Raw genomic sequence first — 67,924 nt, forward strand, 5'->3', positions numbered from 1 at the left:
ACTCCTGAGATAGAGAGGGGGATGGGATAGAGACACACACAAAGGGTTTCAAAGAGTTGATAGTTGCTATAGACAGTGCTTGTGTCTCTCTGCATCCTCAACCCAAATTCATATATTGACCCTAATCCTTAATTTGATGGTATTTGGAGGTGGGGACATGCTTAGGTTATGAGGGTGGAGCCCTCATGAATTGCTTGAACACCCGTAAAAATAGATCCCAGAGACCTCTCACACCTTCCTCCATGGGAGGACACAGCACAGATGTCATCTATGAAACAGGAAGTGGGCGTTCACCAGACACCGAATCTGCTAGTGCTTTGATCTTGGACTTCCCAGCCTCCACAACTGTGAGAAATAAATGGTTGTTGTTTATAAAGCATCCAATCTATTCTTTTATAGCAGCCGGAATGGACTATGGCAGTAATATTCTATTTCTTAAGATCTAAGTCTCTCTCTCTCTCTCTGTACATACATACACACTGGTTGTTTTATTTATTTATTTTTTTGGAAGTGTATTATTTTATTATTTATTTATTTATTTATTTTTTTGGCTGTGTTGGGTCTTCGTTGCTGCATGCAGGCTTTCTCTAGTTGTGGGAAGCGGGAGCTAGTCTGCACGGTGCGCAGGTTTCTCAGTGCAGTGGCTTCTCTTGCTGCGTAGCACGGGCTCTAGGCACCCAGGCTTCAGCAACTGTGGCTCACAGGCTTCAGTAGTTGTGGCACGCGGGCTTAGTTTCTCTGCATCATGTGGGATCTTCCTGGACCAGGGATTGACCCCGTGTCCTCTGCATTGGCAGGTGAATTCTTAACCACTGCACCACCAGGGAAGTCTCCACACTGTTTTTAACACAAAAAGATTCAATAATTTAAAAAATCTTAAAAAAAATTAGGTTTTGTGACCCAGCGATCTTGCCCCAAGGGATATACCCTATAGAAATGTGTACGTATATTCACCCAAAGACATGAACTGGAACATTCATAGATGCTTTAGTCCTAATAACTCAAAATTGGAGACTACCCAAATGCCCCTCAGTGTTGGATGGATAAATAGTGTCACGTGCACACAGTGAAACACTGTAGAGCAATCAGAACGAACAAACGAAAACTCCACATGGCAACGTGAATAAATCACACAAACCCAATGCTGAACAAAAGAAGTCAGTCACACAGGAATACATTCTGTGTGATTCCATATTTGTCAAGTACAGAAACAGGTAAGACTAATCAATGCTGTTAGAAGTCAGGGGTGGTGGTTACGCATGGGAGAAAGGTTGAGACTGGACAAGAAGGGTGCTTCTGGGGCTGTAATGCTGTTTTTTGATCTGGATGCTGGTGTGTGTGCCTTCAGCTTGTGAAAAGGTACTGTGCTGTACATTTATGATGTGTGAACCTTTCCTGTATGTATATTATGCTCGAATGAGGTTTAAAAACAAAGTTGGGTGAGAGGGTATAGAAGGTCAGGGTGGTGGTGGGTGTGCTGTTTTCTATCCAGTGCATAGGATCAGCCTCTCTGATAAGGTGCAACTGGACAGAGACCCTGGGGGATTTCACTGTACAGGTATCTATATACCTGGAGAAAGAATATTAAGAATATTCTGGCGAAGATAATGGACACTAGAGACTTCAGATCAGTTGTGATACATCGAATCCTGGAATGCTAAGCAGCCTTAGAGACTGGGAAATGTGACATTGACATGGGAGAAGATCGATGCCTATAAACAGCATAAACTGGATGACACATAGCAGCTGTAATAGCCACACTTGAATTTTTCAAATGTGTAAATACACATAAAATGAAAAAAAAAAAAAAGAATATTCTGGTGAGTGCTCACTGAGCTTGTTTTAGACAATGAGTTCCTTGAAGATGAGGACCTGGTCCGCCTTTGAAATTCCAGTATCTGCTTCAGTACCTAGCACCCTGCTAACCTACAAATTAAATACTATTTTTTCTATATTGTTCCAGCCACTCCCAGGACTTTCTTCTGGATTTTAGAGACTTTTTGTTCTGGCCTCGCGGTCTCTAACTCTGCTCTTTGCCCTTCCTTCTTTTGAAAAGGAGGGAACAAATCCTGAGGTGGGAAATAACATGTCTTCATCCATCCCAGTGGCAGAGCTGGCCTCCTCCTTCCTGTCTAAGCAGTTTCCAAATGATCCCAATACCCCCTCAGCCTAGCAGAGCCTCCTGACTGGAAACCACATATTCTTTTATTTACCTTTAACTAGACCCCTCCCAACACACACACCTTGTCCCAGGGGATCTAAGGGGCTCATCTGTCTAGTGCAGCGCTCACTGCACTTCGCTGTGACTCTTCGTTTGCCTGCCTCGCTTACTTACAAGCTGGGGTCAGGGATGTGGTGTTTTCAACATTTTATTCCCAAAGCACATGACCCTTTCCCTGTAGTCTTTGAGAAGTTCTAGTTGAATGGGAGAGTCAGGATTAAGAGAACCAAGAAAGGCAGACTTGCAGTTGGGAAGTCTGTTGATGGCTGTTTGATAGGGTAATAATTGGTACTAGGAAAATGAGAGAAAAGGAGGTTGTGTGTGAAAGGCAAGGAGGTCTAGTTTCAAAGCAAACAACAACCACCCTAAAAAAAATCAGGATCGAAAAGAAAAAGAATGCTAAGGGGGGCAGCAAAGATGCCAAACCCACAGAAACCAGCCATAAGTTAACCACTGTGTTAGTTAGGCTTCTCCAGACACTAAGCGGAATGGGGCTGGGGAGAGAGAGAAAGTATTTACTTTAAGGAGTTAGCTCACAAAATGTGGGGACTGGCACGTCTCAAATCTGTAGGATAGGCCAGCAGACTAGAAATTAGGGAAGAGCTGACGTTGCAGTTTTGAGTCTGAAATCCACAGGGCAACAGGCTGGAACTCAGGGGGGTTTCTATGTTATTAAAGTCTTGATGAGAATTCCTTCTCCGGAAACCTCAGTCTTTTCTCTTAAGATTTTCAACCGACTGGATGAAGCCCATCCACAATATGGAGGCCAATGTGCTTTATTAAAAATTATATACTCATCCTATCTCAGAAGTACCTTCGAAGCGTAGAGGATGCAAATTCTTTTACCCCTACCCTCTGAGGGCTTTCAGCTGGGTCTGAGAATTAACATAAGACAGAGTAGCAGGAGAAAAGCATACAAATTTACTTAATACAAGTTTTATATGACATGGGAGCCCTCACAAGAAAATGAAAACCCAAAGAAATGGCCAGATCTACGTGCTTTTATACCAGGTAGAACAAAAAGAGGCAATTGTGGAAAAGTAAGTAAACTGTGGGGAGGCTAAGGAAAGACAGGAATTATTTTAATAAGGTCTGTTTTACAGAATTCTCTGGGTCTAGGTCTTGTAAATGGAACTTTGTTTCATTTTTCTTCATAGCACTTCTCACCACTTAAAGTATTTTCTTATTTCTTTATTACCTGACTCACCCTCTCCCTCACAACTCCTTGAAAACAATACAAAATATGACTTATTTTTATCCACTGCCGTATCTCCCAATTCCAAGGAGAGTGTCTCATACACAAAAGGTGCTCAATAAACACTGGTTGAATGACAGAATGGAAAACTTTGCTCCCTACATGAGTCATATGATTCAATCTGTTTGTGAAAATGAAACAATTCTAACGATGGCTGATGAGCACTGTCCTGTGAAAGTTTCGTGTCAGAAAAAAAAAAAATGAGAACAGGGAATTTCTGAGGTAAAATTAAATGTAGCTTAAAAAAAAAAAAGTAGTTGGCCAATGGAGCAATGGAAAAACATCAGCCTCAGCCTCAGCGTCAGCAGACTTAGACTGGAATCTGGCTCTGTCACTTGCCAGCTGTGTGCTGTGAGAAAGGCTCAATCTCTGAGTTTCCACTTCCTCATCTGTATAGTATCTGGGGATACTATTACAGGGTGGTTAATGAGTGGGTTAGGCCAGTGCACCGATGAAAAAGCTCAGAACCACTATGTGCAAAAAAAAAAAAAAGTAATACCACAAACTGTCATCAATGTCTAAGGCCAGGGAAGTCTTTGCAAATGAAGCATCTCCACAGAACTTTCTCTACATCCTCTTCCAATTTAAATTTTATATTATAATCATACCTCATTTTTACAAAGGCATCCATCTTCTCTAATTAGTTTTCTCCTCAAGCAACAGCACTTAGTTTTATTTTAAGATATGATTCACATACTGTAAAATTCATCCTTTTAAGCTGTACAGTTCAGTGGTTTTCATTACATTCACAAGGTTGTGCACCGATCACACTCTAAAATTCCAGAACATTTTCATCACCTGAAAAGAATCTTCACACCCATTAGAGTCACTCCACATTTCTCCCTCTGCTCAGCCCCTGGCAACCACTAATCTGCTTTCCCTCTCTATGGGTTTGCTCAGTGTAGACCTCTCACATAAATGTAACCAGACAATATGTGGCCTTGTGTGTCTGATTTCTTTCACTTAGCATAATGTTTTCAAGGTTTATCCGTGTTGTAACATAGGTCAGTACTTCATTCCTTTTACGGCTGGATAATATCCCACTGTATGAACATGCCACATTTCATTTATCCAGTCTTCCGTTTATGGGTATTTGGATTGTTTCCATTTGGGGACTATTATCAACAATGCTGTTATAAACATTTGTGTACAAGTTTTTGTGTGAACATATGTTTTCAATTCTACTAGTTATGTATCTAGGAGTGGAATTTTTAGGTCATATTTAACTTTTCTATATTTAACTTTCATTTATAAATATAGTAACTCTATATTTAACTTTTAAAAGGAACCGGCAGTCTGTTTCCCACAGCAACTGGACCATTTTACATCTCTGCCAGCAATGCCTGAGGGCTCCAATTTCTCTACATCCTCATCAGGTACTTGTTTTATTACTATTTACCATCACTCACAATAATATTGCAACAGGTCTAAAAACTAAATTTTCTTTTACAATAAACTGCATATATTTAGAGTGTACAATTTGGTATTTTTTTTCTTATTAGTAATGTATATATGGCAATCCCAATCTCCCAATTCATTCCACCCCAACCCTCCCCGCTTTCCCCACTTGGTGTCCATATGTTTGTTCTCTACATCTGTGTCTCTATTCCTGCCTTGCAAACCGGTTTAAAAACTATTTAAATTAAAACAAAAAATTTGTGTGACACTCATGTATTAAAAAATAACTCCACGGTGATTTTCTAATTATTCCTGGCAGAGAATGTTCAGTATTGCTGCTGCCTTGGCTAGCGAGGGATCAACGCACCATCACATCGTGTCTTACAGAATCCTGGGACGAAAAACCACTTTGGGAACAAATTCCTGTTTTAGAGAGCTGCCGGGAGTAGGCACAAGAGCAGCATTTGAACAGCTCTTCGTCTGCATTTCACGTCTCTATTCTCTCGCTCTATTCTCTCACCAAGCTCTAGCCCTAGATGGAAGCCGGGCCCCCTGAAGGCGCAGGCGCAAACTCTCAGCTCACCCTCCTCCCCCGGCCCCTCCCCCAACCCCTCCCCTTCGCCGACACGCCCCCCATCGGCGCTTTGGGGCTGAGGGGGAGGGAGATGAATGTTAAAGGTGGTCTGCAGCCAATCGGCGCGCGCCTCCGGAAAGCAGCGATCCACAAGGGCAGAGTAAGTCTGATGACGTAGCCACCCTCCAATCCACATTCTGGGGGCGGGACTAAAGTCGGGCGGTGCAAGGCAGGAAGGCAGCACGTGACCTGGGTCTGGAGCCGGAAGCTAGGTCTGGCAAGGAGCGGCCCCCAGCACCTAAGGCAGCGATGGTGAGTGAGGACGCATGCGCGGGACTGCGCGCCGGGGGTTCCTTGTCCATGTCCCCCAGTCTCTTTGGTTGCTCCTCCTGAGCCTGCACTGCTGCCTCCCCTCCTGTCCGCCCGGAGACTGAGAGGGAATGGGGATGGGCGGGGGGGCGACACAGAGGGCTGAGCAGGGGTTGGCGGAAGGCTGTGTAGAGGCTGCGGAATAGTCTGAGGAGGAGGGGCGGGCCACAGGTGGAACTGGAGAGTGGGTCGAGGGGAGGGTCCCGTGGGATAGCAAAGGTGGGGTGTGGAAGGCCGGTGGAGCCCAGAGGCGGAGGTGAGGACTGATGGAGGAGACTCAGGAAGATCAGTGTTGAAGGCCGTGTCGAGGGAAGAGGGTCTGGAAGGGCCCTGCCTGGGGAGAGAGGCCTGGGGGGCCATTGTAAAGAGAGAGACTTGGGTTTGCCAAGGGCCGTTCTCTTAGCCTACTGCTCACCGATTGCATCTTTACCCACCAGACTTCTGCACTGACCCAGGGGCTGGAGCGAATCCCAGACCAGCTCGGCTACCTGGTGCTGAGTGAAGGCGCAGTGCTGGCGGTGCGTTCTGGAAAAGGGAGGGGGTCCTCCACGTGCACAGGGCCCGATGATGCCTCCCAACGTTGCCCAGTTTAGCCTGATTTGTCCCTGTTCTTGGTCTTTGCCTGGTATTATGCCCGGCATATAGCAATTAAATTCAGGAATTAAATCACTTAATCAACCTCTAGAATCTTAGTCTTGTAACTATTCGGAGTTAAAGGAGGTTTACTGACTTTACCAAAATCAGACTAGTTACAGATGTGTTGGTAACTGACATTACTTGCGTTATTCTTGAGTATGTCTTTATTTGGTGTTTATTGACGAGGATTGGTGTTTTGTTCTGTGGTACAATATAGTGTCAGCTCTCTAGAAGTTTTCAATCTAGCTAGAGAGAGGAGGCTTAAGGTTAAAAGTTCAAAGTATTGCACGTGGTAAAGACAACTAAAGGAGTCCAGAAAGTGAAGGATTGGGCCCTTCGTGTTATAACTTGTGTCTTGGTAAGGAAACTTTCTTGGAGGAGGCAAGAATTCAGCTGGGCTTAAAAGTTTGATGACTGTGAACAGGCAGAAAAGAAAGAGCACATTCAGGGCTGCGAAGTGGACAAATTTGCAGGAGTGTGACACCAGCCTGTCTGAATTGGTGGTGGGTTTATGTTGAAAACATTTGGAAACGTTTGCGAGAAGAAGAGAATATGGTAAGGAAAGATCTGAGTCCTCTGTGGAGGACTTTCAAGGCTGGGTTAACGCATTTGGATTAATCTTGGGGGTAATAGGAGCTTCGAAGGGTTTTTGAACCGAAATGAGATGATGAAGTGATGAAGCGGAGTTGTTCTAATAGGTGTAAAGATAAGCCGGAAGGGGCGGGATTCAGAAGCAGGGCTGCTGCTGCTGAAATCTAGGTATGAAGCAGCTGGTGGCAATGAGAAGGAGCAAGGAAATAAGAAATTTTTTTTTTTTAATTTTCTTTTTTTTTTTGGGCTGCGTCGGGTCTTAGTTGCAGCACGCGGGGTGTTTGTTGAGGCATGCGGGATCTTTTCATTGTGGCGTTCGGGCTCTTCGTTGTGATGTGCAGGCCTCTCTCTAGTTGTGGCCTGCAGGCTCCAGGGCATGTGGGCTCTGTAGTTTGAGGCATGCGGGCTCTCTCGTTGAGGTGTGCGGGCTCAGTAGCTGTGGCACAGGCTTAGTTGCTCGACCAGGGATGGAACCTGCGTCCCCTGCGTTGGAAGGTGGATTCTTTACGACTGGACAGGGAAGTTCCAAGAGGAGAGATTTTTAAAGGAAGTATCAGTATGTCTTCATAATGACTGGAGATAGGTAATAGAGGAGATACTTTTCCATCCTGTAAGACTTTGAACTCAAGCCTAGAACGATGCTGCCTTAACAAACAGGGACTTAAGAAAGGAAGTTGATTGGGGAGGAGGAGAGTTAAGGGCAATTTTGATGGTTCAGCTGTAATCACGGAGTTTGATACAGAATAATAGCAGTTAAATATATAATGCTAGGGGCTGTTCTAAGCATCTCGCCAATATTCTCTAGTAACTCTCACAACAAGCCCGTAAGATAGGTACTGTTGTCCCCAATTTACAGATGAGGAAACTGAGATACAAAATGTCCAAGAGAGCAAAGGGCACTGAATTTGACCCAGTGGGAGGTCCATATTGAGGAGGTAGGAAGAGGAAGTTGAGATCATCACCAGAATAGAGGAAGCCCAGGCCACTGTGACATCATTACCCAAGAGCTAGGTAGTAGGAAGGGATTCAGAGACAAAGGGGACATTTATGTTTCAAATTCTGCAGACAGGGCAACAAATGGGAAGACTGAGGAAAAGACGGAGCCTGGAACGAGTCTGTGGTGGGTAGGCACGGATGTTTAAGAATGTGGATTTATCAAGTAATTGGGAACAGGGAGAGAAATCGAGATTGAGGGATTAGGAAGACAGGGTCAGTAAAGAAATGGATGAGAGTCCCTGCTTCCTCAGGGAAGCCCAGTGTTTTAAGGATGACAAACAGGGTGGCATCAAGAGGGGCAACAGCGTCATAGGATGGTTTTAGATTGGTTTTTCCAAAATTGCGGGTGACCTTGGGGTATTGGAAGGCGGAGACAGAGAGGTTATAACTGCTAGAGCCAAAATGTTCTTGAAATTGTCTCCCAATTCTGTTCCCTAATTCCTGCCGTCCTCCCTCCTCTGTCTGCATGCAGTCGTCCGGGGATCTAGAGAATGACGAGCAGGCGGCCAGTGCCATCTCTGAGCTGGTCAGCACGGCCTGCGGCTTCCGGCTGCACCACGGCATGAACGTACCCTTCAAGCGCCTGTCGGGTGAGCTCCTGCCCCTGGTGGTGGTGATGGTGGGGTGCTGCTCCCCAAGGCTTCTCTTCTCGGGGAAAAACACCTATCTCCTACCAGCTGCCCACCATCTCCCCCTGGGGTCCCTGGTTCTGGCCACTCTCTTCCCCCTGGTGTTCACCCCTGCATCAGAATTATGAGAAAGTAAGAGAAGGAAGGGGATTTCATGGAGACCTCCCATCTTCAAATCTCTGAGCTTTGAATTATCAAATTTCTTTGGCTTTGGATCCCAGCCAGTTTATATGTGACCCCCCCCAGGGAGGCCTTCGCACCCCACTAACTCTGTGCTCCCTTCCCTCTCCCGGGGCGGGGAAACGTGCATCTCCCCTCCAGTGGTCTTTGGAGAACACACGCTGCTGGTGACTGTGTCGGGACAGAGGGTGTTTGTGGTGAAGAGGCAGAACCGAGGCCGGGAGCCCATTGACGTGTGAACCTGCCAGAGGGCGAGGGGCAGAGGTGGATGGGGCCGTGAGCCTCTGTGATGAGCAAGACGCAGACCTCCCCTGCCTCTTTCTTGGTTGCCACTAGAGCTAAGGCTGTCTGTTCACCCACTTCCCCACCCCTACCTGAAAGGGCAGAGGCTTAGGGACTTTGTACCATGTTAAGGAGAATGAGGGCGAGAGGACCTCTTTCCCACCCTCCCTCCTAATAAACACGAGTCTGATGTTCCCAGGCCAAGGGATGTGTTGTGTGTATTGGGGGAGGAGGGGCACACCTCATGTGTCTTTCAGCTTCTAGGGCCGCAGCCCAGAGCACTGGGGCAAGGCCACCTCTAGGCAGATAAAACTGGGAATCAAAAGGAAAAAAAATGGGTGGGAAAGGAGCTGAGGGGAGCTATTTGGTGTACATGCTGAAGGGTCTCTGAGCCCCCGGGTCTCTGCTCCTGCCACCAACACACAAACAACAGTCATTCTCCCTCCTGAACAGGCATTTAATAGTCTTATTTCAGTTGGAAGCAGTAGTTGGAGAATAAGTTACAGAAACAGACCAAAAAAAGAAAAAAAAGAAAGAAAAAAAAGAAAACCAAAAATCCCCACACAACTTAAAGTGCTTCAGGCTGCGAACGTAAACATGAGGACAAGGGGAGGCCACCTAGCTCTCTCCCCTGACCTGAGACAGGAGGCTCATGTCATTGTCGGGTCCCTTTACCATCGCCACCCTCTGATCTCAGCCCTGCGGGTGGGAGGGAGGGAGGGAATGTCAGAAGCGGGGAAGACAACTTAACAGGAAGGAGGAAAACACTTTGTAAACTTAGAACAAGGGTGCAAGGCGGGGGGCAGGGGAGCTCCTGGAGCCCTTGCCCTGGCCGAGGGGTGGGGCCAGCCCCCCCCAGGAAGTCCGGGAAATACTGTCGGCTTCATGTTGCAGCCATCCCCGCCCATTTCACAGCTTCTTCCCTCGTCCCTCATCAGCAGACACAGACAGGCGGCCCTGTAGGGCCTCCTCACCCATGGTGGGAGGCCTCCCAGGGGAGGCACAGCCTGGAGGGAGCACCTGCTCCGGGGGAGTGTGAGAGGGAGGAGAGCCAGACGGTGCTACTTGACGGGCTCCACCACCAGGACCTTGCACTCGCGCTTGGCGATCTTGTCCAGAGAGAGCACAGCCTTGTCCGGGGGCAGGTAGAGGGGGCGGCCGACAGGGGAGGCCACGGGGGGTGTGATGGCCCTGCGCTCCATCACACTGCCCGACCTGAGGGAGGGCAGAGGCTGTGGGGTCTGGTTGGACCCCAGGACCCCTTCCTGCTCCCTCTCCGAGTCCGGCCTCTGCCAAGTCCACCGGCACCCCTCCCGCGGTTCCGTACCTCATGAGGTGGCTGCGGGAGGGCTGTTGGTGGGAGAAGGACTGAGAGCGGCCCAGGCTCGCCTGGTGCCTCTCCACCAAGTCCCGGACGGCAGGGCTGCTGGGGCTGCTCTTGCGAGAGAGGGGCCGGGCCTCGGGCGGAGGGTGGGACACGCTGGCAGTGAACTGCAGCTTCAGTTTCATGTGCTGGCTCAGCTGGGGTGGGGAGACACGGATCAGCCACCCGGCTCGGCTTCCAGGTCCCTGACCTCCTTTCAGGTCATCTTCCCCTCTTGACAGGCCAAAGTCACATCTAAATTCCACCTTCCCTCTGCCTGGCTTTGTAGCACCACCCATTATACTTCAGGCACAGAAGCCAGCGACCCGATGCTCTGCGTCACCCAGCACAGAGCCCAGCCCCCCAGCCCACCTCAAAGAGCCCCGTCCTCAGAGCCTGGAAGGCCACGCTGAAGGTGAGCGCGCTGCCCTTCCGGGAAAAGCCAAGGTTGTTGAGGGGTGTGTGGCAGACGATGGAGTCCAGGGCTGCCTGCATGGCCCGGCGCTCCTCCTCACAAAGTTGCTTTCCTGGGGGGCAGAGACAGGGGCTGGGAAAGACAGCTGTACAGTGTTCCTCAGTTTGCAAAGGGCTTTTACAAGCACAGTCTCGTTTCATCCTCAGAGCCATTCTATGGAGTAAACTGAGTATATGCTATAGTTTGCTGAATTTTATAAATAATACCTAATACTTACTGTGTATTGAGATCTGTTCTAACCACTTCACATATATTAACTCATTTAGTCACTGTAACAGCCCCATGAGGTATTATTTTCATTTGAGAGATGAGAAATCTGAGGCTCAGAGAGGTTAAGTAACCTACCAAAGGTCACACAGCTAAGAGATGGGAGAGGTATAAGTCAGACATACCAGGGAGCCCAGCTCCAGTGTCAATGCCCTTAAAATCACTCTGCCCCGCAGCCTCTCTAAACTCTCCATTGTGACACTGTGGAGACCACCCAGGTACAGAGCCAAAGCATCCTGCCACAAGTCACCCACCTCCGTGACTTCTTCCTTTCTCCTCCCCTCCTTCGGGACAAGGTCCTAGCCTGGCAGTCACCTACCAGCCTGGGCATGCTCCGGCGTCCACACGAGCCTCACAGCAAGGAAGTCTTGGAGATTGTTGAGCAGCGTATAGGTGACAGTGAAACGCTCGTAGGTCCGAACGGGGGACTCACAGGAAGCAGTCATCACAAAGCACGGGCGGTCCAGGCGGATGCTGGGCAGGCTAGAAGCAGTGAGAAAGAGGGAAGCAGGACGTATGTGTTTCGAAACAAAGATGAACAGGATGATGCCCACCGCTGGGGAGCGGGATGGGGGGGAAGTTGTCCCACAAACTCACCGGTAGTGGGTATATATGCTCTGGGTAAAGGGCAGCTTCGGCGTGGACCACTGAACAACAGCAATCAGGGGAACTTCGAGGCCCTGCCGGAGGGACAAAGGGAAACATCACATGTATCAGAAGTCCCCTCTCCACTTAGTCAACTCCTGGCCTCTCCCTCCCACTGCATTTTCTCCCCCTTTCTCCTTGAACACACCAGTCCCTTATACTCACCTCCTTGGCCCCTGGAGGGGGCTGCTCACCCCCTCTGAGCTGAAACAGGAAGTTGTGTTCCTCCAGGGCACTAAGCGGGCAGGGGAAGCAGCCAGAGGTACCAGGGAGCCGGCAGAAGGAGCCCATGGAGACTTCCCCAGATTGATGACTAGTTTAGAAGGGACCAGAGCTGGATCTTTCCATGCCAGAGCTCTCTGCCCAGCCCCCATCCCCACCACTGTGCGGCCCTGCCCCTCCCCAGGACCTCACCAGACATTGTCCACCAGCAGCACAGAGCCGTCGGGCATGACAGGTAGATAACTGGCGTTGAAGTTTGGGAGAATGCGGATATCCCAGATGGAAATTTCCTCCTGGGAGGAGCTGTTCAGCACTGTTGGAGGTAACTAGCTCAGCTCAGAATATCTGCACCCCTTGGACCCCATCTTTTCCCACCGGAAATGGATCTATCCCCACCATCCTGTCCAGAGTAACTGCCACCCAGTCAGTGCCCCTGCTGCTTCCCAAGACCTGAGTTGCCAATCTGCTCACCCTTGAGCACAGTCAAGTGTTTTCCAGCCACAGTGAACTGGCGGCATTTCAGAACCGGAGGGGGCAGCAGAGTCAGCAGGGTGCTCACTGCAGGAGAGGGCGGAGGCGAGAGATGACGGGCTGGGCGCACCTCACCTCCAACCCACAGTTCTAATCTTCCTCTTCTCCCCAGATCGGGCACTTGCCAGTATCACCCCTCCACTGTCCCCCAAATTCCAGACTCTAGCGTTTCCTCTCTGCATTCTCCTCCCCACCTTGGGCCTTGAAAGCGCTCTGCTCGCCCCGGAAGGTCTCCCCAGGAGATCGGGTCTGCAGCAAGCGCAGGTAGCCTTGATCTCTGACCTCTGGTGCCTCAACCTCCCGCTTCCATACGGTCACTACAATCTGAGCACAGGGGACACAGAACCACAGTCGAGAGGAGAGACACGGCCAGCCTCAGAAAGGGCGTCTGAATTAGGACACCAGCTCCACCTGTACCAACCTTACCTTGGCCTTAGGTGTCCCTGGGGGCAGTCTGTCCAGTGAAACGGTGAGTGGGAAGATGACCTCATCTGTGGACACAATTGGTTCCTCCACAGGCAGCTGGGTTGTGAAAAGGGTGAAGAGGTCAGGAGAATCGAGGCCGCCCGCAGCGCCAGCGTTCCCTTTAAGACCTGCGGTGCGTGCTTCTCGCCCTCCCCTCTCCTCATCCGTCATCCCCTCCCGCTTCCCTCCAGCGTCCCTCTCCCCTCTGGTCTTAGGAGTCCAGCAAACCGTCCCTCCGCCCTGTGCCGTGTCGCCCCGAGCTCCTCACCGTGGTCGCTCCCCCTGAGGTAGCGGGGCCCGGGCCGTGGGTGAGGAGGGGGCTGCAGCCTCGAAACACCCCTCCACCGCCAGGGTCCCCGCCCCCCGGGGGTTCGGGGTCTTGGTCACTGCAGCCACCGCCCCCAGGCGCCCCGCCTCCGGCGCTGACCGAGGCCAGGGCGGCCAGGGCGGTCGCCAGTTCTGCCCAGGCCCCTCGGGAGCCCAAGCCCGGGCCGCCCCCGGCGCCGGACCCCGCGCCGCCCCGGCAGCGCAGCACCAGCAGGAAGCGGACAGTCTCCCCCAGGTAGAGGTGGTTGCGCCGGGGCAGCGCCCGGTACCGGCCCGGGTCCCCCGCCAGCTCCGCGCGCGGCGGCAGCGGCACAGCTGGGAAGTACATCGAGTAGTCGCACTGGGACTCCATGGGCGGCGAGGGCCGGGGGGCGAGGTGGGCCGGGGCCGGCGGAGGGCTAGGGGGCCGCTGGGGTGGGCCCGGGGAGCCCCGACCCCCGACCGGTGCTGCGCGCGGCCGGGCCGGCCCCACTGGCCAGCCGGGGCCGGGAACCGGGGCCACGAACCCGGAACCGAGACCCCGCGGGGCCGGAACCGGGCTGCTGGGCCGAATGACTGGCGAGAAACCGGAAGCGGAAGGGAAGGGGCGTGGCCTCGGAGACGCCGGAATTTGTGGGTGACCGGACTTTGGAGGAGAGGGGTGGGGTGCTGCCGGGGTTAGGTTGCTGCGCGAAGGGTTTAGGAGAGATTGCAGACCGACTTCTTAGAGATGAACTATGAAAAGAACCCCCACCCCCAACCACGTTTCTCTCAGGAAGATGCTCCATCCTCTTCCCTTTCCGCCTTACATAGAGCAGGTCAAAGTTTCAGATTATTTATTCATTCAGCAGACAGTTCATAGTGAAATGAACATAGCCCAGTAATGAATATTTCATAGAGAAATGGACGTATTATTCCGATCCCTTGTCTCCCAAACTTTCTCTGCCATACTCCATCGTTTGCTCCTCCAGGGGGACCTCTGAGAGTGCTACTTGGACCTGCAGGAAGGGGGAAAGAGTGGGGGAGGATGCTGCTGGGACTGGGATTCCTTGGCACAGGCTGGAGGACGCGGGGCCCACATCTGTGCAAAGTTCTACTGGTCCTCTGGGGAGCAGACGTGCTCTCTGAGGGAAGCAGAAAGGGCATCTGGCTGCTTCACGCTCATCACTGTGCCCTTGTCGCTTAGCTGCTCTTCAGCCTAAGACTTAGTGGTCTGATGCCTATGGCAAGGGTAGCCTTGAAGTCTTGAGGGGCAGAGAGACTGTTGGGGGGAACTGCTTGGCGTCTAGCTTGTCCTTGTACTGTAGCTCAGGGGTAGCCAGGCGCTCACACTCCTCCTGGTCTTGGAGGCTCAGGCCACTCCGAAGCACGTAACCCAAAACCTTACCTGACCCAAACTGGAAAGGGCGGAACCTCCGGTCGGTGATGTACTTAGGGTCTAAAGCCTCACCCCCAACCAGACAATGTTTAGCCAGGGCCTCTCGGCGAGCCCGGAGCTCCACCACAGCACTGTCCAGCCGTCTCTGGCCGTATTGCTTTATCCGGGCCCACAGACTGCGGTTGAAGTGAACATAGAGAGCCCAGTCCAGGTTGTTCCAGGCTCGGGCCTGTGCAGTCAGCTGCCTCTCCTCAGCGGTCAGTCCACCAATACCGACAGCTCTTCTGCCCTGCCCACCTCCAGCCTGGGCGTTGTGCATGAAGCCCACCACATCATCCAGACCCCAGCACAGGGCATCTGCCAGCAGGACCAATGACTCATCAAAGTACTCGGCCACCAAGACCAGGTCAAAGACAGAGTCCAGCCAGGCCAAATTCCACTGGATGAAGGATGAAGACCCCAAATCTAAAGAGGCAGGGCTGGACGCGTGGCTGTGACCATCAGCAACAGTGGGAACGGGATGGAAGAGAGCATTGGGATCCAGGGTGTGGGCTCGAGGGCCAGAGCCAGAAGGCAGCTGTGGCGGGTTGGGGTCTCTGGGGGGACGAGGATTCCCTCTCTTGGTCCTCATCTCTGGGGGGAAGGGGAGGCCAAAGTCAAACCATAGCAGGTTGCGCGCGTAGTGGTCCCCACGAGCCCCGGGCCGGTAGAAGGCTCGGGGATTGGCCAAGAAGGCAGCCAAGGATGGTGCTTTGCGGAAAGCCGATGACGTGGATTTATAGTAGGAGAAGGCAGAGTGGGCCAGAGCCGCTGGGTCTCGGACAATGGAAAAGAAGAAGCTGTCAGATGGCATGACGTGAAGTACCTGCAGAGGAGAGGAAACAGACATAGGCAGAGAGAACTAGGCTAGGAAGAAATTAAGAGCAAACCCAGTACCCACTGATCCCCCAGCCTCCTCCAACCTCCTTCTGCCAGGTCTGCCAGGAACCCCCAGCTTCCTTTACTGGCTGCACAGATCTTAGGTAAGGTACTTAACATCTCTGAAACTCATTTTGCTTATCTGCAAAATGGAGACCATCATACCTTCCTTCCCAGGTGATTACGGACGTTACATGAGATAAGGACAGGAAGGAACCTGGAACATGGGAAACATCTGGAGAACATTAATTTCCTTGGGCCTTTCTGTCTGCCTTGGTTGGTAACATTTGTAGGAATCAAGCTCTGTGTTCATTTCTCCAACAAAAACCTATTAAGTGCCTATCCTGGGACTCTTGGTCATAGTGCAAAGGAAGGAACTGGCCTCAGGCCTCCTCAGGAGGATCGCTGGCAGCAAATAGAGAGGAGGAGGGGCAACCCTAATGCTGACTCAGGTAGAGGTGTCAGGTGGGCAGGCCAAGCCCAGGCTGAAAGATAGGGTACTCATAGGGCTCCTTGGCACCTTGGAGAGCAAGAGACACTGAAATGGGCACTGGGGAGCCATGGCCACTTGGTAGGGTGCTGCTCTGAGGCCTGGGACATGTGATCCCACTTCTCGGCAAGAAGGGAGGTAGGAATTGGGCTGAGCCACACCCTAGTGTGGTCCTGCAGGCAGATCCACACCAGAACCCAGGTCCAGGGCTCCCCAAAGGGTTCCTGCCTCTGAACGTAACTTCTCTCATTGAACCTGACTCCCTGACAAGTCCTGCAATCTGCTCTGTGGATGTGAGCATGTCTGCAGGGTGAGCCTGTGAGCTGTGTGTCTCTTTGAAGGCACAGGGAAGCAGTGCAGACAACGGTCTGTGGCATCAGATGGAAGTGGAATAATATCCCAATTCAGCCATTTACCAACTGTGTAACTTTGAGCAGGTTATTGAACTTCTCAGAGCCTTCATTCCTCCATTGATAAATCTGGGTGAACACTTACCTTGAAGAATGTGGAAGTGTGTGGGATGTGGGAGGTAGTCACTGAACGGTGGCGGCAATCATCCTAAACTCCAGAGAAGCCTGCCTCAGTGACCGCTGTCCTCGCCACACTCCCAACAGTGCCCCTCGCTGCCCATTGGATCACAGTCATGCTGCTCAGCTTCTTACTCCAGCTCCAGCAGGGATGTCTGTTGCAGCCACCACTGAAGTTCCACCACTTACACATACACACACGCCAAACACACACACACACCACCGCCACCATGTCTTTGAGATGTTTTGCTCTAAGAACACCTGATATTTACCTTACTGCAAAGTCATGTCCACCCCTTCCTATAAAACCCACCTCTCCAGAAAACCCCATCTCTTTCAATGAATATTCTCCCCACAGTTCCACACACACACACACACATACACCACGGAAGGCACGTTGACTTCAGGAGCAGCTGGGTTTAGGTTCAAATGCTAGCTCTGGTGCTTTCTGTTAACAGAGGCCAGTCACTTAGCTTCTCTGAGATTCGACCCCCTCATCTGTGTAGTGGAAACAGAACGCCTTCCTGGCAGGATGAAGGTAAGATGACTACCCAGCACTCAAGAAGTAGTCAGTGAAAGTTCCCTCTTTCCCTGTATGTTTTCATTTGCCCATTAATTTTCTTCCTCCAAGAGCTCTTAGGTTCCTGTGTGTGTCTGGATGACACATGAGTGCATGCACTCATCTCCCCCTTTAGAACTGAAGCTGGGTGGGGGGAGGAGGCGGGGCTGGGCTGGATATGGGTACTGGGCTAGGGCTTGGCATCTAGCTCATCCTCAAAATCTGGCAGACGTGATGAGGGGAGTGAGATGCAGACAGGTCAGAAGGCAGTGACTGCAGGGCCCTGGTAGTGCCAGTAGAAGGGGCCAGGAAGGACTGGGCTACCTAAAGGGAGGTTTGGCAGGACACTCATGTCAGAAGGATAAATTGGTCAAGGAAAGAGACTGCAGTAAACTCTAGATGGGAGAGGGTGGAACTTCAGCTGCCAGAAAATTCTGAGGAAGGGACGCCTGAGGAGAGGGGAACAGGACTCACCTTTGTGGCCCCCATGCCCAACTCTTGGGTGAGGGGAGGACTGGGAAGCCTCCAGGCCTGGCGTCTCCTCCCCTGGTGGTCTTGGCTACAGGCCTGAGCCCATCTCTCCCCAGTCCCGCCCACCCCCTCCACACTCCTCACCTCTTTCAGGTTGAACCTCATGTGATGACAGAGGATGTGGAAGGGGGGCTGTGTGCCTCCACCCTGAGGGCGGTAGCCTTTGACCCGAGAAGCCTGGAATAGCCTTGGGTAGCCGAACTGGTAGTGGGCGGGGAGGGCGAAGCGCAGCCCGTGTCGGTCCCCGTAGCGGTGAAGCAGACTCAGCACAGAGCTGCTCCCAGATTTATGCGTCTTCAGGAACACGAGTCGCTGTCGTGGGGGGCAGGACGGGACAGCTGGTCCCGGGGATGAGGCCCCGGACTGTCGGAGCTGCAGCCCAGGTAGCCTGGGGAGAGATGGGAGGGGAAGTGTCCTGTCCCTCACCGGCAGGTGGATGGGGGTCTTGTGGGGGCAAGGATGAGGGTGCGGAGTGTCCTCTGAGTCCCCAAGAGTCACAGCCCCAGGTGGGGTGGGGAGGAGCAAGTGGAGGGCATCTGTGCCACATTGGGACAAGATGGGAACTCACCTCCTCTGGAAGGGGCCCCCCCAGAGCTGGAGGGCAAATCCGATGGTCATGAAGACTCCCAGAGCCACCCCCAGGCTCCGAGGCCCCCAGAGGCGCATGGTCCTGGGGAGGACCCAGCTGGCAGGAGACAGAGGGCCCATGTGGCACAGGGAATGGTGACCCTAGAGAGGGACAGGGCAAGGGCCAGGCACAGAGGCAGAGACAGCTTGAGACAGCCGTGCAGCCACGGAAAGCGCCAGTTCGAGTTCGGGGGTTCATTCCCCAGGTCTGCTCGCAGCCCCGGTGAGTCTGCCCCCTGAGTTAGCAGAATTTTGCCTCTGTCAGCGTCTAGAAGGGAAATGAGGGGGAAGGAGGGGAGTCTAAGGAGAGGGTAGAGCTTTCTCTCCTGCTGCTGCTGTAGCTGAGACCTCATTCCCGGCAGGGAGGCCGCAGAGGGGGGAGCCCTCTCTACACCCAGATCTTCTAGGTGCCCCACAACTGCTCCTCTGCCGTCAGCCTGCAGCTCCCTCCATCCCCTGCCGACAGTTCCTCCCTGAGCCCCAGGGATTTGGAAGGGAAGGGGAGAAAGATCAGACCAGCCCACTCATACCATGAGCAGACCTCAGCAGGCCCCTAACCCTCCTCTGCACCTCTGTTTGTGACAAGTCGGGATGAAGAGCCCCATCCTGAGGCTGAGAGGGGAAGCCATAAGGAGGGAATGACGGCCAGACAGGGCACCGGCTGAGGAACCCAGGGAAGTGAGACCGCAGGAGCAACTTTGTAAAGAGTAAGAGTCGACCAGCTTATCTAAGCTCAGGTATCCTTTCCATCTGGGCACCAGGGAGGCCTCAGCGTGTGAGAGGGCTTGGGGGAATGTAGGGTTGCTTATAAAGCGCAGGTCCCAGACACCCCCCCCCCCCATACCCCTGTTCCCACGTTCCAACCTCAGCAGTGCACCCATAGGGGATTGAGAGGGTGGGGCTAGTGAGAGAAACTCTGCGACACAAAGATAACGAGACAAAAAACCGCGAACGCTGAGCTTCAGAATTCCTTCCCAGGCCCCAGCTTCCCATCTACTGGGAGTCCAGACCTGCCTGTTCAATTCTAACCCACAGCCACGGGCCACAGCCTCTCCAACAAGCCCCGACAGCCCCCTTCCAGGACCATCCCGGAGCGACCCCAGGCAGAGAACCCTCACTTGCTACCTAGAGACCCGTCCCCTCTGGCATCATCCCCCAATTTCCTCCCACAACCCAGCCCCCAGGATCCAGCCCCGCACTGGACTCCCTCCCAAGTCCGAATTTTTTCTATTCCTTCCATCCATCCCTGTCTCTTCCCACTACCCCCGATTCCAGCCTGCAGTCTCCTCCAGCTTTGGTGACTGCTCAGTCTGTCGCCAGCCCTGGGTCGGCTCCCCCCGGGGTTCTATGAAAGCCCTCAAGTCTCCTCCCATAAATTCTAGAGTCCCTCCACTGGCCGAGGCCTCGGCTTCACTTGTCAACTCACCAGACCACCTGAGGAGCAGCAGGGAAATCCAGGTCTGGCCCTCCCGAGCACGCCAGCCACCGCCCGGTTCCCCGCTCCGCTCAACTTTCCCCATAAACTTTCTCAGCGCCCAGGCTCCTCCCCCTCCCTCCCTCCCTCCCTTTGTCCCGCCAGTCTCTGCAGCTGATTCGGCTTTGATCGGGTTTCTCCCTCCCTGCGTCTTTCCCTCTCCTGGAGGGCACCCAGCCTGTCCTTGGAAGACACTTCTACCCTCCTTTCGCACTTAGGAATCAATTATACTTTTTCTTTCAGTTTTCTGCTGAAACTCATTCAGGCGACCAAAAGAAAGAAAAGGAGAAAGTAAGAGACAAGAGTTGAAAGCAGACATTGTCAAGGACATGACAAGGTAGCCAGAGGCTGACACAGAGAACTGGGGCCCCCAGGAGGCAGGGGGCAGTGGTGTGCTAATATTAATGCTGCTTTGGGTCCAAAAGAGTTTTGCCAGTCCCCACAGTTCTCCCCATTTTGCAGATGAGGATGCTCAGACCCAGAGGGTACACAGCTTGCCCAAACTCAATCCCAGGGGGCAGGTTCCAAAATAAGCAGGAGGAAAATGAACTGCTGGTCACAGAGGCTCTGGGGCTAAAGGTACAGAAAGTCACATAAAGTCAGGAAGTCACATAGGGTCCAATAAATTAGCTGTTTATTTATAGAAGAAACTGAGTCAAACACTGAAACATGAAATGGGGAAGCTTGTGAAGCACGTGGTGGATGGCAAAGGCCATGAGATATGCTTTTTGCGTGTGTGTGTATTTTAAGAAAGTGATACTGAAAAAACTCAATAAAACCCAGGCCCATAGATGCTGACATCCTAGTCCCCTGCCCTGCACACCATAAGCACCCAGCTTTGTCTATGTCTGAGGCTGGGTGACCCCACCCACCCCCACCTTCAGCTTCCTTCAAACCCAAGCCCCCACCTGCAACTCTAAAATTCCTCCCTTTTTCCCCATTGGGGCTCACCACCAGCCCAAACATAGAGGCTGGGTTAGAGAGACCACACCTCCTTCCTAAATAAATACCCCCAGCCCCTCCTCCCCAGATACCAAATGACAAAATAAATATTGTGAACACCCACCCCCAACCCACCAGTGGAAATCTCTTGGATTTGGGGCCCCAGCCATTTACCCAAAAAGTCCCTTCTCTATCCTCTCTGCAGCCCCCTTCAACTCCTCCCCAGACCCAGCTGAGGGGGGAGGAGGGGAAGGGCCATGAACCCTTCTGATGCCAGGGCACCCCTCCCCTGTTATCGAGGTCCAAGGAGGGCCAGGGCTGAGAGGAAGAGAATGAGGAAGGGTTGGGTGTGAAAACCGACAGACGTCCCTCCAGTCCTGTTCCTGTCCTGGCTGTGGCGGATAATGACACCTCCTCCTTTGCCCCCAGTACCATCCCTTCGAGGAGGGCGAGGATGCCGGGCTGGGGGGGCCACAGCTGCTGCCCCAGCCATCCAGTCATCTGCATAGTGCTGTCCCTCTCCAGAGCCGCTAGCGTCCTCTGCAGGGAGGGCGAGGTCAGAAATAGACAGGGATGGGAAAGAGAGGCAGCAAGAGACAGAGAGAGAGAAAGAGCCACCGGCAGGGAGGAAGAGAACTCAAGATAAAAACAGCGGAAGGTGGGGGAGGGGTGGAAGGGCAGGCAGGGTGAGAGGAGGGAGACAGTGACAGGAAGGTGAGGAGAGAGAGATCAGACAGACAGGCGAATGAGAGAAGGCAACGAGAGACAGGAAGAGACAACGAGACAGAGACAAAAAGAGAGACAGATGGGGAGAGAGGATAAACAAGAAAAGACAAAGAAAACAGACGCACACAGAGGCAGCGAGCAGACGGGAAGAGGAGTGGGGGAAGAGAAACACAGAGAGACGGAGACGGAGAGAGAAAAAAATGGATGTCAGTGCCTTGCTTCCTTGGCAAATTCTACTTCGGGAGCCAGCCCCATGGCACCCGCATCCCGCTTCCCCACCTCCCGGCGTTGCCCACCCTCCCCTGTCTCCCCCAGCCCACTGCCCACTCTCAGGAGCTTCCCACCACTCTGTAAGAGTGCCTCCCCTAGGGGACCCCGAACGCAGGGATAGAAACTCTCTCATTAGTCTTCTACCCCCTACCTTTGAGGTAAGCGCTCAATACACGCGTGCAGAATGTGAGCAAATGAATGAATGGTAACGGAGACGCGAGGGGAGGGACTACAGAAGGCAGGGGGCGGGGCTGCGGGCTGGCCCGGGTCCTGTCGCGGAAAGCCGGGCGGAGCGAGGCCCCTGTGGCGGCCCCGGGGCTCACCCCAGTCCTCCAGCTCCAGGTCGCGTCCCAGGGCGGCCGCCTTCATCCTGGTCGTGGCCGCCCGGAGCTGCAGCCGCCGCCTCCGCGTCTGGAGGTCGGGGCTCGAGGCTTCCGCATCCAGCTCTGGGTTGTCGATCTGCCCGGCCAGGGAGCCCCCGACCACGGGCGACAGGTACCTGCGAGCAGAGCAGCCCCGGAGGCTCCCGCCCCGCCCCGCCCCGCCCCCCCCCCCCCCGGAGGCCGCCCCGCCCGCCCGCCACCGCCAGGCTCTCACCGGCCCCGCCCAACTCCGGTCCAGCAGGGCGCCGCCTCCTGAGAGAGGTCCGCCGCTATGCGGGGGTCCCCGCACACAGTCAGGGGCAGCCCGGCCCAGAAGCCCCTCACCCGGCCCAGCCGCTCGCGGAGCTCCCACACCTGGACGCAAAGAGAGCCGGGCGGAGCTGCAGCGCGCGCCCCGCGCCCCCGCGCCTCGCCCGCGCCCCCGCCGCGCCCGCCCAGGGGGCCCTCACCAGCCGGGGCAGGCTGCCGCCCGCAGCCGTCGTGGGCCGCTCCTCCTCCGCCGCAGCAGCGGACCAGAGCCGGCCCACCTCCTCCCGGGGGGCTGGGGCGCGGCGCGCGCGGGCAGGCGCCGGTTGGGGGCTCCCGCATTCCTGGAACACCTGCGGCACCGGGAAGAGACCCCACACACAGTCATCCCGCGGTAAAAGCCACACTCCAACACTCCAATCGTCCCCGATACCCAGTTTATCCAGAGACCCTACAGTGTCTCCCCACTGTCCCCCCAGCACAGGGCCTCCCCCTGCACCTTTCTCTCTCCTGTCCTCCTGCCAACTCCCAGTCTGACACTCCCAGCCTTCTCATGGCCCCTGTACCTGGGCTGACACCCCCACACTGTTTTCCTGTAGATGCATCAGACCCTCTGAGATCTTCACCCCAATGGACTGCGCTGCTAGCTCAAAGGAAAAGGGGCCCTGGATCTTCTCAGCCAGGAACAGGAGACCATCTTGAAAGGGGGGAAGAAAGAGACAAGGTGAAATGAGGGGACATCCAGGCTGACACTCACCGAAGTAGAAGTAGGATGTTCCCACAAATCCTTACCCCGGCTTTGGAGGGAAGCAGCAGGTCTTAGATGGGGGAAACTGACATGAGAAGAGCCCCTCCTCATCCTCTCCCCTCAGTACTGCTTAACACCCCCTCCCTGGTCCACCCTGCCCACCCCCACACAAACAGCCCTCCCAGGCCTTCCTGAATCCCCTCACCCAGATAGGCCCCCCAGTCAGGATCCAGTCCCTGGCTGCCGATACAGCCATGGGCCACGTTGAGGCAGAAGCCCCGGCAGGGTGGCAGCGAGGGAACCCCCTGACAAAGGGGGCAGCCTGTCAGACGCATCACAGCCCACTTGCAGCCTTCGGACAGCGGCATCTGGGAGCAGAGAGCAGGCCTGTGTTATCCACAAATACTTGGCTCCTCTCAGCCAAGCCTGGTGCTGGGCACAGAGAGAAATCAAATACCCTACCCCACCTTTCCCCGGCTCTCAGTGTAGAGCTGGACGTGAACAGCTAGGGCTGATGACCCCATGTGGCAGCAGGAGTGACCCCAGGACGGCCACAGATCTGAGGAGGGACTCCTAGCAACCTAGGGGCCAGGCTGCAGATACTGCTTCTTGGGAGATATGGAACTAGAGGGGTAGTGAGGGGTCTGAGAAAAGGTTCAGGGACAAGAGTGAGCCCACCATGGTTGGGGGGAGAGGAGAATGAGGATGCAGGAGGCAAGGCTGGGAGGTCAGGGAGAGAGTGGGTGGTCGAGAGAAGGCCTTAAAAACTAAACCAGGAATCTGGCCTCCAGTAGCAGGGAAGAGAAAGCCACTGAGGGGTCCTGGAGAAAACCAGGAGGGCCAGTACTTCAATCTCAGTGATGCTATGGAGATGAGCAGGCCCCTAGAGGCTGGCAGGGGGTAAGAGTCATTAGAGAGTCAGAGGTGGGAGGAGGTCACAGGCCATGACGCAATCCACCCTTCCTGATTTACCCTGGGATGCTAGGGCTTCAAGGCTGATATGGGAAGGTCCCAGACCTCTCCTGCCAGCTGGCACTGGGCTCTTCTTCATGGGGCCTCTTCTACTTCTTCCTCTCCCTCCCTGGGCCCTGCCCATACTCAGACCCCCTCTAACCTTAAGCGTTTCGCTGACCACATCTCTTCCAGTCTCCAGGCCCTGGATAAAGGCCCGGGCAGCCACCAGGGCCTGGGTTATCTGGGGGAGGGGAAAGAAGGTGAGAAAAACCACAGGACTGTTGAGGGTGGGTCAACTCTGGGGCAGAGAGATTGCACCAAGGGGATGAACAGAGTGGGGCTGAGGTTTGTAAGGTTATCTCAGGGTGGTTAGGAATGGCAGGTGGTACTGGGAGGCAGGTTCAAGAGGATCAAAGGAATCATAGTCTAGAAGGACCAAGGGGAACTGGGTTTGGGAAGAGGTGGAGGGATCACATTTTACAGGGCCTGGAGATAGAGGGACTTGTATTAGAACAATGAACCTGAAGCCAGGAGACCTGGATGTGAAACACAGCTCTACCACTTATTGGCTGTGAGACCTTAACCTCTGGGAGGTTCAGTCACCTGTAAAGTAGGAATGTTAATATCTACCTCATAGAATTATGATGATAATTAAATGAGATACTATAAATGAAAATCCTTAAATATTAAGTATCTAATTCACAGTTAGTTGAACCAGAGGAAGTCAAGATATTGGGATTAAGGGAGGAGTTGGCAGAAAGGTGTGTGTGTGGGGGGCAAAAGCAGGTGAGTGGGTCAGCAACTTGTGTGAAACTAGGACACAGAAAGGGGTGGGGGCATTCAATTAAAGGAGACCAAGAAGCACTGGGTCAGGCAGAGGTGACTGGGGCTCAAGATAGGGGTCACCAGGTCAGAGATGGCTGCCATGCAAGGATAGAGGGACCACCAGATCAGGGGTGACTGGGGCATGAAAAGGGGGTCACTGGGTTGGAGGTGAGTGGTGCACAGTTCAGAGGTCACTAGGTCAAAGTGGCTGAAGCTCAGGCCTTGGGGCCCCTCACCTGTAGGCGGAGGCGGCGGGGTGAGTCCCCGAAAGGCTTCAGAGAGTCATCAGCAGAAGAGGCCAGGCGTGTGAGGCAGAACAGGTAGTCGGGGGAGAAGATGTACTGTGGGTGCAGCAGGGGGAACATTTTCTCCAGGAGCTGAGCCCAGAAATCCACCAAGGCATCATCTAACCCCTCACCGGACCTCTCATAGTAGTCCCGTAGCCGAGAGAACAGGCCACTGAACAAGGGGGTGTGCTGGGCATACAAGCGGCCAAAGGAGCGATGAAAGAGCAGGGACAGGGAGTGCTCAGCTGATGTGAGCATCTCCCGAAAAACCTCTGTGGCAAGTGCAGAGAAAGGGGTGTGAGATGGAGTAAGGCCAGAGAAGAATGCAAAAGTGAAAGGGCAGAGGCAGGAAGAGATGGGCATGGGGAGAGAAAAGAAAAGACAAGTGAATTAGAAATTAAGCAACTCTTAGAGGTCTGGGCAGATTGGGGGTAGGGGTGGGGGGCAGCACCCTGAGAGAGCCTAAGGCTGGGATGTGGGGGCTAAGCCAGGGCTGGAGTGCCTTAGGGATGGAGTCAGGAGTGGGGACAGGATGCTTGTTGGGGTCATGAGCACAGAGAGGAGGTGTGAGGTTAGGTTTGGGGACGCCAGGTCCTCACCATCAAATTTTCTGTGCCGGGCAGCCAGTGTGTGAACCAAGAAGGAACCGCTCTCCTCCACCAGGCCTCGGAAGGTGGCCTCAGTCTCCCAAGTCAGCCTCTGCTCTATCTCACTGGAACAGCAAGTGTACTCCTGGGGACAGATCCGGAGGTGCTCACCTGGACAGAGCAGACACGAAGGAATGGTGGGAAGTCATGTCGTGAAATTCCTTCTTTCTCCTGCTGATCTCTGGGGACCATCCTTTCTCTTCCAACTGTCTGGTTTCTTTTCTATTGTCTGCCACCTCATTCCCACCTGGCCCTACCCCCTCCTTATTGTCCCCTCACCCATTCCAAGTCCACTGCCATTAGCCATGGGATCAGATAAGGATGGGCCAATTTAGTGATCAGAGAGAGGGTCCTAGGTAGCCTGTCTAATATCGCACATCCCAGGCCTCTAAGGACTTACAGGATGGCTTCAATGGGAAGAATGGGGTTTGGAGGGGTGGGGTTACCTGGTAAGAAAGAATTATCATAGAAGGGGCTCATGGAAATAGCGAGGGGAACAAATTGCGCTGTGAATAAAGAAACATGGAGGGGGGTGCTAATTACTAGAAAGGGGTTCCTGGGGTGGGGGTGGAGTAGAGAGCTATTATGTGAAGAGGAGTGTTACTGTGATCCTGGTAAAGAAGTTCGGGAGGAGAAGAGACATTATTACTGTGAGGAGAAAAGATTATTATAACGGCCACTCTGAAAGGGAAGAGAGTTATTGTGAGATGGGAAGGACCGGCCCCCGCCCCCCTCCCTCGCCCCCAGTTCTCTAGTCTTCCTCTTTCTCCTCACCTGAGATCAGGGCGGGAGGGAGTAGGCTTAAGCTATATCCCCGGGCCCCCAGGATCTGTCGGGTCTCAGTGCAACTCCGGGTGACCTTTGCCTCAATACCGGGTCCAGGACCAGGACCGGGACACAGAGGCAACAGCAGAAGCAGAAGAGATCGCAGCGCATACATAGCTGCTGCCACGTTGGGACAGCAAAGTGGGTCCTAAGAAGGAAAGAAGAGCTGCCCGAACTCGGGAAGTTGGTTCTCTGCGGCGGGACCGTTCCGCCGGCCAGAGAAAGAGCGCGACCTCCGAAAACTGAACACGGAGCACGATCGCTGGACCAGGCGGCATCTGCCGAGACAATGGGAGCGAGAGCCGGACAGGAGGCGGGGTCTGGGGCGGGGCCCGGCCAATGAAGGTAAGGAGCCGGCCTCAGGGGCGGGGTCTAGGGAGAAATTAAGCCAATGTACTGGGGAAGCTCGGCAGCGGGGCGGGCCTCGACAGGACTAGGGAGGTTGGTGGAGGGGCAGGGCCTTCCTCGGAGGCGTGGCTATTTATTCGAAGGGCGGGGCCTGGGTGGAACCCAGCCTATGGTAGTTGAGAAGCCGGATTAAAGGAGCTACTACTAGTGCAGTGTGAAGCCCGGCCAATGGAGGGGGAATTTGGGGGCAGAGGGGCGGGGCTGGGGCGGGGCCGGGAGGAGCCGATTTAAAGTAGGTGGCCAGCGCGCCGGAGCCCACGTGACACGGCGGCACGCTTGAGAGCTCGTGGCCGCACGAGGCTGCCTGAGCTTAGTGACTGGAACGTGGTGAGCACGAGCTCCCACCCGTCCAAGCCTCGCGATATTTTGCCACCGCTGAGCCGAGCCGTTGGGCTCGCGCCTGCGCGCAACACGCCTCGCGCCTTCCCGCTTTTTTCTGGATTCTTCTGCCACCGTAAGGGAAGAGGAGGGCCCCCGTGCCGGACGGAGGTTGACCACAGAGACCCGAGGGACCCGAGGCGGTGACTTTTCCTCAACACTGCTCGTCTAGAAGTCGCTGTTCCGGGCTCAGACAGTGAGGCTCCTCTTTGACCCCGGCGTTCGCCCTCCGCAGCACTCCTGTCCTGAGAGAGGACCCTCCCTCCTCTGTGCCTCCGTGGCCTCCTCCACAGAGGCCCGAAATCCCAGCCCCAGCTCCCGAAGGCTGATAGTCACTGTCCTGAGCGGTTAGACGGCTCCTCAGCCCAAATAACATAGCCCGGGGTTGCGTAGGGATTCCTGTCTTGTGGAAAAGTGGAGAACGCGAGCTTTCCGAGACTTTTTCAGCGTTTCCGGCCTGATTCTGAAGGCACCTCCAGCCCCAAATCGTTAAGCGTGCCCCACTGGGGTGCTTGGAGAGCCAGGTTCTAGCCTTGCAGGCATGGAAGTGTAGGTGCCTCTGTGGGCATTTGGGGGGGGGCTCTTTTTCGTTTGCGCTGTGTGAGCTGGTTCCCTTTTACAGGTAGGGGACTCTGAGTCCTCGGGAGAGGAGTGTGTTTTAAGCTGCCTTGGTGTGTGACTTGCTCCGTGCTTGAGAGCGACTCAAACCTGAGGTCGACATCGAGGTGGTAGTGTCTTTAACCCCCCGATGCCTTAGGTCATGACCTCTCTCTCTGTCTTTTCTTTTTTTTAAGTTTTTGGGTTTTTTTTTTTTTTTTTCCAGTTTAAGTATAGTTGATGTACGTCGTTGTGCCAATCTCTGCTGTAGAGCGAAGTGGCTCAGTATACACATATTTTCAAGAATATTTTTTTCCATTATGGTTTATAAACCATAAAAGCTGTTTTTCTTCTTCTTTTTGGTTGACGTCTAGTTGATCTACAGTGTGTTCTGCGTCTTATTTTTTGTGAGTCCCCTACTCCCCGAGTTCCAGAGCAGTTCCCTTGGAAAGAAGGGGGTTGTCGGGGCTGGGGATGGAGATGTGGTGGGGCCTTCCGCCTTCTCTCTCTCCCGCAGCTGGACCACCATGCCCACCCTGCGGTCGTCCTCCTCCCCCCGGCTCCATAGCTCCTCCTCCCCCAGCAGCGTGTCCTCCCCGCTGCGCAGAGCGGTGGGGGCTGGGCCGAGGAGCTTGTCTGCGTCTTCTAGTTCGTCTGTCGCCGTGCCCTGCGATGACAGGGACTCGGACCAGACTTCAGAGGGGTGAGTGGAGTTGTGCGCACCTTTTCCCGTTTTCATTTTGCACACGGGTAAAATGGCAATATGTGTGTGACTATGAAAAGATAGGAGATGCTGTACTGATTCAGAACAGGCTGGTTTTCGGCTGCCCTACGTGTTGGAGGCGTCAAGAATAATACATCCTGTTCTGAATCTATCATCCAACTTGTCTAAACCTTTCTTGAATACGTTTGTATGTTCAGCAGGGACAGCCTCCAGTGGGGGCACAGAGATGGGGGAAAAGGAAAAGAGTTCTTTATTTGTTGCCTGAAAACTAGTATATGTTTTTTAGTTGGTGTCCTCTGGTTCCTTTTTGGGGGGTTTTATAAATAGGTCCTTATCTGTTAGCATTTATGAGCTTATTCTGTGAAGGTAATGAGTATGTCTTGAGTTTTAAAAAAAAACCTTCCCAGGAAAAAAATAATCTCATACAAGGTCTGATTTATCCCCTGGTAATTTTTTTATTGAGGTATAGTTGATATACAATATTACATAACTTTCAGGTGTACCACATAATGATTCACAATTTTTAAAGGTTATACTTCATTATAGTTATAAAAATATCCCCTGGTAATTTTAACTGGTCTTTTCTGAATCATTTCTATTTGTCAGTGCTGCTGTTTGGCACCAGGTTGTATCTATTTTGTAAACTTAGCTGTAATCAGTAAGATGTGAATTTGCTGGAAGGGGTAAAATTTAACACCAGGCACATATTAATCTTCTGTTTGTGTGTTAGTAATACAGGACTTCTTGAGCCATTTTTCTCTACAGAGCAGTGATCTCCCTTACTGCTTACATGAATATTTTTTTTACATGAATATCTTTTGATTCTTTTATTCAGAGGGGATATTAGGAAAAGTTGTCCTTCACCTACCTCAGTTCCTCATTCTTCGTCTCCAGTGCTTTATTCAAGTGAAAATTTTCCTTTAAGATATTTCCCCTACTTCCTGGCAACAGTAAGCTCATCTTTTCTTAAAATCTGAATGTATTTTTCTCGTGGAGAGGGATGTACAGTTAGAGACAAAGAGAAATTATAATCCAGTTACCCTTTTATATGTAGGGACTAGGGTATTGTATCTAAGCAGAACTATGCTCTCTCATAGGGATAGTGAATCTTTGTCAGCTGGTGAAGGCAGTGACTTTGAAGACAGCTTGAGACGAAATGTGAAGAAGAGAGCAGCAAAACGACCACTCAAAACAACCCCAGTGAGTCAGTTTGTTTTTGAACTTGGTCTGGGAAGCAGGAAAGGAAAACCTAAAAGAGGTTCAGGTGATATGCTTGGTGAAAGGACAAGGCTTAAAGAGTGTTAAGGGACAGAAACAGAAAGAAGGCAGATTTTCAAGAGCAAAGAATAAGAGAAGAGGGTATTAGGGTGTAGAGGAACAGGAATGGAGCTAAGGGACTTTTAAAAGGAGAAGAGGCTAGAAATAATAATATTTACAATATAAAAATCAGTTATTTCTAGTCTGGGTAACTCAAACTCTGCTGTGGAATTGGCAGCTTAAGCTACCTGTGTGGTAATGATGAGACTGAGTGTTAATGTCACTTTCACTTTTTAAAAATATTCATGATCTCTTTATACTTACTAGGTGGCAAAACATCCAAAGAAGGGGTCCCGAATGGTACGGGCTCATGGTCAGAAAGAGTCAGAGCCACCGGCCAGTGATCTCTTTGATGCTGTGAAAGCTGCCAAAAGTGACATGCAGGTAAAACAGAGTGTCTCACCTTTGTTTCTTGATAGCATCTCGCTGCTTGTTGGGTGGAAAGATAAGCACACGTGTCTACTAACCTGATTTAATGTAGACATTTTAGTGAACGTAACCTGTATCAGGAAAGGCAGATGAGACCACAGAGTGAATCCTTGGAGTGATGTAAAGGGGATCTTACACGAGAGGGAATGTTCCTTTTGTAATACTATCACAGAACAAGATAGATTTTGCCTTTATTGATTGATGGAGGAGGCAAGGAGAGGCATTGGGTAATCTAGAGAAGCAGCTTGGATTTGAGTGGCAACTTGTTCACCCCTGTCACTTTGTAGCTCCACTTTGACAAATATACCTGATTCTTTTTCCCTCCCCACATATCTTTTTCCTTTTCTCACATTTCTTGTTTAAAAATTTTATTGTAATTCTGTTATCATCAAAAAATGTATAATGTATTAAAAAAATGTTTTTTTCAGTGATAATCCAGGCCTCTAGCCCCAGCGCAAGAGATGAAATGTTAATGGTGCTGTAGAGACCCTTGTGTATCTTCCCCCGCCTCTACTCCCCCAATCCCCTCACCACCCAGAGATAACTACTAAAATGAATTTTCTGTTAACCATTCCCTTGTCTTTCATTATAATTTTATCACCAATGAATGTGTTCCTTAATTTAGGTGAATGAATCATTCTTTAGTCTTCTGTGACATAATTATTTCAGTTGTTTGAGATTCACCCATGTTGATGTATAAGGTGGATTTTTATAGTTTTTAGAAATATCTAAAATTTTCAAACATTTTTATTTTTGTTATTGATTTCTAACTTTATGGCATTGTAGTTAGAAAATGTGGCCTTTGAAACTTACAGTGATTAACTTTATGACCTAGTCAGTTTCTAAAACTGTTGTACATGTGCTTGAAGAGGTTGTGTTTTTCAGTTGTTGGGCAGTGTTCTCTTGGGTGAGATAAAAAATGTTAAATGTGATACTGCTTTGATACTTCTACTGGTTTGGGGGTGAGGTTTTTTATGTTGTCTGTTTGAGATATCAGTTACAGAGAAAGGTGTGTTAAAATCCATGAAGGTGACTTTTTCAGTTACTCCTTTTGTATTCATTCCCATCTTTGCCTTCAATATTTTGAGGCTTTGTTTCCTGGTAAATCATATCTTTTGTTATGTACTGACACTCCTTTATCTTCTTTAACACAAAAAAATTTCATGTTACTATATCTAAAGTAGCTTTATTTATATCTACACTAGCCTTGTATCTATTCCTGTCATTTTAGTGTCAATCTTTTTATGTATGTTTGGAGTCTGTCTCCTGCATACAGCATATGTCTGTATTATCTTCCTTAATCCATCCATTCTACCAGTCTCTCCTTTAATAGGAGAGATCCATTTACATTCATTGTCACTACTGATATATTTCAGTTTATTTCTACCATTTTATGTGCTTTTGCTTTATCTTGTCTTTTCTGTTTCACTTTCTCCTTCACTTTCTTTCTTTTGAATTTCTATCTCCTATAAGAACCTAAGCACATTTTAATTCCAATTGGACCTTCAAGCTTACACGCGGTTTGGTTTGGTTTGGTTTTTGGTGCAACGCATGGCCTGTGGGATCTTAGTTCCCTGACCAGGGATCAAACCCGTGCCCCTTGCAGTGGAAGAGTGGAGTCCTAACCACTGGACCACCAGGGAATTCCCCTTATGTGCTGTTTGTTGTGCAGTATTTTAGTTCTGTCCTTACCTCCTCTCCTAACCAATTCGATGTCATTGTTTTATTTTTTTATTTTTATTTTTTATAAATTTATTTATTTATTGGTTGCATTGGGTCTTCGTTACTGCACACGGGCTTTCTCTAGTTGCGGTGAGTGGGGGGCTACTCTTTATTGTGGTGCGAGGGCTGGCTTCTCTTGTTGCGGAGCACGGGCTCTAGGCACAAGAGCTTCAGTAGTGGCATCGCACAGGCTCAATAGTTGTGGCACACAGGCTTAGTTGCTCTGTGGCATGTGGGATCTTCCTGGACCAGGGCTCGAATCTGTGTCCCCTGCATTGCCAGGTGGATTCTTAACCACTGCGGCACCTAGGAAGTCCCTAGACATCATTGTTTTAAATAATGTTTGTTTATACTTGCCTACATATTTATCATTTTCTTTGTTCATCATTTCCTTTCAGCTGTCAGATCTTACACACAGAATCATTCTCTTGCTCTCCAAAGTTTACCTTTAAAAATTTCTTTTAGAGTTTATTAACAAACTCAGTTTTTTGCTTATATAAAATGTCTTTTACTCTTGTTCTTGTAAGATTGTTTGCTGAGTATCAAATTCTAAGATGACTTTTTTTCTCTCAGCACATTGAAAAGATTATTCCACTGCCTTCAACTTCCCATCTTGCTACTAAAAGTCAGCTCTCAGTCCAAGCACTGTCTAATACAACAGTTTGTAATGTTGGAGTTGTCTGTATCACTGTTGTCTGGTACAGTATCCACCAGCCACACATGGATTTTGGAAATGTGGCTGGTGTGGCTGAGGAACTACATTTTTAACGTGTATTTGATTTAATTTAAGAATCACATATGGCTAGGGGCTAATGTACTTGTGCACATCTGACTTGTAAATGTTTTTGTTTATAAATGTTAAATGCATATCCTTTGTGTATTTTTTTTTTTTTTTTGCTTTGACAGTTTTCAAGACTTCTTTGTTTTTGTGTTCTAATGTATTATAGGATGTTCAGAGGTTTAAATTTTTTTTTTGTGCTTGAGATCCATTAGGTTCCAGGCTCTGAGCTCTGGTGTCTTTCAACAACTATGGAAAATTCTCTTCAAACATTGCCTCTTTCTCATTCTGTTTATCCACTTCTGGAATTCAGTTAGACATCATTAGAAGTTCTCACTCTATTCTCCATATTTTAATAGCTTTTTCATTATTTCTGTTTGTTTCTCTGGGCTGCATTTTGGATAATTTCTTTGACTTAATCTTCAGCTTCACTCATGTTTTGCTGTCCAACCTGCTTTTAATCCATTCATTGAAGTTTCAAGTTTTATTTATTATATTTTGCACGTATACAAATTTTCAAAATTAATTGTTCTTTGATTGTGTTTTCAAACTTCTCTTTTACTTATTTAATCATAGAGACAATAATTTTATAATCTATGATAATTTCAGTGTCTGAAGCCTGTGAATATAATTCTACTGTCTGTTTTTCTGCTAATTATTACTTTCAATGCCTTGTTTCTTTCGTAGGTTTTACTGTGAGCCATTCATTTTCCATGGAGCTCTATGTGTTGGGATTATTTGGGGCCTGGGTTGAGGATGGGTTGTTAAGAGAGTGAGGCCTATGTTTGCTTCTGGTGGTTAAGTGGGGACACTCCAGAATCACTTTTAATTAAATTATCTGATTGAGATTATTTTGATTGTATAGGTAATGTGGATCTGAACTGCAAATCCAGATATGGAAACTGGCTCATGGTTATGAATTCTCAAGGGACAATTCTTTTTTCCCTCTACCCCACACTAAGGTCATAACAAGATAGTTTTCTTGCTATCCCCATCTGACCTATAGGTTTATTCCTCATTCTTGCTTTCATGAGGGTATGACTCTTTGTAGGAGCCTCCTTTTGGACTACTCGTTTTGGAAGCCCTTTAGGCTCTGTTTCCTATGCTCTACATTCCGTGCAGCCACCTGGACAGAAAGTTACGGTTCCCAGGGTTTAATAGACCCCTCAGAGCAAAAGTCAGCTTGCTTATCTCCCAGAATTGCTACCTTCGCTTCATTTTTGGCTTGTATGGAATTCTACTTTTCATTCTAGTTTAGCCATACATTTTAAAAGATGTTTTTAATATCTTAATCAGAAGTTTAGATGCTTCAGTTAGGAAGCTTATACAGAATTTCTAGTCTGTCATATTGCCAGAAATAGAAATCATCCACATTGTTTTCCTAGTCTTTGGTAGATGAGTGGCTGGATAGCTACAAGCAAGACCAGGATGCAGGATTCCTGGAGCTCGTTAACTTTTTCATCCGGTCTTGTGGATGTAAAGGTGAGGAAACTCCTACCCTTTAATAATCCCCAGCCTTTGCTCCTATATTGTAAAACTTTTCTCCATTTAGGTAAGTAGGATTAGGCATTTCCTAAATAAAGGGAGAGGGTAAAGCATAAGAAAATTTCACTCATTTCACTAGTATCAACTACATTGTTGGTTGGTAAATAGGGAAGCGATCCAGTAAGGAAATGTATTGGTTTGGAGACAAGACCACTTGGAGAAGAATAATCATGCTAGTATGATGACATGATGTTTATAGATTTGGAAGTGGACCATCAGACTTTTCCTTTTTCTAAATGAATTAATTTTTTATTTCATTATTCCTTGTTTCTCAGCCACTTCATCTCATATTTCTCCACCGAAGCTATGGGCCCCCAGGTCCCCAGAGGCCATTACCTCATTTATTGGGGCAGATAGTCTTATGAGACTGCAGGTTGTATTACAAGGATCTGGCATAGTTTTCTTGCTTTCTTTGTTTTTTGATTGTTTGGAATATTTTTTTTAACTGTAGTTTTCCACCGTTTGATTCCCTTGGGTTTTCTAGAGAGGTTGCCTTATAGCAGGTACTCAGGTGGTAGCAGATTTATGACTAGGATTCAGATCTTCTGATTCCCCACCTAAGCTCTTTTCAGTATATTTCCTAGCTCATCTTCAAATGTATATGTAAATGGTCATGGTGTCCTGTTATTTTCCTTCTAAGTACCTCATCTCCATTCCTCAGGCACTGTGACCTCTGAGGTGTTCAAGAAGATGTCCAACTCGGAGATCATCCGGCACCTAACAGAGCAGTTTAATGAGGTGGAGGAAGACAACCCAAGATCCTCTTGCTACTTTTATTTCAAAATACAAGGCCCATTATCCTCTTCTTTCTGATTCTGGCAAATAGGATAGCTTTTGGAAGGGGGGGTTTAATCTCTTATGGGAGAAAAAGGGGCCTATACACATTATCTGAATATGCCTGTAGAATTGAGAATGAGGTATAAGAAATACATTTTTACGAATACTATTGGGTTTTGACGCCCAGTCCCTGTGATTTGGTAGACCTGGTAATAACTTTCCCATTCTTCTTATAAACTGTCCTGTAGGACTCAGGAGACTATCCTCTGATAGCTCCAGGCCCATCCTGGAAAAAGTTCCAGGGTAGCTTCTGTGAATTTGTGAGGACATTGGTCTGTCAGTGCCAGTATAGCCTCCTCTATGATGGCTTCCCTATGGACAACCTCATCTCTCTGCTCACTGGCCTCTCAGACTCCCAAGTCCGTGCCTTCCGTCATACTAGCACCCTGGCTGGTAAGCAGTCACTTTTACTCTGTAAATGTTCTTTTGAGAATTGGTAGAACTTTCCTCTGTTTTCCAGTCCTGGATCTTCTTTCCTACCTGCGTTCTAGCTCTTTACTTCAAGGTCATGCTTCGTTTATCCTGAACCTCCACCCAGTTTTTCACTAGTGGAATTGTAAAAATGGGTGGATCACAGTTACAATTTCCAGCCTTTCTTGTCTTTCTCTCCACTGGGAATATGCTAAGGATTAAAAGAAGCCCGAAAGAGGGAGAGAAAAAATCCACTCCAGAACAGTGAGTCTTAGGATTTTAGGGTCACCCTGCTCTAGCTTTTCTTTTTCACTGCCCTTTATTTCCTTCTTTTTTGAACCTACCCTCCCTCCTCTCACTTAAGTAATGATCTCCTTATCTTGTTTTTACTGGCTCAAAGCCATGAAGCTGATGACCTCCCTGGTAAGAGTTGCCCTCCAACTGAGTCTGCACAAGGACAACAATCAGCGTCAGTACGAGGCTGAACGAAACAAGGGGCCAGGACAGAGAGCACCTGAGCGACTGGAGAGCCTGTTGGAGAAACGCAAAGAGGTGGAAAGTGTTCCTTGCCTTTCCCTCCTCACCTGGCTTCCACCACAGCTGCTGCAGCCCACCTTATCAGTCCCCAAGCCTCTCTCTGCTAAGGCACAGGCCCCCAGGCAAATTTTCAGATCACGAATAATGGAGTCTGGCAATAGTTTAATAGACCCATCCTGTCAGAGGTCATTGCATGCTCACCTTGTTTCTGGGGTGTGGGCTCAATAGAGCATTTCTAGTTTAAAGTAAACGTTAAAGTTCTCTGTAATTCCACTTTTGCTCAGTTTCCTTTGTCTGCATTCATTGTTACAGATGTTTAAGCATTGTGCCTGCATCTTGTGCAAGGGTTAAGCGTTGACTTTCTTGTCAGGTGTACAGTATGCAGGTTACCATAGTAGTACTGAAGGCCAACCACTGATGCTGGAGGCCAAGTTTTCACAGGCCTTTCAGTCACTCTTGGGTTTAAATTATGTTTCAATTAGCTACTAGCTTCATGGCCTTATGTAACCTCTAAGCTTCAGTTTCCTTTCCTTGAAGAAGGGGCTAGTTTTTTTTTTGTTTTTTGTTTTTAATTTATTTATTTATTATTTTTGGGGGGGTACACCAAGTTCAATCATCTGTTTTTATATACATATCCCCATATTCCCTCCCTCCCTTGACTCCCCCCCATCCTCCCTCGAGTCCCCCCCACCCTCCCCATCCCAGTCCTCTAAGGCATCTTCCATCATCGAGTCGAACTCAAAGGGGCTAGTTCTTTTTGTGAAGATTAAATGAGATGAGTAATTGCATAGCTGGGCACATAGTAGGTACTTGCTTTGTTTCCTTTTAAACTTGAAGAAGACCGCTGAGGACGTAAACCCCAACAAAATCTTTTACACTGATTAAACCTTAAAACAGCTGTGTCTATCATGAGACCAACAGTGATTTCCCCCTCATTCCCTCTAAGTATTTGAGACCTCCCCCACCATGAGGTTGGCAGAACTCACCATGTCTGACTGTGCCAATTGACTGTTTTCCATCTCTCACTGAAGATCTCTTCCATGCTAAATTAGAGAAAGATCTATATTTCCCTGATTCTCTTTTGCTATTTTCCCTGTCAGTATGAGCTTAAACCTTACATGTATTAGGTCTGTCTCAAATCTTAAACTATGTATGCTAGTGTGCCTGTTTCATTTGGACTTCTCTGGGCTCTTGCTTCATCAGCTATCATTCCACATTTTATCTTTAACCTTTTCCTCCCCATTGTTTTCCTCTCTCCATTTATAAATGTATATAAGCCCTTGAATCTATCATTCATTCTCCTATATGAGCTACTCCATTTCTATCCTTCCTTTTAGTATTTTCCTTACTTCCTTAATATCCAACTGAGTTCTTTTCGCTACCTAGCTTCTGTCCCCATTTTTTTCTTTCAAATTATTCTCTCCAAACCAGTGACTTGTTAATTCCTATAGCCAATGGTCTTTTTTTCAGTCTCCCTTTTTGACTTCTGTAGAATTTGGTACTGATGACCCATCTTTCCTCCTTTCTTCCCTCCCTCTCTTTCTTTTTCCTTTAAATACGAAAAATTTCAAACATTCAGAAAAATAGATGCACTGGTAGGATGAACACCACATACCGATTATCTAGATTTAACAACTAATATTTCACTGTATATGTGTCGTCTCTTTTTTTGCTATTTTATAGTAAATCATGGACATACTAGTATTTCACTCTAAAGACTTAAGTATGTCATCTAAAAAATTACATGTTCCTACATAATCCCAATACTATTTTCATATCCAAAAATATTAACAATAATTCCCTAATATTTTCTAATCCCAATTCATAGTTAAAATTTTCCATTTGTCCCCAGAATACCTTTTATATCTGGTTAATTCTAGCCAGGATTTAATTAAGGACTATGCATTACATTTGGTTGTTGTGTTTCTTAATTCTCTTTTTAATCTTATACAGAGTCTCTGCCCCCCCCCCCAATTTTCACCCAGTATATTGATTTATTGAAGAGTTGGGTCAATTATCTCAAAGAATGTTTCTTATAATTCTGCTTCCTTGTTTTCTGTTATTCATCTAATCTAGGGTTTTTCAACAATGGCCTTTAGCGGAGCTGTCCAGACATTACAGGATGTTTAGGAGCATCCCTCTCCTCTGTCCACTAGGTGGCAGAGTACCTTCCCAGACCATGACAACCAAAAGTGTCTTTGGACATTGCTGAGTGTTGCCTGGGAACCCCCAGTTGAGAACCACTGATCTAATCTCTTCCTTCTCTTTTTTTGTTAGTTCCACTTCTTTTGTTAAACAAACTGCATTTATTAAAAAATTTTCCCCAGTTGTTGTTAGTCACAACGTGTAATTACCAGCTAAGGCTTCTGAATAGCCAAAGATAGTCAAAATAACAAAACACAGAAAGGATATTATTTTTACCAAACACAAAGAAATCTCTGAGGCATTAGTTGACTATGCAGCTTCTTCCAGAATTAGAACGTTTAACCCTTTTCTATTCTGATAACTTATTGGCTGTGTTTTCTTTTTCTTTGCTTTTGACTAATGAGTTTAATTACTTTCATTTGCAAACTCCACCCTTCTCATCAACTTTGTATTTTAGATATATCTATTGACTGCCTGATTTCACCGGGCTATCCACCATCACAAGTGGATGAGTAGGTGATATTCTTTTCCAAGATACCTAATCCATACTCTAAAGGGAAAGGGAGAGTTAGAGGCCTGTAACTTTCATACCTTATTATAGATGTATATTTCTCATGTGGGGAAAAAAGTGATTTGGGGAGATACAAGTATTATGAACATGTGGGAAATAAAGCCAAATGTCCTGAAAATTAAAAAAATTAGAAGGGTTAAAAGGGAACATAGGATACCAGAGGTTCAGACTGTGTCCTGTAATTAATAGGAAGTAGGTGGATGTCATACTTATATTTTTGTGGCTTTATACTATTGAGGGGACAAGAGAGATTGATCTGTTCCTCCCTGTCCTCCAGCTCCAAGAGCATCAAGAGGAAATTGAAGGAATGATGAATGCCCTCTTCAGGGGTGTCTTTGTACATCGGTACAGGTGAGTTATTGGGCTCCTCTCATTGAAGCAGCTGGTCCTTGTTTATGCAGTCTGTAGAAGTGACAAGGTCTCCTCCAAACCTTGAGTTATCTGGTTAGTCCCAAAGTTACTGCAGCTGAGGCAAAAACTCTAACAACAGAGGTTCCAAATTAGGTTTAGTTTATCCCTGCCTACAGATGATCATGTAAACTCTTCTGGGAGAAGAGATAAGAGGGTAAGTCATTGCTGAGCATTCTTCTGCTCCAGCTTTGCCCAAGACCTCCCCTCCCCATTTTCCTGGGGCTTGAGCCTTGAGAGGACGAGAGGAGAGAGCCAAAAGGCAGGGCCTTTCGGACAGTGTACAGCTCGGCGAGCCTTTTCCTAGCCCACTTCACTGTGCCTTTCATTGTGCTAAAGGCAGGGGAGTTTTATACTGGGTAAAGAACTGGTAGAATTCAGTTGAATATCAGTATCTGTGTCTCATTCTTACCTAGATTTCAACCTCTACTTTTCCAGAGCCCTTCAGCTTTCCAGAACCCTTTAATCTTTTCTTGAAGTGGAATCAAAACACACACATGGATATATTGTACAACACGGGGAATATAGCTTATATTTTATAGTAACTATAAGTGAGATATAACCTTTAAAATTATGAATCACTGTGTTGAACCTGAAACTTATATAATATTGTACGTTAACTGTACCTCACACACACACGTGCGGTTTGGTGTGTGTGTGTGTGTGTGTGTAACTTTAAATTCCAAAATCAGTTTTTAAAAGGGGCATGGAGGATAAGTTCAACTATTTTATAGGCTGGCTACAGAAAGTAAGTATTCACTTTTTTATATATTGTATTTACATTGGAAGAACGAAATGAAAGGCCTAGTACCTGATGTTTAGTCAAGGAAGTAGATTCTCTTGTAACAAAGAGATATCTGGTAGGATGGAAAGTGAGTTTGGAGAGAAGGTAATAAGGGTCAATTTCTCTCTGCCTAGGGATGTCCTTCCTGAGATCCGTGCTATCTGCATCGAGGAGATTGGGTCTTGGATGCAAAGCTACAGTACCTCTTTCCTCACTGACAGCTATTTAAAATATATTGGCTGGACCCTGCATGATAAGGTGAGAGTTGAGTCATTCCTTTTCCCTGCCCTAGGATTCTTCAGCTTTTCCTGGTCCTACCACTTTGGTGTTTCACCAGTGATCAGTGATAAACTCATCAAGACACTGAACCTCGGAACTCCCCCAGTATTGGGGAGGGTAGGATAAGTTAGGAGAGAGAAAGTTATTTCTAGGAGATTAAATGCCTCAAAATCACAGTTGAGGGAAGAAAGACTTTCTCTGTGAAAAGGCAAGAAAGTTATTGACAGGGTGGTAATACAGTTCTAGGGTGGTAGCCAAGAGATCCTTTTCATTATGCTTGCTAAGTTCTGTTGTGATCCTTTTGGATTTTAAGTGAGATGGCAGCTGTTCATTGTCTCTCAGACATCTCAGAGGCCTCAATACAGAGGACACCCAGGCCCAGAATGAGTAATCTGAAAGGGAAGTATGGAGGCCCAGTGGGGGTAAATAGAGGAGGAGTCGGTTGTATTTCCATTCTCCTCAATAGCATCGAGAAGTCCGTCTGAAGTGCGTGAAGGCTCTAAAAGGGCTGTATGGCAACCGAGACTTGACTGCACGCCTGGAGCTCTTCACCAGCCGCTTTAAGGTAAAATCGGGACAGTGCTCCCATGTTTGGTTCTGTCTGTGGTTCCCATTTCCCCACCTCATATTTGCATGTCTATTGCTTTTATATACCCATAGATATCCCAGTATCTGCTTCTACACCCCCTCTGTAGGAATCCCTCAAATTCTAAGAGAATGGTGTTTTGGGATGGATACATTGAGGTATTTAGCGATGTTCTCCTTCCTGCAGGACCGGATGGTTTCCATGGTCATGGACCGAGAGTATGACGTGGCAGTGGAGGCCGTCAGGTTACTAACACTTATCCTTAAGTGAGTCCTGGGAAGTGGAGAGGCAAGCATCTCAGACTTACCTTTTCAGCATCAGACAGGCCCTTCCAGAGTCCTATCCTTCCACCGATTGTAGGTTGACTCTTGTTTACGTACAGGTTGAAAGACAGAGGTCATTTCTGAGTTGGAAGGTCTCCAGGGGGGAAATTTCCTAGCTTCTCTAACTCTACATATCCCTCTGTCTTCTACTCTTCCATTTGAAAGTTCTTTGTGAGTTAATCTTTGTTGGTTTTGCCTTTTTTGTTTCTAGCCTTAGTTGTGCTGCAGGACAGCATCCATATCCACCTGCTCATTCTGCTTTTTCTCCTGGCAGGAACATGGAAGGGGTGCTGACAGATGCAGACTGTGAGAGCATCTACCCTGTTGTGTATGCCTCTAACAGAGCCCTGGCCTCTGCTGCAGGGGAGTTTCTGTACTGGAAGTGAGTGGGGCTCCTTTCATTTGTTCCTTTAACACCATCCTCTTGTTTTCTGTCCATATCTGCTACTGCTCTTAGGGGCTCCCCATACCTATAAAGTCTCCCTTGGGGTCTCCTTCTCTTCTCAACTGCTTGGGGCTTTCCTTAGCTCTGCGCCTCTTTTTCCTTTAATCCTCTCCTTGGACTGTTTCTTTCTTCCATGCTAACTATTGCACTTCTTACTTCCTCCCGTGCTGTGCCCTTCCCCTGTGTCCCTTTTACCAGGCTCTTCTACCCTGAGTGCGAAACAAGAACGGTGGGTGGGAGAGAGCGACGCCGGAGTCCACACACCCAGAGGACTTTCTTCCACCTTCTGCTGTCCTTTTTTGTGGAGAGTGAGGTGACGTATGGAAAGGAGCTGTTGGGCTGTTGTGCGTAAGACCTGTGGATAGAGAAGGATGGGAGCTGGCACTGCAGGAAGGAGAGAAATGTTCATTAGTAGCCACTTCCTAGGGTTTTAACATGTGGCTTCAGTAACATAACATCTGCCTTCTTCCACAGCTCCATGACCATGCTGCATACTTAGTAGACAGCCTGTGGGACTGTGCAGGGCCTCAGCTGAAGGACTGGGAGAGTCTGACGAGCCTGCTGCTGGAGAAGGACCAGAGTGTGTGCCACCTGGTAGTCAGGGGAGGGCACCTCTCACCTCCTAGTAGGAAACCAGGAGAGATTTCTCTCCTGACACCCATAGGTGTCATGGGTAGTCAGGGCGGTGGGAGGGAGTGGGGTCTTTGGAGCTGGAGGGTGGCTAATCTGTGATTCTGTATTTTCCATCCTCCTGCCAACTCAGACCTGGGCGATGTACAGGAGAGCACGCTGATAGAAATCCTTGTGTCCAGTGTCCGGCAAGCTTCAGAGGGTCACCCGCCTGTGGGGCGGGTCACGGGGAGGAAGGTATGGCCTGGGGGGTGGGGTCTGTTGGTTAGCAATATTAAATCTAGGCAAGTATTGTCTGTCTTTATCCTCAAGTCTTAGGTTAGGCTGCTCCTTCCTCTGCCCCTCAAAGAATTCCATTTACGGAAAAAGAAGTCTGAAGGGAGCTGCTGTGTTTTCCTTCCTGGGGAGATAAGGCTGTTGGGCAGAGGAATACACCTACACATGCCTTTCCGCCTACCCCCAAATGATTCTAATTCCAGTGCTTAACCCCCAAAGAACGTAAGATTCAAGCCGACGACAAGGTGAAGCTGACTGAGCATCTCATCCCCCTGCTTCCCCAGCTCCTGGCCAAGGTAGACGTGCCCCACCGCTCAGCCTCTGGGAGTGAGCGGGTGGAAGGAAGTGGCCTCCAAGTTAGCAGTATAGCAAGTAATAAGTAGACTTCCCTCTCAATCACCACAGTTCTCAGCTGATGCAGAGAAGGTTGCTCCCCTGCTGCAGCTTCTCAACTACTTTGACCTGAACATCTACTGCACCAGGCGCTTGGAGAAAGTGAGGAGAGAGGAGGATACGTTCCCTATATCTTGCTGCTTTCGTCCTAGGGTCAAAGGTTCTACTGCCAGTATCCGGTTTTTTCAAGAACCTGGATTCCAGAAAAACCAATAAGCCTTCCCTTTCTTAGGCATCTTATCCTTGACGTTTAATGCTTTCAACCCTATTTCTTTCCTCCGCCCACCCCCCAGTCCCCTCAGGAGGAGTTACCCTCCCCAGCTCCCCACAACACTGTCTTCTCCCACCTTCTTCTCTCTCAGCACTTGGAACTGCTCCTGCAGCAGCTCCAGGAGGTGGTGGTGAAGCACGCGGAGCCAACAGTGCTTGAGGCTGGTGCTCACGCTCTCTATCTGCTCTGCAATCCTGAGTTCACCTTCTTCAGCCGGGTGGACTTTGCCCGCAGCCAGCTGGTGGATCTGCTGACTGACCGCTTCCAGCAGGAGCTTGAAGAGCTGCTGCAGGTGGGAAGTGGGGCTGCATGATGGGACACCCCAGACTTGTGTGGGAGAGGCCGCAAGATGGGGACGTGAATCTGTTGAGTTCCTGGGAAAATCCCACTGTGGACCTTCTTTCTTCCTCAGTTGTCCTTCCTAGATGAGGATGAGGTCTATAGTATGGCAGCCACTCTGAAGCGCCTCTCTGCCTTCTACAAGTGAGCAGCTCTCCTCCTGCTCCCTCTTCTATTTCTGGTGGTGTCTGTGGGGTTGATTCCTCTCATTATGTTCAGTGTAACATTTCCATCTCCCACCTCTCCAAAGTGCCCATGACCTAACCCGCTGGGAGCTCTACGAGCCCTGCTACCGGCTCCTCCGGAAGGCTGTGGACACGGGAGAGGTTCCTCACCAGGCAAGTGGACATGATGTTGGAGATGTGGAGGCAGGAGAGGAGTTTTAAGGGCCCCATGTCCTAGGTGGTCACCTTGCAGGTGGTTCAAGTCCCAGGGTTGTGGAGTGGATGAGAGATCTCGATCATGTGTGACGTTCCTTCCATCCCACTCTTGAAAGGTGAATGTACTTTCCAGCACCTGAAAACAGCTATTCTTTCTGGTTTCTGGTGAGCCAAGGATAATATCGAGGGATTCTAGGAGACTAAACTAGGGAGAGGTGGCATTCCTACTCAGGAGAGAATCCTCTGAAGATTGTCCAGAGTCAGTTTTTTCCACCAGAAAAGGGATTGAGTCTCTGCTAATCTCATTTTCTCTCTTCTTGTCTGCTTTTTTCTTTCTTCTGTCCTTTATGTGCATCCGTCTGTCTCTCTCTCTCCCCCTTACTCTCCTGACCCTCACGTTGTAACATTTGGTTGTTACAGGTGACCCTGCCAGCCTTGACTCTAGTCTATTTTTCCATTCTCTGGACACTAACGCACATTTCTGGATCAGGTGCTTCCCAGGTGAACATGGGTCTGAGTCAGGGGGACGGGAATGGAGGAGCCTGTGTCTTCCTTCATTCCTCCCCACTGAAGCCATTGTCTCCACAGAAGGAGCTGTTGAATTTGAAGGGCAGGATGGTAGCCTTCTGCGAACTCTGCCAGAATTGCCTCTCAGATGTGGATCCCGAGATCCAGGAGCAGGTGAGCATTCACTCAAGTGAGCATACGTCAAGGACGCAAGTCGTCACCCTGCCCCTGCCCTGTGGTCTGAGGAAACCCTGTTCTGACGGGAAATTAGCAGTGTAATTTCTATCTTGGTCAATATTCTGTCCTTTTTAAGCAGTTTTTTTTCCCCTGACAGGCTTTTGTCTTGTTAAGTGATCTGCTTCTCATCTTCAGCCCTCAGATGATTGTAGGGGGACGAGAGTTCCTTAGACCTCTTGTCTTTATTCCTGAAGCCACTCTCCAGTCTGAGCTAGCCAGCTTCCTCATGGACCATGTCTTCATCCAGCCTGGAGAACCGGGCAGTGGTACAGAGGCTCTATACCTGGGGCTCAGGAAGGATTTGGGGGCTGGGCCTGCCTCAGGCATATAGGACGGGAGGCCTGAATCTGTGATTCTGATATTTCTGTTCTGCACTTGATGTGAACCAGGTCATTCCCAGGAGGATCATTTACAGATAGAGCAACTGCATCAGCGGCGCCGCCTCCTGGCTGGGTTCTGCAAGCTCTTGCTTTATGGGGTGCTGGAGATGGACGCGGCCTCAGATGTTTTCAAACACTACAACAAGGTACAGCAAGGCGGCAAGCTGAGCACGGCCATGGCTGCAGATGCTGCAGCACTACAGAAAGGAGGGTTGGGAAGGTGATGGTATCAGGCTTAAAGAAGAAGCAGGGGGGAAGGCCAATAGTTTGAATAAAGGGGCAAAGAAAAGAGACTTAGTAATAAATAATTATGGAGAAAAACTTGTTAGGAGGCAGAAATTCACTGGAGGGAAAATATCTTATTCTTCCTGTCCAGAAATCTTTTTTTTTCTGTAAACCTAGTCTGTGGAATGGGGTAATGTAAGAAGGGAAGAAAAAGAATGGAAGGGGTTCAGTCCTCACAAGATACCTAAATATGTACCTCAGTTTCCTCAACCCACCCTTGTGTTTATTTCTGTTTATTGAGTGCGTACTATCCCAGGCACTAAGGACACCTCAGTGAACAAAACAATCAACAGTTCCTGCTTCCTGGAGCTTCTGTTCTAATGGGGAGAGACAGAGTGAAGGCTTCACTGCTGGGTGACAATGGGCTCTGGCAAGCTTACTACCCTTCTTCTCCAAGAAATGGGCTCAGGGCAGAGTTATTTCCCTTATTTGTTTGCCTACACTGTGATTTCTTTGAGGCTTTGTGCCTATTGGTTAGAGATGTCATCTAGTATGAGTCGTTTTATGCTTAGGTTCACATTTCCCTACCTAAAGCCTTTTTGGAAGGAGATATGGTTAAGGCTGTGATGAAAGAAATAAAACAGAAGTCTTTTCCTGTGGTCAAACATTATCTTCTCCACTTCCTTTCTGTCAGTTTTACAATGACTATGGTGACATTATCAAAGAAACATTAACTAGAGCGAGGCAAATTGACCGAAGTCACTGTTCCCGAATCCTGCTGCTGAGCCTCAAGCAGGTATGCCCTTCTGACTAGAGTGCCTCAGACTTGACGTGCCCTTCCTGCAGCCCACCCCCAGCCGTTTAGAATGTGAGATCCTTCAGAGCGGGAAGTTTCTAACGTATTTTGACTTTATTTCACATGACAGTCTCCTTCATAACCAGTAGACCTGTAAAAAGCACTTTTTTAACTGGGTAGTTTCTACCCTAACCCCATAGAAACCCCACGTCACTTAGGACACAGGAGCAGCAACAATAAAGGGATAGGGAATTCCTCATTTTTTCTGTGGTCTGTTCTCTTGCAACCCCTTCAGTTACTAGAGACATTTTTATTCATTGTTACAGAGCAGGGTGAAGTCTTTCTCTGCCACAAGGGAGTCAGGAATAGGGTTAGTGTCCTGGGGGAAAGAAAGAATACAAATAGCATATGGTGTCCCAAGTCCTTTATAATTTCTGGGCAGAGAAGGGATCACTGTACATCCTTGTTTCTATCTTGTTCCTCCTTTTCCCAAACGTGCCATGTTTCCTGGACACAGTTATACACAGAACTGCTGCAGGAACAGGGGCCCCAGGGCCTGAATGAGCTTCCAGCCTTCATCGAGATGAGGGATTTGGCCAGGAGGTTTGCCTTGAGCTTTGGACCCCAGCAGCTACAGAACCGTGACCTTGTGGTCATGCTACACAAGTAAGGAAGTATTGGTTGGAAAGCAGGGTACTTGAATCTTCCTAAGAGGGCTGAGCCAGAGGCTGTGTACAGGGAGGGCTGGGAGTGAGGTCTCAGAGGGAGTGAAAGCATGTTGAGGAGTCACAATAGAGTTGGTGAGCAGGTATCCTTGGGAAACAAGTGGGTCCAGGGGAGGAAGCACTTGAACAGGATGCCTCAGCTCTGGGAGGGAAGTGGGAAGGAACTGTCTTCCTAAAATGATTCTGCTCATCCAAGGGAAGGCATCAAGTTCTCCTTGTCTGAGCTTCCTCCAGCTGGCTCCTCCAGTCAGCCCCCAAATCTGGCATTCCTGGAGCTCCTTTCAGAGTTTTCCCCCCGACTCTTCCATCAGGATAAGCAGCTGCTGTAAGTAAGGGGGTGGGTGGATAAAGATGTGGGTTAGAGAAGAGGAGTGTGGTGAGGGCCTGTGACCTCTCCATCCCACCTCTTTCTTAGACTGTCCTACTTGGAAAAGTGTCTGCAGCGTGTCTCTCAGGCACCTGGCTGTCCCTGGGGTCCAGTCACCACCTATTGCCACTCCCTCAGCCCTGTAGAGAACACAGCAGAGGCCAGCCCTCAGGGCTACCCCCGCTCCAAGAAGAGACGCGTTGAAGGTAAAGTGCTGTGAATGTGGGTGTCAGGGTGCTCAGTGCTACTTCCTTGATCACCATTACCTAGATAAGCAGCATATGGTCCTTTGCCTCCTTCAGACTCTTTCATTCGGTCAAATAAGTATTTCATTGAGCACCTGCTATCATTAAGGGTACTCATTTTCTTCAGTGTTTATCTAGCCAACTGAAAATAGCAAACTTGTATGAAAAGTTAAATAGAAAGTAATGGTAAAACCGAAGATTGCACTAAGAAATCTGTGCTTTTAGGATGCCCCTCCTTGACATCTTATATTCCATTATTTTCCAGTTTTTGAAGATATTTATACAACCTTCATGATTTATTTATTTTATTTATTTATTTTTGGCTGCGTTGGGTCTTTGTTGCTGTATATGGGCTTTCTCTAGTTGTGGAGAACGGGACCACCTCTTTGCTGTGGTGTGTGGGCTTCTTAGTGCAGTGGCTTCTCTTGTTGCGGAGCACAGGCTCTTTTTGCTGCAACTACTGAAGCCTAGGTGCCCACGCTTCAGTAGTTACAGCATGAGGGCTCAGTAGTTGTGGTGCATGGGCCCAGTTGTTCCACGGCATGTGGATCTTCCCGGACCAGGGATCAAACCTGTGTCCCCTGCGTTGGCAGGTGGATTCTTAACCACTGTGCCACCAGGGAAGTCCCTCTTCATGATTTTTTAATCTTCACATCACTACCTATCTTATAATTTACCTAAGTTTTTTTTCTTTAAACTGATTTTTTTCAGTATAGTCTCATAAGTAATAATAACCCAGAGATCACAAGTTTGAGGTGTTAGTGTTTTCTAGTGTACATTTTAAAATATTAGTAGTCATTCCCCATTCTCCCCATTCTCCCATTTCCCCAGCCTAGCAGTATAACTAATCTACTTGCTGTTTCTGGGTTCACCTATTCTAGACATTCTGTTTAAATGGAATCATACAGTATGTGGCCTTGTGTGTCATTTTTTACTGAGCATCATGTTTTCAAGGTTCATCCATACTTAGCATTTATCAGTACCTCATAACTTTTCATGGCCAAATAATATTACATTGGTATGGGTATGCTGTATTTTATTTATTCGTCAGTTAATTGACATTTAGGTTGTTTCCGCTTTCTGTTATGGATAGTGCTGCTGTGAACATTCATGTGTAAGTTTTTGTGTGGATGTAGGTTTTCACTTCTCTTGAGATATACCCAGGAATGAAATTGATGGATCATATGGTAAGCCTATGTGTAACTTTATGAGGAACTACCAAACTGTTTTCCAGAGTGCCTACATCATTTTACAATCCTAACAGCAATGCATGAGGGCCCCATTTTCTCTACGTTCATGCCAGCACTCGTTATTGTCTTTTTTTATCTATCTCCTTGTGGCTATGAATTGGTATCTCATTCACTGTAGTTTAAATTTACATTTCCCTAAGGACTAATGCTGTTGAGCATCTTTTCACATATTTATTGGCTATTTGTCTGTCTTCTTCCGAGAAATGTCTATTTAAATCCTTTACTCATTTCATAATTGAGATTTCTTTTTATTGTTGAGTTCTTTATATATTCTAGATAAGTCCCTTATCATATATATGATATAGAAAAATTTTCTCCCATTCTGTGGGTTGCCTTTTCATTTTCTTGATGGTGTCCTTTGAAATTCAAAAGTTCTTCATTTTGATGAAATTCAGTGTATCTATGTTTTTGTTGTTTGTGCTTTTGATGTCATATCTTAAACTATTGCCTAATCTAAAGTCACAAAGATTTATTCCTGTGTTTTCTTCTAAGAGTTTCCTAGTTTTAGCTAAAATGTATTGGTCTGTGATCCATTTTGAGTTAACTTTTTGTGTGTGGTGTGAGGTAGGGTGTGAATTCTTTTTAATGTCTTCTGTATACCACCTAAAATTATCCTTCATACCACCAGGAAACTTTTTTTTTTTTGAAACTCTGCTTTTAATCAGTAAACTAATAAATATTTGTAAAGGACCTGCTATATGCAAGATACTGTGTTAGGTGTTTTAGAGGCCATGAAGGATTGGCAAGCAGCTTACCATCTAATAGAAAAGGAAGAAAATATATTTATAGAAAATCTGAGTTATGAAGTCTCCAGTAAGTGATAACTTCCCAAAGGTTTGACAGAGGAATGCTACAGAATTCAGGGAAGGAAGGTATCTTTTTTTAATTAGTTAATTTCTTTATTGGCTGCGTTGGGTCTTCATTGCTGCGCAGGTTTTCTTTAGTTGCGGGGAGCCGGGGCTACTCTTCCTTGCAGTGCATGGGCTTCTCATTGCAGTGGCTTCTCTTGTTGCAGAACACAGGCTCTAGGCACATGGGTTTCACTAGTTGTGGCTTTCAGGCTCTAGAGCACGGGTTCAGTATTTGTGGCACCTGGGCTTAGTTGCCCCGTGGCATGTGGAATCTTCCTGGACCAGGGCTTGAACCTGTGTCCCTTGCATTGGCAGGCGGATTGTTAACCACTTCGCCACCAGGGAAGCCCAGAAGGTATCTTTTTTAAGTTTAGTTGATCTATGAAGGCTTTATCAAGAAGATGGGATTTAAGCTGGATCTTGAAAAATGGGTAAGATTTATTTATATAAGCCGAACAGAGGAAGAGTGAGTATCATGGGCTAGCAGAATAGCACAAGCAAAACAGAAAGGTAGGCATTTGCCAAAGTTCATAGATGTATAGATTGGTTTGTCGAAAATAGGGTTTGTAAAGATTAGTTCCATTGTTCGTTCAGCAGGTACTTAGCACCTTGTGCTCAATTGTGCTGGGAATACAGCAGTGAACTTTCTTTCGGATAGTGTCAGATAGTGATGCCTGCTGTGGAAGAGGATGGGAAAGTACTGGTGAGGTGTGGGTATTGCAATCTTATAAACAGTGATCCAGGGAAAGCCTTGCAGAGAACATGAATGCAGGGCAAAAAAAAAAAAAAGGTGCCCAGTGTGTATATCAGAATAGCAGACAAGAGGGTGCAGCCAGTCCAGAGGCTGTGGTGGGGGTGTGTCTGGCATGTTAAAGGAACAGCAAGAAGGCCAGTATTGCTGAATGGAGATTGTAGGAGTCCAAAGCCAGTAAAAGTTCTGGCTTTTACCCAGAGTGAAATGGGTAAACATTGGAGGATTTGAGCAGAGGAGTGACAGAATGTGCCTTATATTTTAAGGTGCTCCTTCTGGCTGCTATGTTGAGAACTGACTGATGGAGAGGCTGGGGTTGAAGCCAAGAAACAGGTGAAGAGGCTGCTGTAGGGGCCCAGACAGGAGATGAGAGTGGGTGAACTGGGGAAGCAGTGGATGTGGTGAGAAGTGGCCACATTCTGGACATTATTTCCGAGATATCACCAATAGGACCTCATAATAAGAAAGAATGTAAGATACAAGAAAGAATGGAGTTGAGGAGGACTCCAAGGATTTTGGCCTGACAGTTGAAAGGATGTAGTTGATAGCAAATGAGATGGGGAAGGCTGTGAGTGAGAAGTGAGACTAGGGCTTTCGTATGAGCCGTGTTACTACAGGTGGAGATGTTGGACAGACAGAAATTTGGAGTACGAGGGGTGGAGGCGGGAGGCAGAAGCTTGAGTTAGGTGTGGAAGTTGGTACTTGAAGTTGTGAACCTGAATGGCTAAGGAAGCCAGTGAAGTTGGAGATAAGGAGAGGTCCCAGGGCTGAATCCTTGGACATGAAACCAATGATGATAGGTGGCAGAGATTAGGAGTCATGTGGGGGCTCAAGGTCTATTTTCTGGGAACACAAGCTCATGGATATGGCTCTTGCTTGTTTTGGTAGCTCTCTGCTTAAATCAGAGCAGCTCCCTCTCCAGTTACTGGTTTCAGTGTACAAACAAGGCTGTGGGGAGGGAGGGTAATGGTATGAATATTTACAGTTGACAAATACTAATATCAATTTGACTTATGTTTTAAAATAGCAATTACCTAGGTTTTCTAAGACATTTTGGGGTTCTTTCTCCTCCTCTACCTTCCTAGGTCTCTGCAAGAGAGAGCCCTTAATATGCGGGTGAGTCAAAAATTATCTTCACTCTGGTTATATTAAAACTTCTGTTAAAACTACAGCCAGTGTGCAGATAATTTTTAATCACCCTCGTATTTTGAGCCCCAGGTCTTCCACTTACCTTTTGTATTAGAACTATGCTCACATTGTGGTCATCTCATTTTTTCTGGCTTTTATCCAGAAAAATGACCCTCCCCATTACTCTCCCATTCTTCCTGTTTCTCCTTAACCCTCATGCTTCCTCCCTAGTTTCAGTTTTCTCGCTACAGAAATCTTGAATAGGGTCTCAGAAGTCTTCATTGATTAACTGAGGCCTCTCAATCTTAGGGACTCTAACCCTCTCTCACATTCGTGTTTGTATGTTACTGTTTATTTGTGGAACATATGTCTCTTTCCATCTTGTTTTCTAAGCTGTGTAATGAGTTTTTCTTGGACAAGTCCTCAATACAATTCTATAAGCCTTACCATTTTTAGTCATGTCATAATGAGACCATCTAGGTTTTCCACTCCTTTCTTTCGTAATTTTTCCTTACCAAATCCTGAGCAGGTCTTGAAAAACTAAAAGTGTCTGTGGTGATACCTGGTCTACAGCTAACATGTGCCTCTGCTGCTTTGCAGACCCCTCCAGGCAGCACAGAAGGGACATCTCAGCATCACAGGAGGAAAGCCTACAACTGAGCAGTATCCCACCCACACCCACCCTCACCTCAACAGCTGTGAAAAGTCGGCAGCCCCTGGGGGGATTGGAAGAGATGGAAGAAGGCAGCGGCTCAGAATTGGCATTTACCCAAGGGTGCGACCCCGGGAGAGCCCAGCTGTGATGTCCCAATTTGGCGTCTGGTTATTTCTGTTGTTCCCTCCTACAGACCCCCTCATTGTCTGGTTCTTCTCTGGTTCTTTCCCCTTTTTTTAGCGTTACATTTTCTCTTTTTCCCTCCACTCTGAGCTTTTTTCTGACTTTAATGTTGGCCACTTTATCTCCTCTTTTTACCATTTATTTTTATCCCTTGTCACTGATCCAACTTCATTCCCAACAGCCAGCCCCTTTTAGGTGCCCAGAGGTCAAGGTCCTCGAGTCCACAGCATTTCCAGACTCCACTCAACCCTTCGGGTCCTGGGCTGGGCAACCGGCTGACCCGGTGAGCTTTTCTCATGATCTTCTGTCTTCACTTCATATCTGTCACCCATTGTGAGGGGATTCTCCCCTTAGCAGTGCTTCCATACTGGTGCCTTTTGGACTTGTTTTAACCATGGAACACTTCCAGTATAATGTGGAGCCCTAGTATGTAAAATGGGATATAAGTAGAGCTGCTCTGATTGAAACAGGAGTGGGAATCTGGAGCTGTGGGCTGCTTACTGTCCACCCTGTTCCTCTGGGGTGCTTCTGAGAAACTCTCAGGGATCCTTGAAAACCTCTACTCTTTGCCACTGCTTCAAGGCTCAGCCTGATGGAAGAGGATGAAGAAGAAGTAGAAATTCAGGATGACTCAAGTGAAGAGTGGCAAGGTGCAGGCAAGGTGAGTTTATCCAATAGTCCCTTCTCCCTCTAGAACTAGAAGCAGATGTGAGGGAGAGAAACTAGAGTGATTCTTCTCTATCCTGATGATGCCTTGTCCCTGAAAGCTGCCCAAGACGTTTTGAAAGAGTCACAGGGTAAAGGAGGGTTTGTTAGTTGCTGTTCACTTTGCTTGGACTTTACCTTTTTAAGGAAATAGGGGGAAAAATTTAAATACCAAAAGGGACTCTAATAGCACTCCCACTCTCAATCCGCATGTAAGTATTTTGCCTCTCAGTCTCCTAAGAATTAAAGGGAGTTCTAGAGCTAGAGACGGAAGGTCACCCAGTCCAACCTCACAGCCTGTTCAGCAAGTCTCTTCATAACACACGCACACAGGCACAGCTGACCTTCCTTCCTCTCTCCTTAGAGGGATGCCCAGTCCCTCTTCCTCCACTCACTCCATTTTCTACCCTTGCCTGCCTGCTTCCTCGGGAGGATATACTGCCAGTTCAGTAGGAAGAGTATGGAATTTGAGTGAGGTAACATAAGAGTCCTCAGTTCTCCCACTTTATCAAGTTAGCTCCTTAACTCCTCTCAGCCCCCTCATCTTGAAAATGGACCTTTTACACGAAATACAAAGTGAAGGCACCTTATGAACAGAAAAGGATTGTGTGTCTGTTGCTGTTCTGCTCCCTTCTCTGCTCTTTGAGGGAGGGAGAAAGGACACAGTAGAGCAGGGGAGTGGAGGTCTTGTGCTCAAAGGGTAAACCAGATGATGTGTTCAACCCAGAGACTAGACAGCAAAGCCTCTATTAGTCTTTCCTAAAGTCCCCTCAGGAAAAACCCTATTCTCTGGTTCCAAAGCTGAACAAATTTAAGGGTCTCAGTTGGCAGGCCAGGAGAGGAGGCACTTCTCTGATGACTCTGACCCTGCTGCCCACTTTGACTTTGCTCCTTTTCCTTCCCTAAGTGCTTCAGAGACCTCCCACAGCCTCGAGCTTGTCACATGAGACTGGAAATGCACCTTTCTGACTTTTGACCCCATTCTCTCTAGCAGTCTTCTCCCAGTGAGCATGGGCTGGACCTCTTAGATTCTGCAGAGCTGAACATTGAGGTGAGCGTCCCCAAAACAGACTGTGGAAGGCAGGCTAAGAGGAGTCGTGCATCCTTGGGAGATGCTGGCAGGTAACCCATGTGCCTGTCAAGTAGGTGGAAAGAAAGGCCATAGCCCCTGGCCTGCTGTCTCAGCTGCCTTGGGGCTGTAGGAGTACCCTGAGGGAGGGGTGGTTTAGGAAGAGAATGAGAGTTGTCATCTGGAGGCCCTTGCAGTCATGTCTTTGCCCTTTGGTATGTTGTTAGGTCTCTGTATTTTACTTTCATCTTTCTCATTACAGGATTTCTGATGTGATCCTATGACCCTCCCCCATCTTCACTCCCCACCTCCATGACATGACCACTTGGAAAAGGCTGACAGGAGATGGAGCGAAAGGAATTATTATTTCCCCACCCCTGGTCTCTGAGGGGAAGGAGAGGTGGGCTGGGCCTTTCTAACCTGACCTTTCTCTGATGATGCTAGGATAGAGCTGTCATAAGCCCCTTGTCCTTCCTGATGCATCGTGGCTCTGTCCCTCTGTTTGAGCAGAGTGCCTATTTTCTGTTGTTTGGAGGGGTGGGGGCTTCACCTCAGTATTGGAGAGGGGCACTGTCTGCCTGTGTTGAGTGGAAGGAGCCCATTCGTTTTTCTGTATTTTGGGAACATCTTTCCTAGCCTCTTTTGTGCCCTACTGATTAGCTCAATAAACGTGTTTGAGTCAGTTCCAGGGTTGGCTTGAGATTGTTAAACTGATGGAGGTCAGGTTCTTTGCTGGAGTCTTAAGCAGCTCTGCCTAGCCCTGTGGTCCCATGTACAGGGGCTCGCATTGCACACCTCCCGCCCAGGTGCTTTGTATGCTGGCTCTCAGGGATGTATTGCTTAGTAAGTGGGAGACTAGCCTTTGAGTAGTTTATCTAGTGGAGACAGTTTAGGCCGAAGAGGGAAGGTAGGGGGTAGCATCCTGATGTGCTGGAGGGTAGACCTGCGTGTCTCACCTCCACTGAGACCAGGCCAGTCCACATACCTTGGCAGCCTTCATCCGAGAGTTCTTTCCAGGGGTAATTTCATGCCCTCATCCCAGAGACACCCATCGTAGTTTGAATCTTTATAGAATCTCAATAGCTGAGAGTTGGGAAGAAACTTAGAAGTTATTCTGAATGTCCAACCCCAAATCCTTGACACCACCTCTTCTTCATCCTTTCCTTCCCCAGCTAGTTCCTCACCAGGTCCTGGCAAGTCAGTCTCCAGAAAGTCTGTGATCTCTCTGTTCCCTCAGTGCTTGCCATCATCTCTCACCCAGACTGCCACAAATAGCTTCCGGATGCTGGGCTCCTTGAAATAGCACACCTCTCTGTTCTCTACTTTCCCTCTAACAAGCAATCAAATACATGAAAACACTGTCATCCTTTTCTATTTTGTTTCCTTCTGTGGTCTAGGAACTCTTCAGCCTCTGCTTTTAGATATGACTTCCAGTTCTTCCCTATCCTGGGCATCTGCTTTAATTTCAAGTTCTCACTATGTGGTGTCCCAGGCTGGACACAGTCATGCCACCTAGTCTGGTGGTTTCTGCAGATGACTTTGCTGTGACTAGTCACCCAGCCAAACTCATGTCTTCCTCCTTACCCCTCCTCCCTCCCTTCCTGCCAGATAAAAGTTAGAAGTTGGGTTTGTGAGTCTCATTTTAGAAAGACAGCCTACCAGTGCCCTGGGGATCTTTAGCCTGTATTCAGTGGAACAGTTCTAGAGTGAGGAGCTTTTCTATGGGATCTGGGAGCAGAGTGGGAAAAGTAATGTGAAGATATACAGGTCACTAGGGATCCAGGACGGGAAAGAGTCCCAAGTTATTTAAATACCTGTCAAGCTGGTACTTCATGAGATCAAAAGAAAAAGTTGGAATCTCTATAAATATGGAGATCTTTATGCAGTCGACAGACCAGTGTGGTAGATTGAGCCCCAACCTTAGAATCTGTGCAAGTTTTATATCATGTTCCCCAAATTCTTTGCCACTCTTAATATAGTTTGGGTCTAAGTCCTTTCCTCTTGAATATGGGCTTTTTGAGTGCTAGATGAACAGAATTTGTTGGAATGACGCTGGGCCAGTTTCCGAGCCCAGACCTTGAAAAAACTGGCCGCTTCCACATCCTGCTTCTTGAGATGTTTACCCAAGCACCATGCCATGAGGCACCCACGTGGAAAGGCCATGTGTAGGTGTCCCTCCAACAGCCCTAGCTGAGGTCCCAGCCAGTGGTGAGCGTCAACCACCTGACGTGGTTCAGATGTGAATCAGATGATTTCAACACCCAGCTTCTGAGTTGTCCAGCTGAGGTCCCAGGCATCAGAGAGCAAAGACAAGCCATCTTTCCTGTAGTTTTTCCAGATTCCTGACCCCTAGAGTCCATGAGCATGATAAAACAATGGTGTTTACACCACCAAGTTTTGGGTGGTTTGTTATGTAGCACTACTAGTAACTGGAGCAGAACCTTAGAGTCACAACGTGCCAAAAGCTTAGACATATTTATCAGTTAAAAAATTATTTGTATATTAAAGATTTACACATTTATTATACACATTAAAATGTAATGGATGAATTTATGGTGGAATAAGTAGTTTTAAATATTTTATGGTTAACAGTACAAAAAACACATTTTTGCTCTAGAAGAAACATTCTACACGAGAGCAAAATGAGAAACATCTTTATCGCGATTGCATCCATCCCACTGTCTCGTTGTGGCTTCTTTTTTTGTCTTTGAATGTAAGATATCTTTTTTGGTAGGTTCCAGCGTTTTTTGGTCAATGGTAGTTTAGCAGTTGTGATTTTAGTGTTTTCGCAAGAAGAGGTGAGCTCACGTCTGTCTACTCTGCCATCTTGTCACTGCCCCTATTTCGGGAAACATTTTTAAAATTGTGGCTTAACATTTTCTGAAGTTCTATTTGAAAGTTCATTAAAAACTTTCAAAATAAAAACTGACCTTCATAACTGAAGAGTATATCTCAAACGTATGTGAATCCAAGTGGAATAGGTGCTTCTATGGCCGCATTTATTACTTTTTAAATAGATGAGTCAAAACCCACTGAGATTCTTCATTTGGAAGACTTGTCAACAGGTCAGAAAATGATTTCCAAGTTCAAATAACAGCATTCTTAGAGGGGGTACACACTGGGACCAGAAAACCACTCCATCCTGTAGCTCGTAAGTTGCAGTTGGTCATGATCTGAGTTTGCCTCTCTGACCTTAGGAAACTGATCTTGTTAGAGGTGAACCATGGCATGTGGATCCCAGTGGGGTCATCAGTGTCACTTAAAAATACAATGAAGTTAACTTTTGTTACTGTTATCTTTAAAAATTATAAATGTTAATTTTTCCTGCATGATACCAGTGAATATTTTGTACTAGCTGAGGTGCAAATGCTACACCTTAACAACAACAGCATTGAAGGGTTTTGTGTCAGTAAGCCCCATGCTGGCAGAGGCAGGGCTGTGGGCTTCATGAGCAGTAACTCCAGTCCATTGGGCCCAGGCCAGGACGGAACCATAGCTGAGGCCAGTTCTGGCAAGAGAGGTGGAGGCCTCTGCATGGGCTGAACCTTCCCGATGTTGAGAAGTGACTCTAAGGAATGCTTTTCAGGGGACTGGAATTGCTGTGCCTGGCCTGTTAGCTTACTATTGAATTATTGCTTTTAAATAATCTTAAATATTTTTCAATAAGACTTTTTCTTCCCTTGTGACAGTGAGCTCTGCCAGAAGGTGAGTTGTTGGTGTTCTCTGCTAAATTATAAAGAGGATTTTTCCTGATTGCTGAGAAAAGTCTTCAGCTAAAAGTCTTCATTTTGTCCTTTGAACTCCAGGCAACACTGACCCTGGGGCTTATAGGATGAATGAAGAATTTGTGCTTTTCACATGAAAACATTTTGAAGTCTATCTTGACCTCTATAGTTCCTTCCCAGGGGATGGAGTGGGACATTGTGATCCCGGAAAGGATCCACAAAACAAGTCACTCTTTAGCACAGATTCACTGAAAGCCCTGACTGTGTTGAATTGGGATGGCTGAGCAATAGACACTCAAGAGTGTGGTCAGGAAGGAGCAGACAATAGTGAGAGAAACAGGAAACTCACCTGAGATAAACCTATGAACCTCAGGAAACTAGAGAACAGGTGCCCAGAATCCTGGGGAAACCTAAAGAAAAATATATTTAATTTAATTTGGTAGATTAGGCCCAGTGATGGGATTGAGTGATGTAGTAGAAGCTGAAAAATAAAGCACCATGTGTTGTTGCAGTAGCCTCTCACCTCAGGGTGGGGAGGCAGCCTGAGCTGGGAACTCAGCACAGGTTCTTTGCTAATGTGGCAGGGGCTGCTGCTTTTGTGACTAACACCTTGTAATTCAGTGTAAATTTTTTATTGGGAGTTTTGGAGCTACAGTTTTTGTTCACTGTGTACTACTAGCCTTGTGATGCTGGACAGAGTATTTCCTCAAGGTGATTGTTATGAGCAATTCACATATATTAGCTTTGTAACGAATTTAGCACATGGCATATACTCAGATATTTTATTTGTATTATTTTGATGCAGGAACTTAAGTGGCCTATCACACACATTTGAAACAGATATAAAAATAAGTGACTCTCATCCTACAAACCTAAATGAGGTATGTCTCATGTAGAAGGAGGGTCGCCAGGATTCACTGAGAGAGGACTTGAGCCAGTCATGAGCAGAGTACTGCATTTATGCTAATTTACTTAATCCTCTCAGTTACACTCAAGCAGAGTGTGCTCCCTGTGGGGATATTGCTGCTTTGCCTCGTCTTGAAGAGCTATGAAATTCTGGCCCCAGTTCAAACCCTCAAGGGCCAGATTCTAAAGACTGACCACAAGGACCACAGTCCATGGCCTGTTAGGAACTGGGCGGCACAGCAGGAGGTGAGTAGTGGGGGAGCGAGCAAAGCTTCCCCTGCCACTCCCCATGGCTCACATTACCACCTGAACTATGCCTCCGCCCCCCCCCCTCCCACCACCCTGTTCATGGAAGAATTGTCTTCCTGGTGCTGAGAAGGTTGGGGACCACTGGTCTAACCTGTACCTTCGGGCAAAAGAGGGAAGAGGCCAACAATGAATACAGGGCTCAGGTAGTTAGATTTAATGACCTTTTGTGTTTCCAGAGCTCAAAATTCTGGAGACTGTTCAGGAATAGCCAAGAAAGTTCTGAGAAAGGATGAGCACCTTCAATATCAAACTATAAAACCATTCTACTTAGGGCCATGTGGTAGTGACACAGGAATAATCAAATAAGTCAATGGATAGATTAGGAAAGAGCATCCAGAAGTAGACCCATTTGTGAGAATTTATGATTAAGACACCAAGAGACTAAAAGAACTTGGCCAAGATGGAGTAGGAAGACCCTGAGTTTACCTTTTCTCATGGGCATACCAAAATTGCAACTATTTACAGAGCAATAGTTGATGAGAAAGACCAGAATCTACCAGAAAAGATCTATAACTAGAGATTCAAAGAAGGGACCACAAGATGGGTAAGAGGGGCAGAGTTAGGGTATAGTCAAGACCCATACCCCCAGAGCAGGCAGCCCTCAAACATGAAAGTAGCTACAGCTGCAGAGGTTCTCCCCAAAGTTCAAGGGATCAGAGGCTCACATCAGGGTCCCCAGCCATTGGGAAAATAAGCCCCCAGAATGGCTTTGAAGGCTAGTGGGGCTTGCTTTTGGGAGAGCCAGAGGGCTGTGGGAAATAGAGACTCCACTCTTAAAGGGTGCACCCAAAATCTCACACACTGGGGGACTTGGAGCAGAAGCAGAAATTTGAAGGGAGCCTGAGTCAGAGCCACCTGCTGAACTTGGAGAGTCTCCCAGAGAAGCAGGAGGCAACTGGAGTTCACCCTGGGGATGTAGGTGCTGGAGGCAGCCATTTTGTCCCACCACAAGGACACTGGTGCTTGCAAGTACCATTTTGGAGTCCTCCTTCTAGTTCGTTAGCCTTGAGACCTAGCCCCACCACTGCTCCTCACCCGAACAGCTTGTAAGCACCTGTGCTGGGATGCCTCAGGCCAAGCAGCTAGCCAGGGTTCAGGGGGTTCTGGGGTTGGTGTCTGCCCACTGGTGGGCCAGATTGGGGTCCAGGGCAGCCCTACCCACCAGCAGGCAGGCTGCCCTAAGACCCCCTGGGCCCACAGCCACTGTCCACTGGAGGGCACAGAACCTGACTTCACCTCACACACTAAACCTGGGACCCAGTTCCACCCACCAGTCAGCAGGCATTAGCCCCCAGACACCCTGGGTCCATGTACTAGTGATCTGGCTCTAGGTTCAGAACCAGCTTTACACCAGTGGGCAGGCACTAGCCCCACCTAGCAGCAGGTAGGTGTTAGCCCCAGACCACTGCAGCCCCACAGCACTACAGGCCACCCATCAGCAGGCAGGTAGGCACCAGCCCTGGCATCCACCAGGCCCTGGCCCTGCCCACCATTAGGTCAACTCCAGCTCTGGGACACCTTGGGTCCCTTAGCCAGAGAACCCAGGATTTAGCACCACCCACCTAACAGGCTGACACCAATGTCAGGATCCCCAGGGCCCTGTAACCAGAGACCCCAGGACCCAGCTCCATGCACTAGTGAACCAGCACCAGCCCCAGAACCCCCTGGGTTTCTGCAGCCAGCTGCCTTGTGACCCAGCCCCAAGTAGTGGCTGGTAAATTCTGCACAAGGCAGGGCCTAGAAGGCAACTGAACTAGGGGCCTGCTATGTCTACCAGACTGCTGACTAGAAAGAATGAACAGGAGGTTAAATAACGCAGGGGAATGGATCAGTGAGCTGTGAGACAGTGGTGGGAATTGCTGCAGCTGAACAGAAAAATAGAAAGGGGACTTCCCTGGTAGTCCAGTGGTTAAGACCATGCTCCCAGTGAAAGGGGGCCTTGGTTTGATCCCTGTGAGGGAAGTAGGTACTGCATGCTGCAACTAAAGATCCCATGTGCCACAACTAAGACCTGGTGCAGCAAAATAAATATTAAAAGAAAACATACTGGAAACAATATTGGAAAGCAATAACCTTAAAAAAAGGAGGACAGTTTTAGGAGACCCCCAGGATAACATTGAGCACACTGACACATCATAGAGATCCCAGAAGAAAGAGGGGCAAGAAACATATTTGAAGACATAATAGCCAAAAACTTCCATTATCTGGGAAAGGAAACAGGCATTCAGGTCCAGGAAGCACAGAGTCCCAAACAGGATCAACCCAAAGAGGCCTACACACCAAGACACGTAATTAACATAGCAAAAACTAGAGAATATTAAAAGCAGGAAGGGAAAAGGAATAAGGTACATACAAGGGAAGTCCCATAAGGCTATCAGCTGACTTTTCAGCAGAAACTTTGCCAGCCAGAAGGGAGTGGCATGATACGGCAATGAAAGGGAAAAACCTACAGCAAAGACTGTTCTACCTGGTAAGGTTTTCATTCAGATTTGATGGAGAGATCAAAAGTTTTACAGACAGGCAAAAACTGAAAGAGTCCAGCACCAAACCAGCTTTACAAGAAATGTTAAAGGGACTTACCTAAGCAAAAAAGAAAAGGCCACTACTAGAAACGTGAAAATTACAAAAGGAAAAAGCTCATTGGAAAAGGGAAATGTACAGGAAAGGTAGTAAGTTAACCATGTACAAAGCTATTAGGAAGGTTAAAAGACAAAAATAGTAAAACCATCTATGCTCACAATAAGTAAGGGATATACAACAAAAAGATGTTAAAATGCATTTGTAATCAAGAGATCAGCAACTTAATCATATATATATATATATATATATAGAATGCTGTATGTAAACCTCATGGTAACAACAAATCAAAAATCTAAGATACACAAAAAAGAGGAATTCAAACATGACACTGGACATAGTCACCAGTTCACAAGGGAATAGGACAAAAGAAGAAGAAAGGAGCAAAAGAACTATAAAAACAACCAGAAAACAATTAAGAAAATGGCAATAAGTACATACTTATCAGTAATTACTTTAAATGTAAATGGACTAAATGCTCCAATCAAGACATACACAGTAGCTGAATGGATACAAAAACCAGACTTGTATATATGCTGTCTGCAGGAGACTCACTTCAGATCTATAGACATAGAGAAAAAGTGAGGGGATGGAAAAAGGTACTCCATGCAAATTGAAGTCAAAAGAAAGCTGGGATAGCAATACTTATATCAGATAAAAAAGACTTTACAACAAAGGCTGAACAAGAGACAAAGAAGGACATTACATAATGATCAAGGGATCAATCCAAGAACAATAATATAAAAAAATGTATGCACCCAACATAGGAACACCTAATTACATAAAGTAAATATTCACAGACATAAAGGGGAAAATTGACAGTAACACAATAATAGTATGGTATTGTAACATTCCACTTATATCAATGGACAGATCATCTAGACAGAAAATCAATAAGGAATCACTGGACCACATGCAATATATATATATATATATATATATATATATGTATATATATATATATATATATATAATATATAACATAGTTTATATAGAAATATATACAGAGAGAACATTTCATCCAAAAATAGGAGAATACACACTCTTTTCAAGTGCACATGGAACATTCACCTAGTTAGATCACATGCTAGGCCACAAGTCTCAGTAAACTTTTGAAAATTGAAATCATATCAAGTATCTTTTCCAACCACAATTCTGTGAGACTAGAAATGAAGCACAAGGAAAAAAACCTGCAAAAAGCACAAACACGTGGAGACTGAACAAATGCTACTGAATAACCAACAGTTCAATGAAGAAGTCAAAGAGGAAATTAAAAAGGACTCAGAGACAAATGAAAATGAAAACACAACAATCCAAAATCTATGGGACATGGCAAAAGCAGTTCTTAAAGGGAAGTTTATAGTGATACAAGCCTACTCAGGAAACAAATATCAAACAATCTGATCTAACACCTAAAACTAGAAAAAGAATAAAAACCCAAAGTTAGAAAGAAAGAAATCATAAAGAGCAGAAATAAAATAGAGATTTAAAGTCAACAGAAAAGATCAATGAAATTAAAAGCTTGTTCTTTGAAAAAATAAAATTGATAAACTTTTAGCCTGACTCATCAAGGAAAAAACAGGGCTCAAATCGATAAAATCAGAAGTGAAAATGGAAAAGTTACAACCAACACCACAGAAATACAAAGGATTATAAAAGATTACTAGACAACTATGCCAATAAAATGGACAACCTAAAAGAAATGAACAACTTCCTAGAAATGCAGAATCTCCCAAGACTGAATCAGGGAGAAACACAAAATATGAACAGACCAGTGATCACTAATGAAATTGAATTAGTAATTAAAAAAACTCCAAGCAAACAAAAGACCAGGACCAGATGACGTCACAGGTGACTTCTACCAAACATTTAGAGATGAGTTAACACCTATCCTTTTAAAACTATTCCATAAAAATTGCAGAGAAAGGAATGCTTCTGAACTAATTCTGTGAAGTCAGGATCACGCTGATACCAAAAGCAGTCAAAGATATCACAAAAAAGAAAGAAAATTATAGGTTAATGTCAGTTATGAACGTAGGTGCAAAGATCCTCAACAAAGTACTAGCAAACCAAATCCAACAACATATTAAAAGGTTTATACACCATGATCAAGTGGGCTTTATCCCAGGGATATGAGGATGATTCAGTGTCTACAAATCAATGTGTTACACCACATTAACAAATTAAAGCATAAAAAATCATATGATCATCTCAATAAATGCAGAAAAAGCTTTTGACAAAATTCAACATCCATTTATGATAACTCTCCACAGTGGATATAGGAGAGAACATACTTTGATATGATAAGGCCATATATGGTAAACCCACAACTAACATCATACTCAACAGTGAAAAGCTAAAAGCATTTCCTTTAAGACCAGAAACAAGACAAGGAGGCCCACTGTTATCACTTTTTTTCTACATAGTACTGGAAGTCCTTGCCACAATAATCAGGAAAGAAAAATAAATAAAAACACCAAAATTGGAAAGGAAGAAGTAAAACTGTCATTGTTTGCAGATGGCATGATAAATGATTTCCTATATGTAGAAAATCCTAAGGATGCCACAAAAAAACTACTAGAACTTGTTAGTGAATTCAGTAAAGTTGCAGGATACAAAATTAATATACAGAAATCTGCTGCATTTCTTTACACTAAAAACAAACTACCAGAAAGAGAAATTAAGGAAATAATCCCATTTATAGTCACATCAAAAAGAGTAAAATTCCTAGGAATAAACCTGCCTAAGGAAATAAAAGATGTGTACTTGGAAAACTATAAGACACTGATAAAAGAAACTGAAAACACAGACAGATGGAAAGATATACCATGTTCAATGATTGGAAGAATTAATATTGTTAAAATGACCATACTACCCAAGGCAATGCAATCCCAATCAAAATACTAATGGCTTTTTTTTTTCACAGAACTAGGACAGATAATTCTAAAATCTCTGTGGAAACACAAAGACCCTGAACAGCCAAAACAATCTCAAGAAAGAAGAACAAAGCTGGAGGTATCACATGCCCTGACTTCAGGCTATACTGCAAATCTATAGTAATCAAAATAGTATGGTATTGGTACAAAAACAGATACATTGATCAATGGAAAAAAGAAAGAGCTCAGAAATAAATCTATGCACTTATAGTCAATTAATCTATGACAAAGGAATCAAGAATATACAGTGGGCAAAGGACAGTATCTTCAATAAGTGGTTCTGGGAAAACTGGACAGCTACATGTAAAAGAATGAAATTAGACCATTTTCTCACACTATGCACAAAAATAAACTCAAAATGGATTAAAAAATCTAAATGTAGAAAGATAGGATCAAGATGGCAGAGTAGGAGGAGGTGTGCTCACTCCCTCTTGCAAGAGCACCGGAATTACAACTAACTGCTGAACAATCAATGACAGAAAGACACTGGAACTAACCAAAAAAAGACACCCCATGTCCAGAGACAAAGGAGAAGCTGCAGTGAGATGGTAGGAGGGGCACAATTGTGTTAAAATCTAATCTCATAAATGCTGGGTGGGTGACTCACAAACTGGAGAACAGTTATACTGCAGAAGTCCACCCACTAAAGTGAGGGTTCTGAGCCCCACATCAAGCTTCCCAACCTGGGAGTCCAGCAACGGGAGGAGGAATCCCCAGATAATCAGACTTTGAAAGCCAGCTGGATTTGATTGCAGGACCTCCACAGGACTGGGGGAAACAGAGACTCCACTCTACACCAGGACTCAGGGAGAAGGAGCAGTGACCCCATAGGAGACTGAACCAGACCTACCTGTTGGTGTTGGTGGGTTGCCTGCAGAGGTGGGGGGCAGCTGTGGCTCACCGAGGAGATGGGGCACTGGTGACAGGGGTTCTGGGAAGTGCTCATTGGTGTGAGCTCTCCTAGAATCTGCCATTAGCCCCACCAAAGAGCCTGTAAGCTCCAGTGCTGGGTAGCCTCAGGCCAAACAACCAGTAGGGTGGGAACATAGCCCCACCCATTGGCAGACAAGCAGATTAAAGTTTTATTGAGCTCCACCCACCAAATTGGATTAAAGTCTTACTGAGATCTGCCCACCCAGCCCTACCCACCATCAGTCCCTCCCATCAGGAAGCACAGCTGAGCCTCCTAGATAGCCTCCTCCACAAGAGGGCAGACAGCAGTATCAAGCAGTATCAGCAGTATTTCGTCTTGTGGAATTGAAAACCACAGCCACAGAAAGAGAAAATGAAAAAGCAGAGGACTTTGTACCAGATGAAGGGACAGGATAAAACACCAGAAAAACAACAAAATGAAGAGGAGATAGGCACCCTTACAGAAAAAGAATTCAGAATAATGATGGTGAAGTTGATCCAGGACTTTGAAAAAAGACTGGATGCAAAGATCGAAAAGTTTACCAAAGACCAAGAAGAATTAAAAAGCAAACAAACAGATATGCAACACAATAACTGAAATGAAAAATACACTAGAAGGAACCAATAGCAGATTAACTGAGGCAGAAGGGTGAATAAGTGAGCTGGAAGACAGAATAGTGATAATCACTGATGTGGAAAAGAATAAAGAAAAAAGAATGAAAAGAACTGAAGGCAGCCTAAGAGACCTCTGGGACAATGTTAAACACACCAACATTTGCATTATAGGGTCCCAGAAGGAGAAGAGAGAGAGAAAGGACCCGAGAAAATATTGGAAGAGATTATAGTTGAAAACTTCCCTAACATGGGAAAGGAAACAGCTACCCAAGTCCAGGAAGCGCAGAGTCCCAGGCAGGATAAACCCAAGGAGAAACACGCCAAGACATATAGTAGTCAAATGGACAAAAATTAAAGACAGAGAAATGTTATTAAAAGCAACAAGGGAAAAATGACAAATAACATACAAGGGAACTCCCATCAGGGTAACAGGTGATTTCTCAGCAGAAACTCTGCAAGCCAGAAGGGAGTGGCATGATATATTTCAAGTGATGAAAGGGAAGAACCTACAGCCAAGAATACTCTACCCAGCAAGGATCTCATTCAGATTCGATGGAGAAATCAAAAGCTTTACAGACAAGCAACAGCTAAGAGAATTCAGCACCACCAAACCAGCCCCACAACAAGTGCTAAAGGAACTTCTCTAAGCGGGAAACATAAGAGAAGAAGAGGACCTACAAAAACAAAAACAAAAACAAAAAACAATTAAGAAAATGGTAATAGGAACATACATATTGATAATTACCTTGAATGTAAACGGACTAAATGCCCCAAAGAAAAGACACAGACTGGCTGAATGGATACAAAAACAAGACCCATATATATGCTGTCTACAAGAGACCCACTTCAGACCTAGGGACACATACAGACGGAAAGTGAGGGGATGGAAAAAGATATTCCATGCAAATGAAAATCAAGAGAAAGCTGGAGTAGCAATACTCATATCAGATCAAATAGACTTTACAATAAAAAATGTTACAAGCGACAAGAAAGGACATCACATAAAGGTCAAGGGATCAACCCAAGAAGAGGAGATAACAATTATATATGCACCCAATATAGGAGCACCTCAATACATAAGGCAAATGCTAACAACTATGAAAGAGGAAATGCAAGGCAGAAATAGAGACACAGATGTAGAGAACAAACATATGGACACCAAGTGGGGAAAGCGGGGAGGGTTGGGGGGGAATGAATTGGGAGATTGGGATACCAAATTGTACACTCTAAATACAAGCTGTTTATTGTCTGTTAACTGTATCTCAATAAAAGTTCTTAAAAAAAAATCTAAATGTAAGACTGGAAACCGTAAAACTCCTAGAAGGAAACATAGGCAGAACACTCTTTGATATAAATCATAAAAATGTATTTTTTTAATCTGTTGCCAAGGGCAAAGGAAATAAAAATAAAATTAAAAAATGGGACCTATTTAAACTTAAAAGCTTTTGCACAGGAAAAAATACCATTGACAAAATGGAAAAACAACCTACTGAATGGGAGAAAATATTTGCAAATGATATGATTGATAAGGGGTTAATATCCAAAATATAAATAAACAGCTCATATAACTCAATATTTTTAAATTGTATTTTATT

The 67,924-nt window shown here is 47.3% G+C and overlaps 5 protein-coding genes across 7 annotated transcripts; 2 read left to right on the plus strand and 3 right to left on the minus strand.

The window, feature by feature from the left end:
• Nucleotides 1-5,651: 5,651 nt before the first annotated feature.
• On the plus strand, nt 5,652-9,335 carry LAMTOR4 (late endosomal/lysosomal adaptor, MAPK and MTOR activator 4). The gene is made up of 4 exons (XM_057750655.1): nt 5,652-5,760; nt 6,255-6,335; nt 8,513-8,630; nt 8,991-9,335. The coding sequence occupies exons 1-4, from the start codon at nt 5,758-5,760 to the stop codon at nt 9,086-9,088; spliced, it is 300 nt and encodes a 99-aa protein (XP_057606638.1). The 5' UTR covers nt 5,652-5,757; the 3' UTR covers nt 9,089-9,335.
• Nucleotides 9,336-9,573: 238 nt separating this feature from the next.
• TRAPPC14 (trafficking protein particle complex subunit 14) lies at nt 9,574-13,989 on the minus strand. 3 transcript variants are annotated; one of them, XM_057750653.1, is made up of 11 exons: nt 13,368-13,989; nt 13,061-13,156; nt 12,829-12,958; nt 12,575-12,661; nt 12,296-12,416; nt 12,047-12,194; nt 11,834-11,916; nt 11,556-11,719; nt 10,867-11,021; nt 10,459-10,652; nt 10,056-10,346 (listed from the first exon to the last, which is right to left on the minus strand). In XM_057750653.1, the coding sequence occupies exons 1-11, from the start codon at nt 13,776-13,778 to the stop codon at nt 10,193-10,195; spliced, it is 1,743 nt and encodes a 580-aa protein (XP_057606636.1). In that variant the 5' UTR covers nt 13,779-13,989; the 3' UTR covers nt 10,056-10,192. The 3 variants fall into 3 exon arrangements, with proteins under 3 accessions (XP_057606635.1, XP_057606637.1, XP_057606636.1); XM_057750652.1 differs by having other exon boundaries at nt 9,574-10,652; XM_057750654.1 differs by lacking the exons at nt 12,047-12,194; nt 12,296-12,416; nt 12,575-12,661; nt 12,829-12,958 and having other exon boundaries at nt 9,574-10,652.
• Nucleotides 13,990-14,409: 420 nt separating this feature from the next.
• On the minus strand, nt 14,410-18,603 carry GAL3ST4 (galactose-3-O-sulfotransferase 4). The gene is made up of 3 exons (XM_057749793.1): nt 18,377-18,603; nt 17,893-18,196; nt 14,410-15,648 (listed from the first exon to the last, which is right to left on the minus strand). Exons 1-3 carry the CDS (start codon nt 18,514-18,516, stop codon nt 14,626-14,628), a joined length of 1,467 nt encoding a protein of 488 aa, XP_057605776.1. The 5' UTR covers nt 18,517-18,603; the 3' UTR covers nt 14,410-14,625.
• Nucleotides 18,604-21,020: 2,417 nt separating this feature from the next.
• GPC2 (glypican 2) lies at nt 21,021-26,904 on the minus strand. The gene is made up of 10 exons (XM_057750787.1): nt 26,712-26,904; nt 25,890-26,048; nt 25,240-25,562; nt 24,339-24,419; nt 23,430-23,592; nt 23,043-23,173; nt 22,680-22,829; nt 22,445-22,584; nt 22,171-22,346; nt 21,021-21,391 (listed from the first exon to the last, which is right to left on the minus strand). The coding sequence occupies exons 1-10, from the start codon at nt 26,875-26,877 to the stop codon at nt 21,144-21,146; spliced, it is 1,737 nt and encodes a 578-aa protein (XP_057606770.1). The 5' UTR covers nt 26,878-26,904; the 3' UTR covers nt 21,021-21,143.
• Nucleotides 26,905-28,672: 1,768 nt separating this feature from the next.
• Nucleotides 28,673-55,214, plus strand: STAG3 (STAG3 cohesin complex component). Its single transcript, XM_057750671.1, has 33 exons — nt 28,673-28,848; nt 29,967-30,069; nt 30,454-30,570; nt 34,501-34,597; nt 35,322-35,398; nt 35,686-35,890; nt 36,309-36,460; nt 39,439-39,512; nt 40,488-40,611; nt 41,099-41,197; nt 41,405-41,484; nt 41,816-41,923; nt 42,185-42,299; nt 42,461-42,566; nt 42,750-42,853; nt 43,096-43,188; nt 43,298-43,387; nt 43,648-43,848; nt 43,969-44,039; nt 44,146-44,233; nt 44,696-44,776; nt 44,864-44,956; nt 45,117-45,285; nt 45,409-45,545; nt 46,319-46,420; nt 46,938-47,086; nt 47,342-47,470; nt 47,561-47,718; nt 52,338-52,512; nt 52,757-52,858; nt 53,158-53,236; nt 54,272-54,402; nt 54,612-55,214. The coding sequence occupies exons 1-33, from the start codon at nt 28,673-28,675 to the stop codon at nt 54,631-54,633; spliced, it is 3,807 nt and encodes a 1,268-aa protein (XP_057606654.1). The 3' UTR covers nt 54,634-55,214.
• Nucleotides 55,215-67,924: the final 12,710 nt, after the last annotated feature.

The sequence above is a fragment of the Hippopotamus amphibius genome, chromosome 9, assembly GCF_030028045.1.
Source record: "Hippopotamus amphibius kiboko isolate mHipAmp2 chromosome 9, mHipAmp2.hap2, whole genome shotgun sequence".
NCBI classification, from domain to species: Eukaryota; Metazoa; Chordata; class Mammalia; order Artiodactyla; family Hippopotamidae; genus Hippopotamus; species Hippopotamus amphibius.

Bases quoted from the DNA above. Each gene is read 5' to 3' on its own strand.
- LAMTOR4 (XM_057750655.1), top strand. The intron at 6,336-8,512 runs GTGCGTTCTGGA...GTCTGCATGCAG, and splicing joins GTGAAGGCGCAGTGCTGGCG to TCGTCCGGGGATCTAGAGAA. The intron at 8,631-8,990 runs GTGAGCTCCTGC...TCTCCCCTCCAG, and splicing joins ACCCTTCAAGCGCCTGTCGG to TGGTCTTTGGAGAACACACG.
- TRAPPC14 (XM_057750652.1), bottom strand. From the start codon at position 13,778: ATGGAGTCCCAGTGCGACTACTCGATGTACTTCCCAGCTGTGCCGCTG. The intron at 12,417-12,574 runs GTGAGCAGATTG...TACCTCCAACAG, and splicing joins ACACTTGACTGTGCTCAAGG to TGCTGAACAGCTCCTCCCAG. The intron at 11,022-11,555 runs GTAGGTGACTGC...TCTGCCCCCCAG, and splicing joins GCCGGAGCATGCCCAGGCTG to GAAAGCAACTTTGTGAGGAG.
- GAL3ST4 (XM_057749793.1), bottom strand. From the start codon at position 18,516: ATGGGCCCTCTGTCTCCTGCCAGCTGGGTCCTCCCCAGGACCATGCGC. The intron at 18,197-18,376 runs GTGAGTTCCCAT...ATCTCTCCCCAG, and splicing joins GGGGGCCCCTTCCAGAGGAG to GCTACCTGGGCTGCAGCTCC. The intron at 15,649-17,892 runs GTGAGGAGTGTG...TCTCCTCTGCAG, and splicing joins TGAGGTTCAACCTGAAAGAG to GTACTTCACGTCATGCCATC.
- GPC2 (XM_057750787.1), bottom strand. From the start codon at position 26,877: ATGTATGCGCTGCGATCTCTTCTGCTTCTGCTGTTGCCTCTGTGTCCC. The intron at 25,563-25,889 runs GTGAGGACCTGG...CACTTGCCACAG, and splicing joins CCGGCACAGAAAATTTGATG to AGGTTTTTCGGGAGATGCTC. The intron at 24,420-25,239 runs GTGAGGGGCCCC...CCCCTCCCCCAG, and splicing joins CCCGCCGCCTCCGCCTACAG to ATAACCCAGGCCCTGGTGGC.
- STAG3 (XM_057750671.1), top strand. From the start codon at position 28,673: ATGCCCACCCTGCGGTCGTCCTCCTCCCCCCGGCTCCATAGCTCCTCC. The intron at 43,189-43,297 runs GTAGACGTGCCC...CAATCACCACAG, and splicing joins TTCCCCAGCTCCTGGCCAAG to TTCTCAGCTGATGCAGAGAA. The intron at 54,403-54,611 runs GTAACCCATGTG...TTCTCATTACAG, and splicing joins TCCTTGGGAGATGCTGGCAG to GATTTCTGATGTGATCCTAT.